General features: G+C 37.2%; 1 protein-coding gene across 1 annotated transcript; it reads left to right on the forward strand.

The window, feature by feature from the left end:
• Nucleotides 1-5,269: 5,269 nt before the first annotated feature.
• LOC122107911 (probable ATP-dependent DNA helicase HFM1) lies at nt 5,270-51,943 on the forward strand. The gene is given in 25 exon segments (XM_042679779.1): nt 5,270-5,317; nt 7,400-7,492; nt 9,325-9,419; nt 10,258-10,391; nt 14,097-14,144; nt 17,458-17,538; nt 17,749-17,840; nt 19,722-19,828; nt 19,917-19,964; nt 22,118-22,215; nt 22,296-22,427; nt 25,547-25,632; nt 26,254-26,337; nt 26,457-26,614; nt 27,133-27,236; nt 28,395-28,541; nt 38,551-38,631; nt 38,871-38,986; nt 40,967-41,046; nt 42,260-42,363; nt 47,583-47,828; nt 49,302-49,392; nt 50,696-50,807; nt 50,906-51,054; nt 51,800-51,943. Coding segments are annotated over 25 exon segments (2,604 nt in total). The 3' UTR covers nt 51,870-51,943.
• The last annotated feature ends 20,146 nt before the right edge of the window (nt 51,944-72,089 follow it).

Consider the following 72,089-nt stretch of genomic DNA (forward strand, 5'->3'; position numbering starts at 1 on the left):
ATCCAATGGATAATCCAAAGACAAAAAAATTACACTTGAACATGATTAATGAAACAAGACTCTAAACAATCACATAGTGAGACCAAAGGAAGATATTCTTAGGAGAAGATCACAAGGGCTCAATAGCTATGTGTGTATGATCATATAAAATAATGCTAATCTAGTAATTTTTTATTCTTTGATTTCCCAGCTATACACTCAAATCTTAGCAAAAGTATTATCTTTTCTTTAGATGTACTTATACTAGGTATTTTACTTTATCTTCTTTGCCTCTAGATTTATATTGAACAAACCATTTTAATCTTCCTGTATTTAGTGATTTTAATGGGTTCCTTTTTCATATATAGGATAGCATGTGCCATTGTGTTTGGGGAAATAGATTTCTATCATATTTGGTTTTCTCTTAACATTGTTTTACTTTATTTTAATAAAAATGGTAACTGGGTGTCATCAAATTTCATCTTAGAGGGTTTGATATCATCATATAATTAATAGGATTATGATGATAACCTAACACTGGAGAGTTGTTTTCCTGTATTAATAGTACTTGGTTATGCTGTTTAAACTTTTGATCAACTGCAGAATTCTATATGGTGTTGTTTCCTTCTTTGGACTAAAACTTTTTTATCAAATTTTGCTACTAATATGATGCTATCTCCCCAAATAAAATGGAATCATTTCTATCTTATCCTGTGGCTTAAGTTAGCTAAACTGAAATTGGAATGATCTGTTTTTAAAGGTTAGATAACAGCTATCTTTGAACTGTAACAAGATTGGTGCATTGCTCAGTGCTGAATAGAGTACCTTCTGTCATCTCTAATTGCCTGTTGTGTTTTCCACTTTTCCTGGTATAATTTGATACTTTATAATTCCATGAGTACTATATAGCTTTTCTCTACTTGTCAAAATTGCTACTAAAACCTTTCTCAAGTTTCTGAGTTTGTTCCTGTTGTTCCTTTGCCAGTTTGCTTTGCTTTGATAGAGTTTTTACTTTTGTTTCATATATCTTTCAATGATTACCCAGAAATGCAGTTTTGTTGCTATATATTTAATTACCTTTACACCAGTTATTTCCAATGTCCCAAAATGCCAATTTCTAATGTTTATTGTGATTTGATCGAAAAGGTAGCCCATAAAATCTATTCTTTTATTTTACATGCAACATTTCTTGGTGGCCAAGTATGCTTCAATTTTTAAATATTTTATGAATATGTAAAGTATACATCTCAGGAAGATGTTAAAGTGTCACTTAATTAACTGCATTATTTTATGCTGTTACTTAGCTAAGATGTACAACATTGAGAAGGAAACATTGAAATAGCGTACTATTTGTATTCTGACTATTGGTATTCTTATCAAGCTCCTCTCACATAATTAGTAGTCTTGCTTTATCTGTACTAAAAGATATTCACTTGTTCAATATGTACAAATTCCTGGCTATTCTGTACCTTTCATTAATTTTGCCTCTTATTGTTACCTTTCTCATTACATAATCCTTTTATTGACTAGAGTATTTTAGTTTTATTTCTTGCTTTTCTATAGAGTTGAGGAGTTATTTTTTTCTTTATAAATTATCTTCAAATCATTGTACAACAGGGTTTCAATTCAATAGGTCCATTTATGTGCCCAATGCATCTTCATAAGATTAATCAGATTTTCATTGTGTATATTTTTACTCTTTATTTAACACTTCTGTCACATTTGATATATTTACTTAGCATTTATATCATATATTCTCATTCTACATCATGATCTATTTATGTCTGAGTCAACATATAAACATTCATTTGTTCTAAGATTTATAGTTCACAGCTCCTGCTTCATTTTACATTTCCCCAGACTCCATCTTTCATTTCACCTTTACTTGTTCATCTCTTCTCTACACTGTACGTCCCCCAAGAGATATGCTCTGTGAATTCTTATAAAACCTGAAATGAATTGTTTGGCCTTCCAGATGAATTACAGTTGATCTGGGTAAAGGATTTCCAGGTTGAAGTCCTTGACTCTCTGTTGTCTCTATGAACTATATTATTGTTTTATAGCTCCCAGTAGTGAAGACTGAAACATAAAAACATAGTCTAAATCTTTCCCATTAGCTGTAACTTGTTCTTTCTGAGAGGAATGCATTAAAAGTTTGTTCTTAGTCCAAGCATAAGTGTGCACAAGCCTTTTCTCATTATTACACCTGTACCTTCAAACTACCTGTTCATCCTGATTCAGATCTTTCATCTTAAATTACATGTGCATTTCTATGTCCAGGGTCCATCCTCCATGATTCACCTCCTATATCAAAATTTCTCTCTCTTTTTGTATTTTTTCATTTTATGCTATAAGGTAACCTAATTGAATTCCAAGATAGCAAATTCAGTCTCAAATCAGATCATCTTCTGCTCCAACAAAATCAAATATGTTTGCACAAAAACTCATTTCAGGCCAGGAGCTGGTGGCTTTAGCTACACAGGAGGCTGAGATCTGATGGATCGTGGTTCAAAGCCAGCCCAGGCAAGAAAGTCCGTGAAACTTATCTCCAATAAACCACCAGAAAACCGGAAGTGGCGCTGTAGCTCAAGTAGTAGAGCACTCGCCTTGAGCTGAAGAGCACAGGGGCAGCGTTCAAGCCCACAAACGGCAAAACAAAAATAAAAAAAAAAAAAAGGAAAGGAAAGAAGGAAAGAAAGATGAATTGAAACTGGCCTTCATCTGATACAACAAAACTTTTGCCATTCTGACCATGCTCAACATGGCTCAACATGTAAGGGACTGGTCCAACATAGACCTTGCTTTTTGAGATATACTTCCCACTGGTGATTTGACTGGTACAGTAACTCTTAGTGAGCTGCTTCTCTTTAGCTCCTTCCCACTCAGAGCTATTGCCTTAGAGAATGGGCATTGTATGCCCAAGACGTTAACCTCGGTCCGGTGACAGCTTAAAAGGGAATGCTTCTTAGCAGTCTATATCCAAAAATATCTTCCTCTTTGTTCTCCCTGGGAGTCTGCCATACAGCTTATGGATTTGAGCTGTCCTTCAGAAAACCAGCCCTCTCTAATCATTGCTATAATTCACTAGCTGATCAGGATGCAAAACTGAAGGTAAACTGCAACCTCAGATAGTGTCACAACAAACCCAAGATGTTTTTCACAAAACTCTATGCAGCTCTGATTCAAGAGATCCTTCATCTATCTCCTTTGACTTCCTTTCCTTTCTATTTCTTCTCAAGTAGCGGATACAGTCACAGGCTTAGAAGCAGAGACCTGTATTATTATGTTTTCAGTGCTGTGACCAAAATAACTGACATAAATGACTTAAGAAGGGTGTATTTTATCTCACCATATCCAAGATATTTTTCCATAGTTGTTGGGTGCCATGTACTAGAGTGAACATTGTGGTGGCAGAATGTGTGACAGAGGAGGTTTCTCTTGGTGGGCAGGAAGCAAAGAGTGAAGAGTGCATGGAGACCCCAGTAGAGCCTGCAGAGTCTTGCCATCAGTGGTCTAATTCCTCCATCAAGGCCCTTGCTTCCTAAAACTTTCACAACCTCCCTCCCAAAAAGTCTACCATCTGGGGACTAAGTGCTCAAAGCATGAGCTGCTGGGAATATTTCATATTCAAACCGTAAGAGACTCAAATCTTTTTTCTATTTAAGACTTCTCTATCATAGTTTCTTATAACATGACAGTATCACCCCAAGAGTGACCACAGCTCTATGCTGCTCAATAAAAGAATAAAAAGCCCTTATCCCAGTTTCTCCATGGGATAAAGCATTTATGTATCTTCAAAGAAAAGAAGGAAGGTCCAAAATACAGCAGAAGGGTAGAAGAAGAAAGAAAGAAAGAATTCTGGATCAATAAAATTGAAGGCACAGTTCAGTCAAGTTTGTTTTATAGTGCAGCAGGCTTTCCCTACAAGCCTTTGTACCATGACCCTAGAGGAATGGCTTTAGTGAACTAGTTAATAGTAAATGCCATTATATAGGCAAAACAAAATGTTGTATTATTTCTGAAGACTTTCTGCCATGTTGAATTGGTTTATGAGCAATAGCTTAGCATTATCAAAGCATGTCTTCTTTGCTTCTTTTTGGAGTAGGCTCAAGTCTTTTAACACAAACATAAGACACTTATTAAAATCTCTCCTGTATTCAGTGAAAACTTACGCCAAGGGGATGAAAAGGAATGCATAAACGCTGCTGTCAATAAGTGTTTCTTTGACACTTTAAGAGATCTCTGATGATTCTGGGTCTGAGACAGACCCACCAACAATTGGAAGGATCATACATGGATGGATGATGAATGAATAGCTAAAAACGTTTGAAATCATTTGGCATAGCAAAAATTACTTCTGAGTTCTGCTTCCAACCAGACTGCACTGGATTTTTCTCAGTGTCTGAAAAATGCAAATCTAACCTCCACTGGAATCAAATTCTCAGTTATACAGTATCTATACTGTGAACAGCACAGCCCAGAAGTAGTTGGCCAAGGAGGTAACCATCAGAAAGAAGAGGTAGGCACCCAAGGGTGTGATTGGAAAACACCTTGTCCCTCTCCCCATCTTTAGCATCAAAGCCCTCAAGAGCTTGATAGATGCTTCTCATTTGTTTTCGATCTTACACCAGCCCTAACCTAAGAAAAATGTAATCATCACCGAAGTCCACAACAGAAAAGAGGTCAATAAAGTCCAACTTATAGATCTAATCCAGTCTGCCACCTGATTTTGTAAGGAACATTACTGGAATACAGTGATGCTGATCCATTTATAGATGTATTGAGCTGTACAAGAAACAATCCAGATAAACTCTCTCACGCTTGCATTTGTTTTCTCAATTTCTCGTCTTAATGGTAAACTTATTGTCCATTTCTAAGTTCAGAACTTAGGTCATGGGCCACTCAGTAAATGTCCTTTAGTGAACTGATCTTCTATTTGCGCTGAAGTCTCCTTGAAGTGATAGGGATTTGTTATGGTTTGAATAAGAATGTAACTCTCCAATTGGTAGAATTATTTTGAGAGGTTGTGAGAATTCAGGAGGTTAGACCTAGCTGGAGGAAGAGGATGGGTAAGGGAAGTGTCTTTAAAGAATATACCTCTTTGCTTCCTCTTTTTTTCTGCTTCTTGTGTGACATAAAAGGAAGAATGTCCTGGTTCACATGCCCCTGCAATCATAATGTCCTGCTCAGAAACCTGGTCAAGTGACCATGGCCTAAACCCTCTGAAACTGTGAGCCAAAATAAGTCCTTCCTCCCTTATATTGTTTCTGTCATAAACTTTGTCCCAATGATGAGGAAAATAAAACTAACACAGAATCTGAGCCGGATCCCCCTTGAGGTAGGTGTGGCTATTCTGGGAAAGTGGTCCACATAGGAAAATTCTGCTCAGATTAAAGTGTCCTGTCTCTTGGCAAGTCTCTTGGCAAGTGACTGCTGATGGTGAAATATGACTCAAAGCATAGATATCAGGGTGTTACACAACTCAAACCAAAGGGATTGCACCTATAGCAGAGATTATCATGAAAACCAAGACAGATCAGGACCCAAGTGGCTACAAGAGTATACTATAGCCCTAAGATAGCCATAACCCCAATGCATACAAGTTGTGTGAACTTGGGTAATTGCTTTTCTTCTCTAGGCTTGTTTTCTCTCTGGAAACCCAAAATATTTCTCACCCTCTAAGGCTAGTTTGAAGATAATCTGAGATAATAATGTATTAAAATAAATTAAAACATATTAGATTCTGAAATAATTACTGAGTATCTACTCTATGTCCAGGTCTTGGACTGAGTACCAGAAACAGCAAACTAAAAGTCCTTATGAAGCCTTTCTTCTCATGGGGAAAAATAAAAATCAATAAGAAAACATTTAATATTTCAGAAAAAAATTGAAGACAGGTTAGAGATACTGGGTGGATAAAATCAGAAGTGGATTGCTCCTTTATATAAGGTGGAGAGAAAAGTCCTTACTAGTAAAGTAACACTTGAGCAGAGACCTCACCTGAGTAGAGACCTAAAGGCAGCGTGGAAGAAAGCTATGCAAACATCCAAAAATAAAATGTCCAAGGCAGAAAGATCAACATGTGCAAATAAAATGGGAGACAATTGGACATGTTTAAGAAACAGTAATGCTTTTAAAATGCTAAGCTTTAGTTTTGAGATAGAAATACTTGATATACTAATATAAAGTTAAAATCGTGCCCTAGTTTCAAAAGGATACAGTATAAGGAGATACTGGTCAAATAGTCAAATAAGTTATAGGCTTGGGGATCGAGCAATGCCAAATACATAAAAACTAGACATTTGATACCCAGAACACATACTCTCTCCTCTCTCTCTTTCTCTCTCTCCTCTCTCTCTTTCTCCTCTCTTTCTTTCTCTCTCTCTCAACTCAATCTATGTTACACTAAGTGCTTTACCATTGAGCTGTATTCTTGGCCCTGACTAGACTTTTTTTTAACTCAAATTTACTTAAAATATCAAATCTAGGTCATTTTATTGTTCTTACTTTAAAATAATTAGTTACTTAAGTGCTTCAATATATCAAGAACTGACATATTGGTTGGTTCTAAGTTATTTGAAGACAGAAGATGCCTCAGATCCGTGTATATTTCTGAGTGAGAAAATTCATTTTCCATTAAAATAAAACTATCACCTCTTCTTTCTTCAGTAGGCTAAGACATATGAATTAACTCTGTGTTTGTATATGGCTCTCCTCCCTCCTTCCCTCCCTCCCTCCCTCCCTCCCTCCCTCTTTCTCTCTCTCTCTCTCTCTCTCTCTCTCTCTCTCTCTCTCTCTCTCTCATTGAGTGATAAGCTAAGTTTCCAGATTCCTCCAGGAAGAAAAGAATGCACCCAGGAAGTTTGATCTCAATTGATGTCATCTCCTCACCTTAATGACTAATTGAGTTATCTTATTTACATCAGAGCTGTCCAACAAAACCCTAATGTGCACCAGCAATGCTCCCATTGTCTCTCCTGTACTTTGGGAAGGTACATTCTGATACTTTGATGTACATTCACTGGATGGTCAACCTCACTTCCAATAACCCTGCCTCTCTTTAAAGCACAGAGGAAACAAATTGCCTTCAATCACTTCCAAAATCAGAGGGAGAAAAGGAGGATCTTCAAAAATTTTCACAATTTAATAGGTGTCTCTGGCTGACATTGTTCATTATCTATCTTGATTTATTAAGTAAATACTTTAAAACACTAATTTATTTAATCCTGAAACCATTTCATGATGCATATATTCCGATGTACGCACTTTGCAGATGCGGACCCTGAGGCACAGGCAGGTCTACTCTTATCTAATCCATCCTCTAGAAAGTACTGGAACTGTAACCACCTGGCTTTGGAAAGATTTTCTTATATTAAGTCACTTGGTCACTACTCTGACTTTTCTATTTATCTGGGTCCAGGCTTTAAAGGCTGAAGAGGAGGTTTACAACTGGAAGAAAAATGGATGGGGATATGGAATAAAGGATTTTAAATTATGCAGCGTTTTCCTGATTGTAAGTTTAAAAAATTTTCATGAGAGAAATTACAAATTATAGAAAATACAAAAAGAAATTATCACCCCAAATAATCATTATTAGTATTTTGTTCTGTGAATATTCAAGTTTTTCCCTCTAAATATTAGCAAATAAATATGGGAGATTTGATGTCTCTCTGCTTTGTTCATTATATAATACATTATGGATATTCACATCATCATTGAAAATTATTTGAACATTTTTTCCAGTGACTACATAGGAATTCATAAGAATATGTCATAATTCATTTTACTGTTGAATATCTAGATTGTTTCTATATTATTTTGCATATATCAACATATACATATACATATATGCCATCCTCAAATACTCAAGATCATCTTAGCTTATTTTCTTTAACATATGTTTCCAGACATGAAACTACTGGGTCAAAGGATACTCGGGATTTAAAAGCTTATATAAACTCCTTAACCAATCGCCTGAGAGAAAGACGGTAGCAATTTGAAAGAGAAAGAAAATTATTTTCTTCTGCCTCAAGCTGCTGCTTTAGATATACACACACACACATATGTGTATACACACATGTATGTATATACACATATACACATATACATATATATGTGTGTGCATACATGTATATATATATATATATATATATATATATATATATATATAATACGTATGTCAGTCATGGGGCTTGAACACTGGGCCTGGGTGCTTTCCCTCAGCTCTTCAGCTCAAGGATAGCGCTCTACCACTTGAGCCACAGTGCCACTTCTGGTTTTTTCTGGTGGTTTATTGGAGATTAGAGTCTCATGGACTTTCCTGCCTGGACTGGCTTTGAACTGTGATCCTCAGATCTCAGCCTCCTTAATAGCTAGGATTACAGGTGTGAACCACTGATGCCCAGCAGCTGTATACATTTTAAAATACACCCTGTGCTGACAGATCCTTAGATAAAGAAGTCATTCATATAGACATTCAAGGAACATTCAGGACGAATATCTTTTCAAAGTATCAAAATACTATGTTAGCTGGGTATCAGTGGCTCATACCTAATCCTAGCTTCTCAGGAGGCTGAGATCTTAGGATCGTGGTTTGAAGCCAGCCCAGTGAAGAAAGTCTATAAGACTCTTATCAGTGTTAAACCACAAAAAAGTAGAGCTGTGGCTCAAGTGGTAGAGCACCAGCCTTGAGCAAAAGTAGTTAGGAACAGCACATAGGCCCTGAGTTCAAGCCCAAGGAGCAGCACCAAAAAAAAAAAAAAAAAAAAAAAAAAAAAATATATATATATATATATATATATATATATAAAACAAATTTACAAGGATAAATAAGATTATGTATAGACTATACCAATTACTGGTTTGTTTTGACTTCAATATTGCAAAAATTATATTAACTTGGGCTAGGAAGGTGGCTCAGTGGTAGAGTGCTTGCCTTGCATGCAGGAGGCCCTGGGTTCGATTCCTCAGCACCACATAAACAAAAAGAAAAAAAAGCCGGAAGTGGCGCTGTGGCTCTAGTGGTAGAGTGCTAGCCTTGAGCTGAAGAGCTGAGGGACAGCACCCAGACCCAGAGTTCAGGCCCCACGACCGGACCCCCCCAAAAAAGAAAAATTATATTAACTTGAAACAAAAATAGTATTTGCAATTATATTCTTGGAAGGTTTTTAAACTACATTCTTAGTTAACATTCAAATTAAGAAGCAGTATTTAAGTCTTTTCAGGCCTGTTATTTTAAGGCACGGGGACTGTTTAGTATAAAAAGAAGGTCTTGAGTTATTGAACTGGTGTCAGTGATACACTCTAATCCTTACTGAATTTCTCTGTATGATTTTTTGTTTTCAGTTTGACACTACAGCTACTGCAGTTATTATGACTCGGTTAAGTACCAGAGACAAGTACATTCAAATGTTAGCTTGTAGTGACACTATAGAAAGCAGGTAATACAGAAAAATTCTAAAAAGATAATAATGCTAATACAACTTGTCTTTTTTCTTTTAAATATTACAAAAAAACTTAGTTTGGTGGTTTTCTAAGGTGATTTTCTTCAAAATTTCCAACAGTTGAACTAAAGTCATTTTAAGATACTAAACAATTCTTTTTTAAAAATAGCAATAAAATAATTTTATTCAAGGGTGCTTTTTGTCCTTTGCTTAAAAGGCCTAAATTGTAATAAGATCTTACCAGCTATTATTACATTAAATTTTATAAATATGAAAATTTATAATTACTAATTTATAGTAAATGATTATAATCTTTAAATTTGTTTTATAATACGAAAGACAATTTGAGAGAAAGGCATTCAGTATTTAGTAGGAAAATAGGATATAATTCAACTCTTCACACATACCCTTTCAGTTTATTTTATTATTAAGTATTTGTACAAAGAGGTTACGGTTCCATAAGTCAGGTTATGAATACAATGCATCTTGATCATTGTCACCCCTTTCAGCATTCTCTCCCATTTTCCCCCTTCCCATTCCTACCCTCAATTTACATAGTTCAGTTTTTACATAACATACATTGAAAATAGTGACTGCATTTGCTCACTCTTCCTCCTACCCTTTTTTAAAGTGTCAGTGTATCTTCTAGAGGCATAACAAGTAGAAGTTGAAGTTTGTAGTTGAATTGACTTTTTCAGATTTTCTCTTACACTTTTAGAAATTGTTTTCTTTCATGAATTGTTAAATAAGCAGTGAGCATATTGAACATAATTAAAGTTAAAAGTAAGGTGATGTTTTCAGATTCATATTAATAATGCCGAGTTTTTTTCCCTAGTTTGCACAGACATCTTATTGAACATTTAAACGCAGAGATAGTATTACATACTATCACCGATGTGAATATTGCGTTGGAATGGATACGATCAACCTTGCTTTATATCAGAGCCTTGAAAAACCCATCTCATTATGGTTTGTTACATTGTCCTGGAAAAGTAATAATTTTTTCAAGTCACTGAGCCTCTGTTTATACTAAGAGTTCACAAAATAAATTACAGAAACTAATAGATAACAGAAACAAAAAAGTAATAACAGTCACAAATACTTTTAGAGGCAAGAGTAGGCGAAAGAGGAAACTTTATGTGTTCTATTATAATCTTTTTAATGAGCTTTACAACTCACACCATTAAAGATAGTACCAGAGAGAAAGCTTCAACTAGTAAAAATAAGAAAAATGCCTAATATTTAAAATAGTTAATTTTTAAGTCTTCAATCTTTTCCATACTAAATGGTCAACTGCCTCTTATTCTGAATTTGTGTCTGTTCATTATTTTGTAAGAAATTAAATTCACTTATATTATTTCTGTGGCCTTTCATTCTAGCTCTCAAGCTAAGACACATCTAGTTCTCCTACATTGTTTCCTATAGAACAAGTTAAAAGCTTAAAATAATTAGGATTGCTGAATACCAGAACCTGACTCATTGCAATACCATTCTAATGCAACACAGGTTCAAAACTTTCAGATTTCCAAGGATAATATAAGCCTTTTTACAAAAGAATCTCAGCCAGGGTGTGGTAGCAGTCATCAGTAACTCCATCACTTGGAAAGTAGAGGCTGAAGGATCTCAGTTTGAAGGCTGGCTTGAACTAGCACCTGTTTCAACTAAAAAGAAAATACCTCCATGAATAACTGTGTTATTTAACAATCTGTATTTCTACTTAGAGAGTATTTTTGCTTAGTTCAAAAGTCAGTATCAGAATATAAATATTATTATTTTTATTTACTTTTTTGTCAGTCATGGGGCTTGAACTCTGGGTCTGGGCACTGTCCCTCAGCTCTTCAGCTCAAGGCCAGAGCTCTATAACTTGAGCCACAGTGCCACTTCCAGTTTTCTGGTGGTTTTTTGTTTGTTTTTTGGGTCCGGTCATGGGGCCTGAACTCTGGGCCTGGGCGCTGTCAGCTCTTCAGCTCAAGGCTAGCGCTCTACCACTTGAGCCACAGTGCCACTTCCAGCTTTTTTCTTTTTGCTTATGTGGTGCTGAGGAATCGAACCCAGGGCCTCAGGCATGCAAGGCAAGCACTCTACCACTGAGCCACCTTCCCAGTCCCTTCCGGTGGTTTTTTGGAGATAAGAGTCTCATGGACTTTCCTGCCCAGGCTGACTTTGAGCCGTGATCCTCAGATCTCAGCCTCCTGAGTAGCTAGGATTACAGGTGTGAGCCACCAGCACCAGGCTAAGGTCTTTATTTTTAATCACCACTGTTTACTGTTTTGTACCTTTTTCCTTTTTAAATTGTTTGCTATTGTGAACAAAGTGGAAAAGTAACTGTTTGCTATTGTGAACAAAGTGAAAAATAACCTTGTATTTTTCAAAGTGTAAATGCATTTGTATATAAATATCTAGAATTACTGGGTAAATTTTTAAAATTTGATACTTGTTGCTACATTGCTACCTTAATGACTTACATAGCAACCAACTTTGTTCGATGGTGCCCTATTGTTTCTGTTTGTTCAGCCTTACCTTCAGGGTATATTTTTATCAGTGTTATGTATAAATAATGTTCTGTTTTAATTTGCATTTCTTCCTTCTCATGCTTGCTAGACAGGTGCTATCCCACTTGATCCACACCTCTATCCCTTTCTGGTTTAGTTCTTTTATGGATAGGATCGATGAAGTTTTACATATGTACACACATACGCATAACCACACCCAGATCAAGATAAGGAATATTTCCCACAGGTTACTTCATGCCAATTTCCTGTCAAATATTAACCACTTCAAAATGAATATTAAGCTCCCATCACAATATATTAGCTGCATTCTTGATACAAATGCAAGCATTTACTTATAATATTTACCCTTTTTCTCTAGTTTTGTTTGCTCAACATAATATTAATGAGAGTATTCCATTATAAGTAGGTGTATTCATAGTAGTTTGTTCTTTGCTATTATTGTGCTGTTCCCAGTATGGATATACAATTTAGTCATCTATTACGATTTTTGAATGTATCTTTTTTTTTTGTAGGTACTAGGGTTTGAACTCGGGGCTTTATACTTGCCAGGCAAGCACTCTACCACTTTAGCAACTACTCTCCTCTTGTATGGATCCCACCCCCCTTTTTGTGTCAGTCATGGAGCTAGAACTCTGGGCCTGAGCGCTTTCCCTCAGCTCTTCAGCTCAAGGCTTGCACTCTACCACTTCAGCCACAGCACCACTTCCAGTTTTCTGGTGGTATATTGGAGATGAGTTTCATGGCTTTGCCTGCCTGGGCTGGCTTTGAACCACAATCCTTAGATCTCAACCTCCTAAGTAGCTAGGATTACAGGCGTGAGCCACCGGCACCCAGCATCCTGTATGTATCTCTTGTTGGTTATGAGCATTCATTTCTTTGGGGTATATCTATGTAAGAGTAGTAAAATAAAGTAGGCCTATAACTTATGTTTAGCTTTAGTAGATAACTCAAACACAGTAATTTTCCTAAAGCAGTTGAACCAACTTACCCTGTCAACAGCTATATAGAAGAATTCTAGTCCTTTACATGATTATCAATAATTGGTTTTATTAGTTTTTAATATCAGTCGTTGCCCTGTGTTGTGTGTGTTTGTGTATAGTATGTATATGAGGAGTAGTTGTAGCATAGTAGTAATAGTAATGGTAGTAGTAGTTGTTGATTTGATTTTGCATTTCCTTGTTGAGTACTTGCACTGGGACCTTTTCCTATTGGTCATTTGAACATCTTGTTTCAGAAGTACCTGTTCAAATCTTTTACCTACTTTTAAATCACATTTTTTGTATTTTTATGGTTAATATATAGAAGTTGTTGAGTAAAAAGCTTGTCAAATGTATATATTCAAATCTTTTCTCCAAGTGTGTTGGTTTTTCACATCCTAAAAGCATCTTTGATTTAAAAAAAAAATTCTTAATTTTAAATAATACTGATGTGAACTTATATATATATATATATATATATATATATATATATATATATATATATATCCTTCAGTATGAAAATATTTGTATAATTGTGTTAGTAGCATATGTACTTTTTACAAAATAGCAGTTTTCCAAAATGGTTGTATTACTACTCTTTCATAGAAACATCCTTTTTGTTTTATTCTGTTTTGGTTTGGTTTTTTGTTTTGTTTTGCTTTTTTGCTGGTTTTGGGGCTTGAACTCAGGGCCTGAGCTCTGTCCTTGAGCTGTTTCATTTGAGCCACAGTTCCATTCCTGGTTTTCTGGTGGATAATTGAAGAGTCTCATGGATTTACCTACCCAGACTGGCTTTGAACCCCAATCCTCAGATCTCAGCTTCCTGAGTAGCTAGGATTATAGATGTGATCCACCAGTGCTCATTTTAGAATGAAAATCCATTAGAAAATAGTCACTTGGCAGATGATTGTGTGTAAAACCTAAGCGATTTGTTTCACATAGTTCTTATTTCACATAGTTCTGTTCACTGCTAATACAAAAAAGAGGCAAAAGATAGCCAATTGGTATTGAAAGGATTGTAAAACAAATAATTTATAGAGAGTTCATCGCATCAATTCATTAAGCTATTTTTCCTATATGATATTTAGTACTCTTCTCCAAGTGATGGTATAAACTGAACCTATAAAAGATAAGTTAAATCCACTCTATTTTAACTTTTTAATAAATTTTCATGGCTTATACAGGTTTTAAATCTGGATTGAACAAAGAAGGAATTGAAGCAAAATTACAAGGTTAGATGAATTTCCTCCCAGAAATAACATGTTCTAAAATTTTTTATGAACGCAAGCATATTCTTTTGTAAACTATTACTAAATAGCAAACTTCTTTTCAGAAAAAAGTATAAACTAGTTCTTTTCCACACATAAATAAAGCTTAGCATTTAGATTAATATTGTATATAGTATGTTAACTTGGCTTATTTATTTGTACAGTGACCATAGTGTTTGAAAATGCTGCTTAGTAATAAAATTATTTTTATTTTGTAGCCTAGTTTTAATTGAAAATAAGCTTACATTGATGATGAATTTCTTATCCCTATTTTGCCAGTGATATTTTCTTGTCATATCCCAGCTTTCTTATTCAATTAATCATTTAGTGTTTTACTGCTTGTGTCTTAAAAATATAAAAATATTAGGCACTTATTAGAATTAGATATTCTAGCTCTTCATTGTGTTGAGACTGTCTTTCAGTGAAAGAAAAATAATGAATTCATTAAAAATATTTTGTGAACTTTAGTTTTTTTGTCTACTTTGATAATCACATGTGGTCAATATAGCTTCAAAGATATGGATAAAGTCATAAGCTATCTTCTTTAAAGAGTAAATTTGTTGCTGAAACAATGATAACTATATATTCGTAATGTGCTGTTGAAAAATACTTGTAAATTATCCACAACTGACTAATTTTCTAATTTTTTTTAAACTGAAGTATATTTTAATAATAATGATTAAACACATAAACAAAATCAGATAATTCAAGGGATATTTAACTATATAACTTTAATATTTTATCTTTTGTTAAGTTGGGAGAATTATTGTTCATGCTTGCCTTATTTTCATAGATAAGTTTTGCTTATAAAGAACATTATATAACTGAAAAGAATTGGTAATGTAAAGAAGAAAACAATTAGTATCTTTTCCTTACTCACTGCAATGTTCATGGCTGATATACGTATAAGAGAAGATAGATGGATAGGAGAAAAGCATAATATATTTATTTAATCAAAATTTTACATGCCATTGGAACCTTCCAAAATGGAGATCCAGAGATCCAAAGAGTTTTTTCTGAAAAGAACTTTACTATTTAATGTGTGATTTTATTCTTAAGTATGATGAGAGGTAGACAGTTGTGTAGAATTATGACTGCCAAAATGAGTATCACCTATTGGTAATAAACTGAAACTTAGAAAGGCCAGTTTGTTAGATTTTTCTTGGCCTATTTGTGTATCATTCCTTCCTCTTGGATGTATGGCAGGAACTCTTTAGATTAAGTGTCTACAAACTTAGGAAGGTCAGAATATTACTGTGCTTCAAACAGAAAGGCAGACAGATTATAGTAATCTATGATTCTGAAGCCTTTGTATCTCCGTTGTTTTAGAGTACTTTGGGGTAGTATTTTATGAAGTCTGCCTTAAATCTCTCAGGAAAGGACCTTAGCATAATGTGTGCTGCATTCTAAACTTGATTATGTCTTCTTGCTCAATGTCCTGCAGTAACTCCACCTCACTCTTAGAATAAAATGCAAATTCTCACCAGAGCCCACAGAATCCTACTAGATTCATCCCTGCCTGTTTTTCTCACTTTAGCTTTCCCCCTTGTTCATTCTTCTGTCTCCATATTGGCTTTTGTTTTTTTAATTAAACCTAGTTGTTCTTACTCAGGTCTTTTACACAGTCTGTTTCTTGTTCTTGAAACACTTCTCAAGTATTTCACATGGCCTATATCTTTATTTCATTCAAGCCTCTTTAAAAATCAGCTACTCAGCGTAGTCTTTCTATGTATCAGCTTATTTAAATCTACTTTTACTGAGAGAAAGATAGATTTTTGTGATGTCATTTTTGTTGCTCTCCTTGTTCTTGGAGAAGATAATGTCTTTATTTTGATAATCAGTGTGACTATATACTTCCTTTATATTAGAAATTATGTAGCAATATATTAGAAATACAAGATTTAAAAGTTTAAAAAAACCTTACATTCTCTTTAGCCTTTCTCAGCTTTACTTTTCATGATAGTAGCTTTCAATACCAAAACTTTTATTTGTGTAGATTGCTTTTTTAAACCACAATTTGCTGATTAAGTAAAATATAAGGAAAATACACTGCTGTGAACCTAGTAGATAAACCTTTAGAATAGTGCATAAAGTATAGTAAGCATTCTTCCTTGATTGGTTGACTGATTAATGGGTAATGAGCTGCCTTATTATGTCTAAGCTGGGAGCCTATGGCTCATGCCTATAATCCCAGTTCCTTAAAACACTGAGACCTCAGGATTACAATCCAAAGCCATCCTGGGAAGGAAGTTGGTAAGACTCCATTTAACCACCAGAAAAGCCAAATAGGACTGTGGCACACAAGTGGTAGAGTGCTAGCCTTAAACACAGAAGCTCAGTGACTCCCAGGCCCTGATTTCAAACCTCAGGACCAGCACATACCCACAAATGTCTAAGAAAATTAGAAAAGACTTCAAGAGCTTTAATTAGCAAACACATTAAACTATCCAACTGCCAAAACAATGTTGCTTAAAGTATTTCCTAAGCAAACACTTCTAATGACTCTGTGTGTGTGTGTGTGTGTGTGTGTGTGTGTGTGTGTGAGAGAGAGAGAGAGAGAGAGAGAGAGAGAGAGAGAGAGAGAAAGACAGACAGAGAGACAGAGACAGAGAGAGGAGGGGAAGAGGATTGAATAGGTTTTACTACTTACTCTGCTCTGAACTATCTTAGTTTTTCTGGGTTCTACTATGGGGTAGATTAAAAATTGTAATTAGCAGAATACACTTATTAGTGATCTACTAATCCATGTCAATTGTAGTAATAGGGCTTCCTATTCCAGGTAGAAATGGTGATTGTGCTCAGTTAGATGGAAGTAAATACTGAAATCATCAACTAAAACAGGTTTACGTGGTTGTCCAATGAAGTACAAACAGGAAGGAGGGGAAAGACTGGGGGTTTGTAACAAATTTTGTAGGATTATTTGACTATATACTTTGAGCATAAGTCTTTTTGATAAAAATTTAAAACAAAGAAAAATAAAGTTGTTTCATATTGGAAAACAAATAGCACAACAATTCCTTCAACCTAGAGCAAATTACTTAGCCTCTACTCTTCAGTTTCCCAACCTGTGTATGGAAATAATAATATTATTTTGAGAATTAACTAGGTAATACATATATATTGTTTCAAGTGCTCTATGTGCTAAATCTCCTTTTATTATTAAATGTTTTTATTTATACTATTGTTACTATTAGAAACATTTCTATAGCATATTTAATAATAATTCTATTTTGCCTTATTTCCCTGTTTCACTGAAATGATTTTTATTATTGAACAGAATTATGTTTGAAAAATCTTAATGACTTGTCATCCCTGGACTTGATAAAGATGGATGGTGATGTTAATTTCAAACCAACAGGTAATGTTTCTTATGATTGTTGGTAAATTTAATTATTGTTGCCCTAACAAAAATTTAATTTTTTTCTCCTCAAATTTAGATCATAGTAAAACTAAATTGTAATCTCCATTATCAACCAAGAGTAGAGGTTAAGGAAATGTTGTTAAAATGATTTTTAATCATTTAAAGCTAATATAGAGAATGTTTATTTTTTGTATTTTTTTCTTACAGAGTCAGGAAGATTGATGGCTTGGTATTATATTACATTTGAGACAGTGAAGAAATTTTGTACAATCAGTGGAAAAGAAACTTTATCAGATCTGGTAAGTTAACTTTCATGAGAACAATAAATAGGTAATGATATAGTACAAAAACTATTGGAGAAGAAACTATTATATATGCTTCATATAATTTATTATTGAACAAGTCAAAAGGAAAGCTTTTTCTTATTGTTGTTGTTGGTCATGGGGCCTGAACTCTGGGCCTGGGCACTGTCCCTCAGCTCTTCAGCTCAAGGCTAGTGCTCTACCACTTGAACCACAGCACCACTTCCTGTTTTTCTGCTAATGTGGTGCTGAGGAATTGAACCCAGGGCCTTATGCATTCAAGGCAAGCACTCTACCACTGAGCCACCTTCCCAGCCCCAAAAGGAAAGCATTTGTAATTACATCTCCCTTCAGTGTATCTCTGTCATAAGACATGAAATATGTCTTAGAATATATTTGGTCTTCAGTTGCATTTTTATCAGAGCTGAGAAAGTTTATATACATACTCAAAATAGGTGTAATAACTATTTACAACTTAACTGATAATGCTAATTAATTTGGTAGTGACAAATATGTGAGAGAGATTTCAGGACAATGTAGCATGATATATTAAGAAAGTCTGGTATGAGTAAAGGACAGTGAGTTGGAATCTAGGGTTGTGGCAACCTTTCCCTAAATCTTTTGCACCAGCATAGCAGTAACAGTTGAAATAAAATAGTATCAATTATAGTCCAGAAAAAAGAAATGATTATGAAGATGAGAATATTAAGTTAAAATGTCACAGTGGGGACAATTTTGCACCTGTAGCAGCCACATCACAGGCATATTCTTTCTTCCTTCCTTGTGTGTGTGTGTGTGTGTGTGTGTGTGTGTGTGTGTGTGTGTGTGTGTGTGTGTGAGTGAGTGTGTATGTATATGTATGTATGTGTCATAGGACTTGAACTCAGGGCCTGGGTGCTGTCCTTGAGCTTTCGTGCTCAAGCTAGTACTCTTAACACTTTGAGCCACAGTGCCATTTCTGGTTATCCAATGGTTAACTGGAAATAATAGTCTCACAGACTTTCTTCCCCTGGGCTGGCTTTGAACTGTGATCCTTAGATCTCAGCCTCCTAAGTAGCTAGGATTATAGAGCACCTGGCAACAGGCATATTTATAGTGCCTGTTGTCTACATTGATTCTTCCTCTCTTTGCTGGAAACATGAATGTGAAACAAGATACTTGTAAAATAAAATTTTTAATCTCAAATTGAAATGATTGTATTTAATTTTAAATACCTGTGTTGATTAGCATAATAACATTAGTATACTAAGGATTATATAAGATAATGTTAGTTGTTATAAAGAAATCACCTGAACAAAATTTTATGAAAGGTAAAAGGTTTATATTTTCATGTAAATATTCTTCATTAAGAAGAAAATAAAAGTATAAAATATCCAATACTAACAATGACTGATCTGATCTTTAGTTTAACAAGAAAATTAGAACAAGTGTTAGTTCCATTTATAGATAAGGGAAACAAAGCACAGAGTGTGCTTACTAGTCATCTGACAAAGCTAGTCTATAAAATGCAAATTTTTTATTACCTGAAGCATTATTTTCTATTAAATATTTGGAATTATGACTGATAAGATATAGAAGGCTATAAAGGAAGACGAAAAAGAACAGTGTTTATTGAGTGCTTTTTACTATGCATTAGGCACTGGGTTGTATATTGTAAATTTTGTCTTTCTGATCTTTCTAATCTAATTGGTATAGTTCTAATGTCTAATTACATCACTTATTAAGTATAATATATAAAGCACGCTCTGAATTATTAATTGGTAAAACCATGGTGTCCCCAGGCAGCATGAAAAATAAGTAAATGTAGAGAAATAAGATGTGATAAAAGAAGTTGAAAATGAACTTAATATTAAGTGGACAAATTCCTAAATTCTGTAGGTCTCAATGATCGCCAGCTGTAATGAATTTCTAGATGTACAGTTAAGGATAAATGAAAAGAAAACACTGAATACTTTGAACAAAAGTCCAAATCGGATAACTATCAGGTACAGAAATTACATATATTTAAAATAACTTTATGAAGTTTTACTTAAAGTAGGTCATAAAAGTTTTTCCATATGTTTTTATTTATAGATTTCCAATGGACGGAAGAATTAAAACAACAGAAATGAAAGTAAATTGGTAATAATAATTTTTAATATTTTATTGTTTTGCCTACTGGTCCCTAGTTCATAGTAATGAAGGTTTACATCTACTTATTCTTTTTTTTTTTTGATATGGGGTGTCATGTAGACAAGGCTGGCAATCGTTCTACTTCTGCTCCCAAATTACTAGGATTACAGGTGTGCACCACCACTTTTGGTTTCTTTTTTAGCTTTAAAGCATATTTTAAATTTATTTTACATAATACAAAAAATAGAATATTCCCATTAAAATTAGGGGGCAGATTATAGATGTGAAATTAATTTTCAGGGATTTTCAGACTGGGGCTAGGAGAGCTGAAGAAGAACGATGGAAGGTGTGACATCAATCAAGATGGGGCATTGTACTCAAATTGTTATATTGAGTTGAAAGCTCTTTATCCAACTACTTTAATAACTAAAAAATTTAAAAACAACTTTCAGACTAATTAAAATGAATTTACTGGTTGGGAGTATAGCTCAATGGCAGAACACTTTCCTAACATGTGCAAGACCTTGGATTCAATCACCAGCACCATACCAAAAAAAGTGAATATTTTTAAAAATGAATATCGTTAAGAATGTGTTCTGTTGAGGTGAAAAGTAAACAATAGAAAAAATGTTCTGTTTATATTTATCATCAGGAGCTTTCAGGCTGGCTTGAATGATAACCATGCATAAAAATAATATCCACCATTAAAACAAATGTAATACGTGTATTTAAATGATAGTGACAGTCTAGACAAGACAAATAAGCCAACACATGAATTGAGGGAAGCATACATTATAGTGGATTACTATTCTGCTAATAGTGGGGAATGTATATATAAGTAGTAATTGGAACACTAAAGTTTACACTTGTCTACACAGTTTGAAATCACAAAGGCAGTAGTATGATTTTCTTCTATTCAAAGTACATTTCTAAGTATTTATGTTTTCTAAATATTTAGTACTAATGTTTCTAAGTATTTAGTACTAAGTATTAGTACTGAGGTCATTTTAAAGTACATTAAGCTCATTTTTAATGTAGCTTAATGAAATCAACTAGCCAATTAATTTTCTTCCTTAGCTAGAGATTATTATTTCTTTGGGTTATTTCCTGACATCTCATTGAATCTTATCTTCTAATATGCCTATGAAACAGTCTTCTAAATATATGTATGCAATTCATCATGCAGGTCTATGTCTTGAACATAGACGCTAATATTTTATGTCTTAGCTGTATTTCTCTGGTAATTAACATGTCCTTAGAAATCACAGAGAACTAAGAGACTATGTAGTCCAAACTTGTCATTTTCAAATGAATCAGTAATATTTGGGTATGTTATGACTTGCCAAGTATGATGCTACATTAAGGACTAAGTTAGAACTAGAATCTGGGTGGCTTGATTCACTTAGTTGTTGTTTTGTTTTGTTTTTTTAAGTATACTCTGTTTTAGTTTGTTTGTTTGTTTTTGCCAGTCCTGGAGCTTAAACTCAGGATGTGGGCACTGTTCCTGAGCTTCTTTTGCTCAAAGCTAGCACTCTACCACTTGAGCCACAGCACCATTTCTGGCTTTTTTTGTTTATGTGGTACTGAGGCACATGAACTCAAGGCATCGTGCATGTTAGGCAAGCGCTCTACCACTAAGCCACATTCCCAGGTCCCCTTTAAATATACTCTGTTACACTAGTTACTGAATCAAATCAAGGTATTTCCCTATAAACATTTTGTTTGAAATTTTAATGATTTCCTATACTCTGCCTAAAATTGGATTCTACACTCTTTTGATTAGGGCTGTCAGATTTAAAAATTGATGAGTTATAATTGGTTTTATGCATACCATAATTTAAATTATTACTATAATCTCCCACCTTTGTGCATCTTATTTGAGAATTGCCAAGAAAAGAGTATGCATCAATGTGGAGTTGTCATTTCTTATTGCAGAATTTACATGTGGTCTAACTTTTCACATGTATGCATTCCTGTTTTGCTAAATTTCAGATCTGTTCTTCTTTAAGTAGACATCAAAAGAGAGAGAGAAAGACTGAACTTTTGGAGGTTGGGAAAAGGAATTCAGAGATAATACAAACCAAGACAGAAACAATTTTTCAATCAATAATGTTGAATACTGTAACTTTTCAAAGGAAACAATGAAATTTCTTTTTCCACAGTCTTATCCAGGCCCAGCTAGGATGCATTCCTATACAAGATTTTGCTTTGACACAAGATACCTCGAAGATTTTCAGAAATGGTTCACGAATTGCAAGATGTATGTTTCAGGAGAGTGGATTTTCAGTGTTTTCTCAGTAAACTAGCACACCAAGTTTAACATTGGAAACTTTTTTTCAGGGCTGTCAGATTTTGTAGCTGCTCAAGAAAAGAAGTTTGCTGTGCTATTGAACAGTCTGATTTTAGCTAAATGTTTTAGGTGTAAATTTTGGGAGAACTCTCTGTATGTATCCAAACAACTGGAAAAAATTGGTAAGTACTGAATACAGCAAGCAATTTGTTATTATCTGCAATTTATTTTACTTTTACTGTTGACAGTCATTCTATGATGAATATATAACTGTAAAAAAATGTGTTTTATGGTCCAAAATAAAGTACTTTATTTTGAAAGTCTAATTTTTATTTGCTCTTGCTTAAATGATTACATTTAAAATCAACTAAATAGTTCATGAGAAATGTCATCTGCTACTTTTTTTAATGCTTTTTTCTCATACTGATAGTGAGCTTTTGTTCCAATTATTAATTAAGTCTCTTCTCTGACTCATATTTTGCTTTGTTTTCAGTGACAAAATACAAAACTAGGAATCCTGGCCATTTTAAATTATTTACAGAAAATTATGTTATTTATGTATATTTTAACTTTTTCCATTTTCAATAATAGATTTTTATTACCAGTCTGTTGAAAAAAGATTAAAGGTGTCATTTATAAAAAACTGGAATTAGGCTCAAGGATTCTGGAATTATCCAGTTTTTACCTTTGACTTTCTGACCCTACTCCTTAAATGGCTACAATTGTAAAAGGAAGGCTCAGCTTCTACTTAAGTTGTGAGAAATGCCATCTTCATTTTACAAAGACAAGTGTGTTCTAAACTGGCAAGGATTTTATTCAACATTTGGAAAATAGAACCTTAGAGAGCAATTTGAAATTAGGTGAAATAATTATTAGTGTTATTATTCTTGAAAAAGCCAGTCTTTCAAGGATATTAAGTGTGGATACCTGTTGCATTCTGTCCTCTCCAGATTGTCAAATACTAACTTGCCTATCACACAAACTCAGTACAGCTGAACAGAAAAAAAGCAAATATTCCTCAGAAAAATATTGATAGGAAACATGTAAATCTAAACCAAATGTAAATCTAAGTGCTTATGGAACATGATAAAGAGAAACTAATACTAATTGATTTTAACAGTAAATATAAACTTTCAAAAGCTAGAAGTTGGAGCTGGGAAGTTGGCTCAGTGGTAGAGTGCTTGCCTCATATGAATGAGGCCTGGTTTTGATTCCTTTGTACCACATAAGCAGAAAAAGCTGAAAGTGGCACTGTGGCTCAAGTGGTAGAGTGCTAGCCTTGAGCTGACGAGCTGAGGGACAGTGCCCAGGCCCAGAGTTCAGGCTCCATGATCAACAACAACAACAACAAGAAAGCTAAAAGTCAGGAAAAGTCTTGAGGAAAATGGAAATGAACATTAAGGTATATTCATTTGAACCCTGGAACATTAAAAAGTATTCATTAGAATACTGGAAGCTTTTGTCTTAAGAATGGGTAAGATAGCCAGGAATTGGTAACTCATGCTTATAATCCTAGAAAGTCAGAAGGCTGAGACTGAGGATTGGTTTTTGAAGTCATCCTGGGCAGAAAAGTCTATGAGACTCCATCTCCAATTAACCAGCACAAACTGGGCTGGAAGTAGTGCTCAAGTGATGAGAGCATCAGCTTTGAGCAAACAAGCTGAGTAAAAATACCAAGCCCTGAGATCAAGTCCCAGTACTGGATAAGTAAATAAATAAATGTCAGAGAAATTCCCAAGAACAGTTTAAAAAATAGTGGTGTTACTTTTATCAGTATTATATGTGCTTTATACAGAGATAATTAAAGTATCATTTCTTAAAATACCATTTTTTCACCAAAATGCTGGAAGTGCAGCTGTGGCTCAAGTTGGGAGAGCATCAGCCTTTCAGCAAAATATGGTAAGGGAGAGCTCCCAGTCCCCGAATTCAAGCCCTAGGACCACCACAAAATAAAACAAAACAAAACAAAAAATCCTGTTTAGTGACTGGTAAAATTTACTCATGCAGGCATATCAATTTAAAATTACAGTGCCCGAAAGCATAAGGAAATAACAAAGGTACAAAGGAAAAATCAACTATATTTAAGGAAGAAAAGCAAAGCCAGTGTGAGCAGAGAGTATTCAGTAAGAAGAGAGTAGTGAGCAATTAAATGGGAGGGCTAGCTGTAGGGAATTCAGCCACAGTAAAATATATATGTGTGTATGTGTGTGTATATACATATATATATATATATATATATATATATATATATATGTGTGTGTGTGTGTATGTATGAAATGTCATTTTAATGCAATGGAAAAAGATTGGAAGTTTTAGGCAGCAAAGAAAAATTATCTGGCTTAGGTACAGACACAGAACTATATATAATACACACACACACACTCACACTTATTTTTTTTGCCAGTCCTGGGGCTTGAACTCAGGTTCTGGACACTGTCCTTGAGCTTACTTTTGCTCAAGGCTAGCACTCTACCTCTTGAGCCACAGCGCCACTTCCAGCTTTTTCTCTTTATGTGGTACTGAGGAATCAAACATGGGGTTTTACACATGGTAGGCAAGTACTCTACCATTAAGCCACATTCCCAGCCCAGAACTATATTTTTAAGACAGAGACACTCAGAGTCCTAACTCTGAAGTCATATGCCTATCCTTAAATCATGTTGCTTTTCTATCATACAGAGTTTATTTGCTAGAGTTTGCTGTATGGAAATTAACAATAAAGAGTTAAGAATACTAGAAGTTGTGTTTTAAAAATGACTAAGAGAAATTCATAAGACTAGGAGATAAGATAAAACTAAGGGTTGAATCATAATGTAGATCATGGCAGGAATGCTTGGGGAAGAGATCACAGTCACACAGGTAACAAGAAAAGGACTAGAAGAGTTTCCCATTCTCTTGGAAGCTTACTCTTACCAACTCCAACCCATCCCACCATACCTTTTAGTAAATTAGAACTCAGAAGTCTTGGTTACTTTCCATTATGCTTACTTTGTAAAGTTCTACCACCTCAACACCCATACCGGGGACCAAGCTTCTAGTATCTAGATCTTTGGATAACACTCAAACAATATGCTAACTATAACAGTTGTAAATTTTGCTGAATATTTTTAAAGCTTTTCTTTTATTCATTTTTGTAGTGCTGGGGACTGACTGAACCCAGGTCGCATATAAGGTAGCAAGCACTCTTATTATTGAGACATATTCCTCAGTCCCCAAAATATTTTTATTAATGTAGTTGTATTTGAGTATAAGTTTCATTTAAAGTGGATTATTTAAAAATTGTTCCATTAATTTTTTACAGGTATTACATTGTCAAATGCCATGGTAAATGCAGGTTTGACTTCCTTTAAAAAAATTGAATCAACAGATGCAAGAGAACTTGAGCTGGTAATTAGTATTCACTTATTCCTAATGTTATCAAAGCCCAATTTAAATTCTAAAACCCAACTTTTATCACCTTATTTATAGAAAATTATTTCCTATAGTCATAAATATTTTGTCATAAATATATTTCTATAGTCATAAATATAGACATAAGGATTTAGAGTAATTATTACATAATATGTAATAATTATTAAAACTATTGATTCTAGAACTGGAGATGTGTCTCAGATGGTAGAGTGCCTATGTAGCAACTGGGAAGTCATGAGTTCAAATCCTAGTACCACCAAAACAAATGAACAAACAAAACCTTATTGATTAAAAATATATTTTGTTGAGCTGGGTGCTAGGTCTAATCCTAGCTACTCAGGAGACTTTGATCAAGGATCTTTCAAAGCCAGCTTGGGCAGGAAAGTGTATGAGACTCTTACTTACCTTTAATTAACACAGAAAATCAGAAGTAGAGCTGTAGCTCACAGTGGTAGAATGTTAGCCTTGAGCAAAAGAGCTCAAGAATATTGCCCAGGCCATGAGTTCAAGTCCCATGACTGACAGAAAAAAAAATTTCTATTGAAAGAGTTGCAAGCATGTAATGAGAAAATAATGATTAATTTATTTCCATTTCAGATTTTAAGTAGACACCCTCCTTTTGGAACTCAAATAAAAGAAGCTGTGATGTATCTTCCAAAGTATGAACTTGAAGTAGAACAGGTAAATATTTTTTGTTTCTTAAATATTTGGATTATTTCTTAAGAGTAAAGCTACTATAACTGGTATGAATAGTAAGGTTGTTTTTTAAAACACTTTTATATGCCTATCCTTTTTTGAAGATTGCAAGATACAGTAATACCATGGCGGAAATATTAGTGACACTTACGTTAAGAAACTTTGAACAACTACAAACTAAATGAACAGCACCAGATTCTCACTATACCACCTTAATCATAGGTGATTCAGACAATCAGGTTGTTTTTAAACACAAAATTATGTAAGTAATTAAGATCATGTGTTATATATATTCATATAGAGTTAACATTAACTATAAATCATGTTAATATATAGTAGGTATATATTCCAGATAGGCTTTATCAGTGCAACTTGGATTCAACTATGGTTAAGAAAATTACGGTCAAAATAGCTTCATTGCAGGGAATGCATATAATCATAACATTCAATGTACATATGTGAAAAAGGAAGTGAAAAACTTGATATCAGTTATGGTGGGGAGGATACATGGGACAGGAAAAAATGATGGGAGAGTGATGAAGATACACTGGACATTTAAGTAGACATGTTAAATTGTAACCCTGATGCACAGATGTGTATATTTGAAGATTAAAAATAAAAAATATAAAGATTTCTCTGTTAATATTCTATTTGCCCTCCTCAGAATTTGGGGGAAGTAGTTTTCAGTACCCACTTTACTATTAGAGAAGACTAATCAGGAGTAATCAACCCTTAAAAATTAATATTTCAGTGTCTAGATCATTGTTTATATTTTTTCAGGGATTCTGTTTTGCTAAAAGCTGGAAACTGGGTTAAAAAAATTGATGTGAAGAGAGCTCTTATATCTGAAGATCTTAGCATAAATCTAATTAGCTCTGATTTTGGTAAGTTAAGTAATGAAGATATAACTGTAAAAATATGATAGCTTTTAAAATTATTTCCTTTATGCTAAGACAGATAAACAAAATCATATTAAATAAAATGGTACCTTTACATAATATAAACAAGCTTTAAGGAAAACATCATCTATTTTGATGTGGAAAATAGAACATAGATCAGGATAGTTCAAATTTGACTTGTTCAGTTATAGATATTTTCTTGTTTTGTTGGGTTTTTTTTTGGAGGGGGGGGGCGGTCGTGGGCCTGAACTCTGGACCTGGGCACTGTCCCTCAACTCTTCAGCTCAAGGCTAGCGCTCTACTACTTGAGCCACAGTGCCACTTCCAGCTTTCTTTTTTCTGCTTAGTGGTTCTAAGGAATCGAACCCAAGGCCTCATGCATGCAAGGCAAGTGCTCTACCACTGAGCCACCTTCCCAGCCCCTATAGATATTTTCTAACACAGTTAAATTTCAATAGTTATAGAAACATTTTTAATGAAAATTAATATACTCATTTTTATTTGTCAAACATTTTCTGCTTTTAAGAATGTTTTTATTTCCTGGAATTCTTTTTTTTTGCTCAGTGGTGGGGCTTGAACTCTGGGCCTGGGCACTGTCCCTCAGCTATTCAGCTCAAGGCTAGCGCTCTACCGTTTGAGCCATAGCGCCACTTCTGGTTTTCTGGTGGTTTATTGGAGATAAGAGTTTCATGGCTTTTCTTGCCTGGACTGGCTTTGAACCATGATCCCCAGATCTCAGCCTCCTGAGTAACAAGGATTACAGATGTGAGCCACCAGCACCTGGCTCTTTCCTGGAATTTTTATCACTAGTGTTAAAATAGTATAAGAGATATAAAAAGAAAGAAATGATGAAAGAGCTGGTGGCTCATGCCTGTAATCCTAGCTACTCAGGAGGCTGAGATCTGAGGATCACAGTTTGACACCCAGCCCAAGCAGGAAAGTCTCTGAGACTCTTGTCTCCAATTAACCAGCAAAAAGCTGGAAGAGAAGCTGTGACTCAAGTGGTAGAGCACTAGCCTTGAGCAAAAAAGCTCAGGGATAGTGACTAGACCCTCAGTTCAAGCCCTAGGACAGAGAGAGAGAGAGAGAGAAAAGGAACATGTCCTCATATATGGCCTAATTTATGACCTTTTCTCTTTCTAGTTGGACTTGATATTCAGCAAAAGTTTACAGTCTTTTATTTAGGACCCAAGAGCTTTGGAAGTCAAGCAATTAAGCAGAAAAAATCAGAAGCAGATATTTCCCATTTTGAACATCCAGATAGGTCTGCTGTAACAGGAGCTTGTAAAGGTAAATATCTCTTTTAATTTCTATAATACCTATTTTGTATTAAAACATCAGTAAGGCCAGGGAGGAGTATTGCTGTAAATACTTCTTCACTCAGGGATATTCTGAAATTAGATATTTAAGTATCATGCATTAATAGTATGTTGGTATATGGTAGGAAGTCTTTCTTATAGTTAATATTTCTCTATTTGAAATGGTATTTAGGTCAGAAAGTATTTGATTATTCTTTTATATGAATTTTCCCTTTTCTATGTCTACTTCATTCTAATAGCCATTATCAGGAAGAAAATATGTACAAAAACTTACAGATTTGATAAAGTAGACTAGAATGAAAATTAGTTTTCTTACTATGGGAATTTTTCGAAGATATACAGAAGGATATAATGAACTGTTAGATACTGATTAACCAATTTAAACAATGATCAATTCATGGATAAAGTTGTTTTATTCAAATCTCGCTTGAATTTTCCCCATTCATCCTTTAAAGCAAATCTCAAGTATCATATCAATCCTTCTATTCACATTAGACAGTGAAGCAGTAAAAATTAATATATAATGAGGTATAACTATGCAGCTATTAGAAAATAACTTGATACAGATATATAATCACAATTATTATTAATTTTGGTATGAACATAATTGATACAACTAATTTGGAAGTAATCATAGTATTATAAAGCTTAGTAGTAGTATTTACAAAGCTTAACATACATATATTCTATGATAGAACAATTCTTTTTCTAGGATTATACTTGGTAGAAGTATGCATATATGTTCACAAAAAGACATTTGTTTTAAAAAGTTAGTGTATATACATTTGCATATTAAAAATGGAAAAGGATTTGTCTAGATTTCAATGATATTCTTCCTTTAATTCTTTCATGAAAATTCACAGATCCCCAAAGATAGATAAATGAGTAGATCTTTAAAACATAACACTTCCCCATCAAAAAATTAGGCTATAGGGGCTGGGAAGGTGGCTCAGTGGTAGAGTACTTGCCTTGCATGCATGAGGCCCTGGGTTCGATTCCTCAGCGCCACATAAACAGAAAAAGCCGGAAGTGGTACTGTAGCTCAAGTGGTAGAGCACTAGCCTTGAACTGAAGAGCTGGGGGACAGCGCCCAGGCCCAGAGTTCAAGCCCCACAACTGACAAAAAAAAAAAGTAGGCTATAGTTATTTATACTACAAATTCTCAAATCTCCATTCTGGCCACAATTTCTTGGCTACAAAGTTATCAGGAAACTTCTTTTTTCCAATCCCAAATTGAAATTCCCAGAAGGGAGGAAATATCTCAGTTTAAGAAAGAATTTAGGGGACTGGAGGCATGACTCCGTTTGTAGAGCACTAACCAATGAGTGAAAACATCAGGCACTGAGTTCAAGTTCCAGTCTCAGACAAAAAACAAAAGAGAGAAGGGCAGGAGGGAGAGAGAGAGAGAGAGAGAGAGAGAGAGAGAGAGAGAGAGAGAGAGAGAGAGAGAGAGAGAGAGAGGAGAGCGAGGAGAGAGAAAGAAAGAAAAGAAAAGAAAGAGAAAGAAAGCAAGCAAGCATGAAATTTACATTGGGCATTTGTATCTCAAACCTGTTATCCAAGATACTTTGGAAGGCTGAGATCAGAATGATCTTGGTTCTAGGCCAGTACATGCAAAGAAAGCTTATGAGACATCATTTCAGCTGAAGAAACATGCATCTGTGGCATGCATATGTCATTCATGCTAAATTTGGGCAAAAGGTGAGGCTCTACCTCAAAACATCCAGTGCAAAAAGGGATTGGAACCATGGTTCAGCAGTAGAATATTCTTAGCAAGTAGGAGGCCCTGAGTTCAAGCCAAGACAATTTGGGATTATTAGGGCTGCAGTAGGATAGTATAAACTCAAAACTGTCATGTCAGATAGTCCTCTTTTACCATATGCAGAGAGAATCAAAGGTGGATGGACTATGAAGGAAAGGGAAAAGGAAAGCAGAGGTACAGAGTGAAGCAGAGGTGAGAATGCCAGGGCTGAGGTCTAATGGCTTTCCACTTCCTACTTCTAAGCTACAGGAAAGCTTAGCTATATTAATGCTTTGGGGTTCTATGAGATATGTTCACATATTTTTCTGCCCAATATCAGCTCTTTGTTTAAAATAGCTTGAATTGTTTCTGTTACTGAAGCTGCTATGAAAGATTGGATGTCTGCTATACTTTGTACTTAGCATCAGTCTTTTATAAAGGCAGAGGTTCTCCCCATATTTAGCACAGCCCTGCAGAAAGCACACAGAAGATGTATCCTATCAGACAGGTAATATTTTATACATACACGCATTTTTACATAAATACTTACACAGCTATTCTAAATCTGAAGAATTTATATATATCTGATTGTATAACTTAACATTTTGATGAAAATTCACAGATCTCCAAAGCTAGATAGATGAGAACTTTTAAACCTAACATATATAAACTCTCTGTCGAAGAGTTCAGTGATTTACCCTAAGATTGTGCCACAAAATTTGTGTTTTTTAACTAAACAATTTAAGTCATTTTGTTTTCATGCCATTAAATTACTGACACCACTGCTTCTTGACTTGTGAGTTTATATCTTGATAAACGCATCCAGTTGAAATGCATTTAATATACCAAACCTATTGAGCACCATAGTTTCACAACATAGCACCTACGAAGTCTAGTTGATTACTCACAAAATTGTGAGGCACTGGAGCCATGTCTCCCTGCCACTGCCAGTATTGCAAGAGAGCAGTGCGCACCACACAGCATTAACCTCATGAAAGATAAAAACTCAGACGTTTAAAGACTGGTTTCTATTGGATGCATGTCACTTTCCAGTCAGTGTAAAGTTGAGAATCATCAAGTTGGAGACTGTCTTGTATTTGGTTTAGATAGTATAGTTCAGTACAATTCTAGTTGAGATCATTAACAAATTTGCTTTACTTGAAGTACTTGGAACCAGCAGCTTTAAACCATCTAAATGTATGTGCATCTTAGATTATGATAATATGAAGTATGAGACATGATAAAAGTGTATTTAAGAATTCAGCTTTAGGAAGTGGCGCTGTAGCTCAAGTGGTAGAGCGCTAGCCCTGAACTGAAGAGTTCCCAGGCCCAGAGTTCAAGCCCTACGATGGACAACAACAACAACAAAAGAATTCAGCTTTAGTTGACTTCCAGGATGCTTATTTTATAATTATCGAAGTCTTACAGTTTGCATTTGTTAATAAGACAAATTCGATCATTCTCAGCATGTTGGGAGCAGGGTGGAGTGACGTGGAAGAACAGATACATTCTAAATACCATTTTCAGCAGAAACAAAAGTATACAGTTGTCATTTCTGACATACATGCCAACTCTATCTTAAAATTTTTGGAAACAGATTTCAGAATCAGATAATTAAAATTAAAATCAGATAATATAATAATATAATATAACAGTAAAATAATCAGATAATAAAATAATCCAGATCTGTTTTCACCAGTGGGAGAAACTGTGTGTATATAGTCACCATCTACCATCTTGTGGCAGTGTTTAAAAATGCATCTTTTCAGAAGTCTTAGACTAAGACAGAGGTAACTATGCAAAAAGGACATCTTAGGCTGGGAAGGTGGCTCAGTGGTAGAGCGCTTGCCTTGCGTGCATGAGGCTCTGGGTTCGATTCCTCAGTACCACGTAAGAAAAAAGAAAAAAAGCCAGAAGTGGCCCTGTGGCTCAAGTGGTAGAGTGGTAGCCTTGAGCTAAAGAGCTGAGGGACAGCACCCAGGCCCAGAGTTCAGGCCCCACAACCGGACCCAAAAAGAAAAGAAAAGAAAAGAAAAAGGACATCTTGCATGCATTTCCTTCTTATTCCCCAAATAATCTGTTTTCTAAACAAATTAAGTTAATCTCTAGGAAGAAAACCAAAGCAACTAGTATAATTAGAGAGACAGCATGATTGAAAGAGTAGTCTCTGGAATTACCCTACAAAAATTCAAATCTCCAGTTTACTACGTACTAATAGCATAGTTCAGAGCATGTACTTAACATCTGTATGATTTAGTTTTCTCACTGAAATTGAGGTTTAATAAAAGTACCTCATAGGCAAACAACCAAAAATGGCCATATATTTGAAGACAGGATAATGCAAGAATGTAACAAATGTAATAGAAAACTGTAAGTAACTATATAGAAATTATTGTAAAGATTAAATTTCTACCATAAAATAGAACATGATACCATTTTTTTCAAAGTGTAAGAGCAAACACAGGAAAATAAAATCTGCAATCAGAAACAAACATTGGAACCTCTAGTTGAGTGTCCTCTTAATAAAAATAGAGTCTAAATGAAGGCAAAAAGCAACGAGAACAGAAAATTATAAGAGAAAAGAGTGGGAAATCAAAGAGCCTAATATCTGACTAACAAGTGTTCCAAAACAAATGAAAAAAAGTATTTTCTAGACCTAAAATGAGACATAAATCTGCACATCCAAAAGGCTCACTTAATGCTAAGCAGATTGAATGAAAGAAGATCTACAAACAAGGAATAATTGCAATGCTTCAGAATATCATGGGTAAAGGTAAAATCATAAATGTTTCCAGAGAACAAAAATCAAGGTTGTAGTAAGTTTTGTTTTATTAGCAACTCTGGATACTAGAAAAAAAATGGCTAAAATTCCAGGGAAGAATTACTTCCAACTATACCCAAGTTAAACTCTTAACTAAATGTTAAAGACTCTAATACATTCAAAGATTTAAAAAGTTTCACTCTCACACATCTGTTTTCAGTTAGTTGCTTCAGGATAAACCCCAGTAAAATGAGGTAGCTAATGAGGAAAGAAGTAAGGACAGAGCAATATAATGGAAATTTCAGGATGGATAGCTATAAGATATGTTCCCCAGATTGGGAACATAGAGTGCTTGCCTATCATGCTTGAAGCGCTAGGTTCAATTCCTCAGTACCATATAAGCAGAAAAAGCTGGAAGTGGCACTGTGGCTCAAATGGTAGAGTGCTAGCCTTAAGCAAAAGAAGTTCAGGGACAGTGCCCAGGCCCTGAGTTCAAGCCCAAGGACTGGCAAAAAAAAAAAGAAAGAAAAAGATATGTTCCTATTGCATTAGGAGGAGGAGAGAGCTAGAGAAAGGAGGCATCCATGAGTTTGGGGGGGGGGCGGGGGTGGGGGAGACTCAAATGGATTGGGTGCTTTATTTATTTTTGTTGGTCGTGGGGCTTGAACTCAGGCATGGGTGCTATCCCTCAGCTCTTCAGTTCAAGGGGAGTGCTCTACTGCTTGAGCCACAGCGCCATTTCTGGTTTTCTAGTAGTTTATTGGCAATAAGAGTCTCAAAGACTTCCCTGCCTGGGTTGGCTTTGAACCGTGATCCTCAGATCTCAGCCTCCTGAGTAGCTAGGATTACAGGCATGAGCCACCAGCACTCAGCTTAGGGTATCTTTTTGTATTTATCTTTTTTTTTTTTTAAATATTGAACTTCTGGGGCTGGGAAGGTGGCTCTGTGGTAGAGTGCTTGCCTTGCATGCATGAGGCCCTGGGTTCAATTCCCCAGCACCACTTAAGCAAAAGAAAAAAACCAGAAGTGGCGCTGTGGCTCAAGTGGTAGAGCGCTAGCCTTGAGCTGAAGAGCTGAGGGACAGCGCCCAGGCCCAGAGTTCAGCCCCCACAACCAGACCCCCCCAAAAAAAATATATAGATAGATAGATATAGATATAACTTCTAAGACACTTATATGGCTAAGCTAAAAGGAACACAATATACTGTTAAAGAAAAGGACTCCATTTGATTCTACATTAAAAATATTTTTGCCTTCCATATGTCTTCTAGCCATTTTGTCTAACTCTGCTTCTGCTGCTGTTGCTATAGACTGAGTTGCCATCATTTTCTTGCCTAGTCTTCTTACTCTTCTTAACTAGTTTTATTGCATCCATTCTGTCCTTTCCCAAATCTCTTCATATTATAAACCATATAGTGACCTTTTTTAGTCTATAAATTTAATATATCTCTTTTCTGCTTAAAACAAAGGTCATTAGCAGGTCCTACAAGCACATGGTCACATGCCCAACCAATCCCTAAGCAGCAATATGGCATATGATACCTGGTCTTACCTCACATCTAAAGATTTGGCAGGAAGTACACAAGAGACCCAAAGACAGATAAGGCAGTTAAATTCTTTAGATAGGCAAATTCTTTCACCCACAGCAAAGTGAGATCATATCCACTCATATCTTCAATCCCACAGGGTAACACTGAACTAGAGGGGCTAGGTTATAGAAGTGATGGGTTGCTTTGTTCTTTAAGATATGAACTCTATGCTGGAGCTAAGCAGTTTTACAGCATGCAGCTGTATCTGAAAGGGCAAAGTGGCAAGTCCCATGGCTTTCTGGAATCAGGGAAGCAGGTGAGCCACGGCTTCATTGCAGCCTCCCACTGGATAGGGAGCCTCCTGCTGGCCAAGGAGTCAGCTCCTTATATCCATCTTACCATGATCCAGTATCAAATGGTATCTTCCAGTTCCTCAGCCCTTCCTGAATGGCTGATGTATGGATGACATTTGAGCTACTTTGAAACTTGATAGACTTCAGAAAAACCTGGAAGAAGGTATTCTCAGATGGAACCAAAGATACAAAGGAAGGTGTGGGACAATTTGAAGAATGACAAGTGAGAGTGTTTTGATGGAAGTACAATTAATATGGGTGCTAGAAAGGGAGTCTGGAGTAAGATTGTTCAGGACCTTAAATATAGGATTCCTTTTCTTAGCAAGAGTAGTAGCTAATGTTGCTAAGTGGACAGATTAATCAAATTTTTGGAGGATTACTTATGCAACAATGTATATAATACATTGGAACATGGGAGTCTGGATTCAAACCAGTTAATGTCTCAATGAAAGGTAATATAATTACAAGTTGAGATCTACTTTTTTAATTGGTAAGTCATGGAACTCCTTACAAAGTATAATGTCCATCTGTCAATGGCCCCTTATTTGCCTTTGGGGAAAATATGGTTTGTGTGACATGCTACAGGAAATGAGCGGAGTGTCCTCTGCACAGCAGATCAAGTCAGAGTTAGAAGGAATTTATTATAGGATTTCATAATAAATTGGAGGAGACTGAAGAATGAAGGGAAAAAAAGGGTCACGTCTTAAGTACTATCAGAAAGTAAGGTATCAGCCATTTTGTTAGTTTTTATATTGAAGATAGGTTGAAAAAAATAGTAGTCATTTCTGTTAGCCAGAAGAGGGGGATGTTTCATTATTTTTGTGGTTCATGAGCATTCTGTCTGGTTTCAGAAATCATTACTTGGTAGTCCTATCTCTGTCTTCTAGTATGGGTCACAGAGTAGTCTTATCTGAATACTGTTTATCATCTCAAAATGATTTATGTTTAGTTGAGACTACTGTGATTTTTCTGTCAACATGCAAATGCCAGGGACTTTAAAAATCATCAGTACATGTGTTAATTTTTGTCATTGTGGCAAATACTTGAGAGAAACAGTTTAAAAGGAAGAGAGATTTGTTTGGACTCTCAGTTTCAGAAACGTCAGTCTGCATTTGGCTGGCTCTATTTTTGTCCTGTGGTGAGGCCGTATACCATGGCAGACCGACATGGGAGAAAAGTCACTCACCTCATGTCAGCCAGGGAGCAGGACAGGATTCCCTTCAAGGATTTCATAATTCCCTTCAAGTGCACTCTCTCAGTAATCTTCCTCCTCCAACCAGGCCTCACAACCCACCACCTCCCAATAGTGCCATACAGTTATGAATTCCTCAGTGGACTAGTATAGAGCCCTCATGATCCACTCACCTCTCAATGATTAGGTCCACCAACTAGGGACCAAGCCTTCAATACATGTGCTTTTGGAGAATTCTTCATATCTTAACTATAATAGTACCTGATAGCCTGACCTGCTCAGCCCAGAAAGAGTTATCTCTTGTCTCATATATTGAGCAACCTCTTGCATTTATCCTAAACAACTACATTGTCTTGGTGGTACATAGCTTGAAAAACATTAAACATTGGCACTAAAAATGAAGGGTAAAGGACTGAGAAAGGTAAAAGGTTTTCAAAACTCTCTGCCATCTTCAATATGCGCAGGTCACTTAAAAGTTACATTCCACAAAAATAAGCTGCTGTCTGTTTTTACAATCTGTGATTTTTCTACCCTTGAGCATTATGCCTTTATCATTGTGCTCCTTCTCATACCTAGATGTCAGTCTGTCCTTTAAGAACCAATTAAATATCTCCCCCAACTCAATGTTAGTTTTGACAGTAAGATCAAGAAAGGGTCTACTTAAACCAGGTGCTGGTGGTTCATGCCTATAATCCTAGCTACTCAGGAGTCTGAGATCTGAGGACCAGCCAGCCTGGGTAGCAAAGTCCATGAGACTCTTATCTCTAATTAAGCACCAGAAAAACTGAAAATGGAGCTGTGGCTCAAGTGGTAGAGTGCTAACTTTGAGGAAAAAAGCCAAAACCAAAAACCTCAGGGATAGTGCCCAGGACCTGAGTTCAAGGCCCAGTACCAGCATAAACCAAAACAGGTCCATTTAAAATACAGTAAATAAGCTGGGCACTGGTGGCTCACACCTGTAATCATAGGTACTCAGGAGGCTGAGATCTGAGGATCACGGTTCAAAGCCAGCCTGGGCAGGAAACTCCATGAGACTCTTTATGTCCAATAAAAAAGACACCAGAGGGCTGGGAAGTTGGCTCAGTGGTAGAGCACTTGCCTTGTATGCCTGAGGCCCTGGGTTCGATTCCTCAGCACCACATAAGCAAAAAGAAAAAAGCTGGAAGTGGCACTGTGGCTCAAGTGGTAGGGCACTAGCCTTGAGCTGAAGAGCTAAGGGACAGTGCTCAGGCCCAGAGTTCAGGCCCCACAACCGGACCAAAAAAAAAAAAAAAAAAAAGACACCAGAAAACCAGAGGTGGTGCTGTGGCTCAAGTGGAACACTTCCCTTGAGCTGAAGAGCTGAGGGACAGCACCCAGGTTCAGGGTTCAAGCCCCATGACCAGAAAAAAAAAAGTAAATAAAGGATAAATTGCATACCTGAATACATTTATTTTAAATTTGAGCAGTCAAAACTCGAATTTCCTTGAATTCACATAGCCAATTCTTTTTTTTTGTTTTGTTTTGTTTTTGGGTCCGGTTGTGGGGCCTGAACTCTGGGCCTGAGCACTGTCCCTCAGCTCTTCAGCTCAAGGCTAGCACTCTACCACTTGAGCCACAGTGCCACTTCTGGCTTTTTTCTTTTTGCTGAGGAATCGAACCCAGGGCTTCAGACATGCAAAGCAAGCGCTCTACCACTGAGCCACCATCCCAGCCCACATAGCCAATTCTTATATCTCTAAAGCACTTATTTATAAGATTTATTGTGTCTATGTGTATACTATTTAACAGCCAGACAGTGGTGCCATCAAACTATCTTGAAATTTGCTTCTCTCCAGCTTCTCGGGCTTAACTATTAAACAGAAAAATGTTTTAAATCTGCACCCTCATCTTCCCCTCATTCAAGACAAAGTTTTTGGCTGTATTTATTTGGCTCTATTTATAATAGGAAGGTTGAAAGAAACATCAATATCTTGATATTTCTTGGGAAAAACAGGATGAACTAACAGTGAGACAGGAACTGTTATCAGAAATAACTTTTAGATAAGGATGAGGAGACTGACAGTGGGAACGAATGGGAGAGGAGAGAATGAAAGTATATACGCATGTGAAAGTAGAGTAGTGAAACCGTTTAGAATTGTTAAATAGAAGAATCAATAGGGGTGATAATAGAGGGGGTATTTGATCTAAGTATCTCATAAGCATAGATGGAAATACCACACAATAAAACCCTTTTGTACAATTAATATATACTGATAAAATGAAGAGTCGTATTTTAAAATTGTATATGGTTAACATTTGAGGAAGTATAAATATCATAATCCTCTTGTTCTATATGAGAAAAAAGAGACTGGGAAAAATGACATATTAGTTCAAAATAATAGATTTAATAACAAAGTGGTTTGCATTTCCTATTTTAATTTAGGAACAACTCCTTGCAAAAAACCTGGGAACCGAGAATGCAATCATCACTGCAAAAATAAACATACATGTGGACATGACTGCTGTGAGTTCTCTAGAACAACTTTGTTTCAAACTAAAAGTGAATGTCCTTGGCCTCCCAATTATCTAGAAATAACATCCTGGTTATCTATCTGTGATATTACATCATGCAACTTACAAGTCTGAAATAGTTTTCTTTCTTTTGGAGCAAAATGGAAAAAGTAAATATTAAATTTGAAATAAAATTAGCTTTATATTGAATAATAATTAAAGTTTAATCTAAAGAATCTTACATTTTTATAGGTAAAATTGGGGTTGCACAGAAGTTAGAAGTTAAAGAGTCAGCAATTTCTTCATATTTATCTGACTTAAGGAACAGGAATGCTGTTTCATCTCTTCCTCCATTTAAATGTCTCAAGGTTAGTTTTAGTATCATTTTTTCTTTTTTATTGTTAAGTGAAAGTAAATATTTGTTCTGTGTATCCATTAGGTAGGTATTTACAGTATATAAAGTATATAAAGACCCTGGGTCTTTAACATGCTAAGCAAGTACTCTACAACTTGAGCCATGTCACCAAGCCACTTCATTTCTTGCCCTTCCGTCATCTGTCCTGGACTGGGATGGAAATTCTGAAGTTGATCTGCATCTAAATGGGTACTGAGCTAGAGCCTTCCTTCCAAGCAATGAAAGAATGAATTTCTACTGGTTGGTAGGCTAGTCAGTAGCAGATTTACCTTGAGCCTAAATTATATCCTAGAAAATCCTTTTTGTTAGGATTTTCATAAGAATAAAGATTCTGGGCTGGGAAAGTGGCTCAGGGGTAGAGTGCTTGCCTTGCATGCATGAGGCCCTGGGTTTGATTCCTCAGCACCACATAGCAGAAAAGGCTGGAAGTGGCGCTGTGGCTCAAGTGGTAGAGCGCTAGCCTTAAGCTGAAGAGCTGAAGGACAGTGCCCAGGCCCAGAGTTCAGGCCCCACGTCTGACTAAAAAAAAAAAAGAAGAAAAAAGATTCTGTTAGATGGCTAAAATGGGGAATGTTGGGAAATGAGAAGGAACATGAGGTTTATAATGATCACCACTGTGTGATCATGCTAATTTTTAATAGCATAAGTTTTCCTTCCTTCCTTCTTTTCTCCTTTTTTCATTCCATATTCATTGAGCATCAAGAATATTTCAGGTTAAGATATAATGATAAATAAGAATTCATAGTTGAATGAAGTACTTAGGTAATAAGCCTTATTTATACTTCTATGACAGAAGTATAAGATACTTCAGTTAAATAAGATGTGTACTCCATACACATTTTATGGGCCAGGAAAGGATTCTTAATAGATGTGGTTGAGACCCAAAGGAGAAGTCAAGTACAGAGGGGTAGAATACCAGAATAATGGTGCAAGTGATGTAATATTCCAGGCAAGAATATGCAAATGTATGTATTAGGGGAGGAGGGAGAAAGAAAGGGAGAGAGAAAAAAAATGTGACACATAGGAACTGGATCATGAAGACCTTTTTGCTATTTTAGGAATATATAATTTTTCTTGAAGTATTGAGTGATATGATCAGAATTATATTTTATAAAGATCTTTTGCAGCAAGATAGAGAGGGGGATAGAAGTTTAAAAATAGGAACTTGAGGAATCATTAACTTGTTTTTATTTTTTTCAATAATTCATAGGTCTAGTCTAGAGCAATGGTAGTAGCAGTAGAGAGAAATGAGTATTTTAAGAGATTGTTCAGAGGTAATATGATCCAACTACTTTGTTATTTCATTATTATGGGAGGTGAGGTAAGAAGAACAGTCAAAAGTATGATGCCCAGACTTCTGGCTTGAATAACAGGAAGGAAAGCTGAGCATCTCTCTGGCAAGAACACCAAAAGAAAAACACATTTGGAGAAAGAAAGTGTTGAGTCACTTTAGGAAATAATGGATTTAGGGCTGAGGATATAGCACAGTGGAAGAGCCCTTGCCTAGCATGCATAAGGACCCAAGTTCAATACACGACACTAAAACCTGAGAGGACTTACAGGTCAAGATTTATATGTAAAAGACAATCTTCAGGCAATTGGATATCAATATTTGAAAATCAAGAGAGAGGGCTGAGTTAGAAATACGATTTTGATAGTCATATGTAGACAATCTTTGAAGCCATGGGACTAAATAGATCTTTCAGTGAGAACATACAGAGTGAGAAAAGAAGACCTCCTAAAGAACTATGAAGATTGCCAGTATGTGAGAAGAAAATTTGAGTTGGAATTAGCCTGGATTTCTCCTCACTTTATTGAGTTCTGGACCTGTACCAGCAGGAATTTTGATGTTTGGCTGATGTGTTAAAGTTAATTTGAAATTATTAATTGATTTAATTTGAAATAAAAATAAATGTAATTTTTTCATTAATAGCTACAGATGAATAAATCTCAAAGTGTGGATCTCAAAGAGTTTGGTTTTACTCCAAAACCTTCTATATCCAATAGATCAAGGTACAAATATAATGTTAATATCTAAGTTAAAATATTCATTTTAAATTATTTGTTTCTCTAGCCACTTTTTCAGCAGAAGGTGGTCATTGGCTACTCACAGAAAATCATGCTAATCATTTAGTTCCATGGTGAAGCAACTATATTATTTATACACACGCATACACACACACATTTTGTCATCTTTTGTTCCATACATTTGTTTAGAACTCTACAGTTATAGAATATTTGAACATTCATTGAACCATCTTTTCCCTAGGAAACTATTCTATGTGTCATCTTGTCAGATTTGTTGCCTTCTAATCTAGGTGGCAGGAATACATTGGGTTTTAGAAAGGGACATCATGTTAGTATACAAAGTCCAAACTTTCTGTTCAAGTGCTCATTCCATATTGTTAATACCTTAGATTTATAAAATACTTTATAATTTGAAAGTCTTACTTTTGTGCATCATTTCTTTTTTATCTTAACCACCTTGCTCACAAAGTATTTTCATCTCATTTTATTGATAAAAGACACAAACTTCATATTTCTAGTTAGTAAGCAGAAGGCCTTGATGCCAGTACATTGTTCTTTTCTCATGTTATGATTTAGAATCATCCAGGTAAGAGTGTTCTATATCCAGGAAGGACAGTCAATTAATTTATTAACTAATACAGAACAAGAAATTACTAATCAACACTAGATCCTAACATTACTTCTAAAGATCTGTTTTTATCTAACTTAAAACAGAAATAGTAATACATTTTTAAGGACTATATGATGATAGCAAATATTCATTTGGGGCATGTAAAGCTAAGTACTGGTCTCTTCCATTCAACAACATCTTTTACACTTCGCTGCCAAGGCAAGATACAGTTTATCACAGAAATGATGGGTACATAAACAGTTTTCTCTTTTATGCAAATAAGTAGTTTTTAAAGCCAGATTCATTTTCATCCTTTGTTTAACTTTTGCACTTTTTGGGGGTTGGGGGTCGGTCATGGAGCTTGAACTCAGGACCTAGGTCTGCTGTAAAGGCTAGTGCTATACTTCAGCTCCATCCACTTCGTGTTTTCTGGTGGTTAACTGGAGATGAGAATCTCACAGAATTCCCTGCTGGACTGGCTTTGAACAGTGATCCTTAGCTCTCAGCCTCTTGAGTAACTAGGTTTACAGGTGTGAGCCATCAGTGCCTGGCTTTAACATTTTTATGGTTTTATTTCTCTTAATAAAGATCTGAAAATTTAAGCTTACCTGAATGGCATGTAGTTGAGCAGAAGGATCAGAATGAAATCTGTGGAAAAGTTCAACAGGGACCATTTGAATATCAGGGCAAAGGTAAATTGTCATTATATTGACTTGAGAATGAATGGATTTGGCACTACTTTGGATTGACAAGTAATGTTGTTTAAAAAATGTTCATAATTATTATGATGATTAACTTAGCAATTTTTCCCCTGGGTTAAGGGGCTGCTTTCATGGTTTTGGCTTTGTTATTTCAGATGGTCTTACTCTATGTCAAAAAGGCAACTTCCCTACACAGTGTTGACTATTTTATTTAAAAATAATGTAAGGAAGAGCTGAAAAAAACATCTCTTTAGTTCTTAAACCTATGTTTCTTATCATTTCTTTAATACAATAGAAAGATAAAGTAAGTTGAGGGGAACAGAAGACTTACAAGTTTTGCTTTTCACCTGTATCCCTAACTAGTGAGTTAAGCATGTTAACTCATCATCATCATTGCTAATGTTCATTATGACTCCTGATATTATTAGCATTATTTCCCTAGATCATCCTATTAATCACTACTCTGTGAAAATGAATGAGAAATAATCACAATCAGTGAGTTGTTTGTTCATTGTAAGTATAAATAAAATGGTATGAAATAATAAGTTGGGGATTTTCTGAAAAAAAAATACTGTCTCTGTCATTGCCTTTTGTTTCCATTCTTTGACACTGTCATTTTATGTTTCCTTCCGTTATAATTTAGGATCTTAGAGGGCTATGGATGCAGCTCAGTGATAGAGGGGCTTGTCTAGTATATGTGAAGCCTTAAATTCAACCCCTAGCATTAAAAAAAAAAAATCAGTCACTCAATAAATGTAGGGAGGAAAGAGGTGAAGTATCTGGCACTGTTTTTTGTTTTTTTGTTTTTTGGATAGTCTTGAGGCTTGAACTCAGGGCCTGCGCAATGTCCCTGAGCTTCTTTTTGCTCAAGGCTAGCACTCTACCAGTTGAGCCAAAGTGCTACTTCCAGCTTTTTCTGAGTATGTGGTACTGAATTGAACCTAGGTCTTCATGCGTGCTAGGCAAGCACTCTACCACTAAGGTACATTCCCAGTCCTACCTGCCACTTTTTAAAGTACCGTAACATCATTTTTTTTAATTCCCTATTCTGAGTTGAAGAGTGAAAGATTAAAGATTTCAGGGGCAGACAATAGAGTAGTATTTGACAGCACAGATTAATTTAAGTGAAAGCTAGGTTTTGTTAAAGCAGAAAACGGTCCTAGAGCGATAGTATACCTCTTAAGGGAAACTGAGGGCAGACAGCTTGGCCAAGCAGTCAAGTGTGTCTATCCCTGAGTCGTTGTCAGTTTTATGGAGTAGGGCTTAATGGTTGCAGTAGTGATTGTGCTAATGGTGGAATTGTCCAAGAAATGAAAATATATCTCCAAGAATGAGAATGGTTTACCTAATAAGATGCCCTCATTGAGCCAAGGAATTGAAAACAGGATTGTAATGAGATGAAGATGAGGCCTCTGGCTCATCTCTAGTCTCCTTTGCGGTTGTCTTGGGGACTGTTGGCTTCTATATCAAGAAGTAATCTCTACCATAGAACTGGCTGACAAAATGTACCTAAGTGTGGTACTGTAACAGTTCTCCTGGTTCCCTTGTGTTATTGTTATTTCCTTTTTACCTGCCTATCCTGAACAAGGAACATTTTGTCCTACTCGTTCAAAGCCTGGATATTATTACAAAATGGATAGGAGGTTTAAAATGTTCAACCCTCTTATAGCCTTCTAATTTTTTTCTTATACTGCTACTCTGTTCCCTGCCCTTCTATATAGTTCATCCTTTACTCTGCTTACTTCTAGTTATATTTTCATGGTTTTCCTACTTTTGCTTCTTTTCCACCCACTAATCCCAACTCTAATCTATATTATGATACTAACTTATCATCTAGATTGGAACCCCCAGTAATAACTATATTCCTGTTTTACCTTTATTCTTTTCCTTCTTTCATTCAGGAGAGCCTGTAGTGTGGTAGTTAGACACACAGGAACTGGAAATAATCTGCTAAGTCAGAGTTCTACTTATGCCATTGACTGTAGTGTCTCATAGTATACTTTACCCTTTATTTCAGTTCCCTCATCTAATTTTATTCTAAAGATTTTAGAATTGAGACAGGTAGTTAAAGCTGTTAATCGGGTACTATTAATTGTAACAATTAAGTAGGCTTATATTTTCAGACATTCTTTCTTGGCAAAACATAACTGTACTCAAATACTACTCTTAAGAATGTTTTAACAAAAACATGGCAATTCTTATCATATGTATCCCAATTTTCAAGAAGGGAAGAAAAAATTATGTTATATGAGAAAGCATGTTGAATCATAAAACTTAAATTGTAGAAGTGTGCTTTATGTAGTTTCTCATCTTACAATGAAAGAAACCAAGATTCTGATAGATTAAATGACTTGCCCAAAATCACATACCTAATTAATACAGGGCCAGAAATAGATTCCATGTCTCTTGATACCCAGTCCAATGCCATTTCTACAAAATGAAATTGACTTTTGGTTATCAGTGGAAAACTGCGTGTTCATATTATAGTATATGAACTCTTCCAACTTTCCATTGTACCAGCCCATCCTATTTCAACTATTTCTTTCTCTGTCTCTGGGAACATTTTTCTTCTATTCAAGCATTCTCTCTCTCTCTCTCTCTTGCTCTCTCACTCTCTCTCTCTTTCTCCATATCATTTATTTTATTTATTTCTAGTACTAAGAATTGAACCCAGGGCCTCATAAATGCTAGGCACACAGTCATTTGAGCCACACATGCAGTCCTTCTGTTTTGTATTTTGTTTCCTTTAATATATATTTTTTATTGTAAAGATACTGTACAAAGGGGTTACAGTAACATGAGTAAGGTAATGAGTACATTTCCTATTGAGCATTATTACCCCCTCCTTTGTTTTTCCCCTACCATTCCTTCCTTCCCCACCACCCCAACTCCTCCCTCCCCTCCCCAAAGTTGTAAAGTTCATTTTCAATTTAGTGTCTTGTACATTTCATTGTTACAATGAGTCAACTGTATCATTTTTTCAGTATTTTGTTATTTCCCTTCCCCTCCCCAAATTAGAAAAATGTATATACAAGATGCAGGGCACTAGAATCAAATACAGTGGAAATAGGGGTTATACTATGGGGGAAGAACATACAAAAGACACAAAAAAAAATCACATAGTACATTAAAAACAGCAGCAACAAAGATGAAACCTCTTGTGTTCCTATCTTGGGGTTCATTTCGCTTAGCATCATCTTATATGGTCATTTGTACATAGCTTTTGACCTTTTCTGCTTGTCTGGTAAGATTATCCTAGATGTATACTAGTTATTGCAAATAAGGGAAACCATGAGACCTAAGTTTTTGGGGGTCTTCACATAACAATTTTTTCTAAGTCTCTCAATTTGAAATGGTCTTGCTAACTTTGCCTGGGCTGGTCTTTAACTTGTGATCTTCCTCCCTCCACCTCCCAAGTAGCTGAGACCCAACTATAATCTTAATGGCATCTAATCCTACCCTCACAGGGACATTTGAGAACCAGTATTCCTCTCTTCTTTCCTCTGTCTTCATCCTTTTCTCTCTGCCTGTCTTTTCCTTCTTCAGCTACATATGTCAATCTAGCTAGTCATGACCTTTTTTATTTTTTTTACTGCAAGTGATAAAAATTCTACTTAAAGAGACATAATCACACAAAAGGATAACATTATCTCATGTAAACTGCCTTTAGCTTTGGCATTCAAATTATACACACCTCTCCCTTTCCCTCATGTTTTTAAACTATGCCTGATGATGATTGGCTTGATTTGTTAAATAGACTTTCTTTCTTTTTTTTTGGGGGGGGGGGCGGTGTCCGGTCGTGGGGCCTGAACTCTGGGCCTGGGCACTGTCCCTCAGCTCTTCAGCTCAAGGCTAGCGCTCTACCACTTGAGCCACAGCACCACTTCCAGCTTTTTGCTTATGTGGTGCTGAGGAATCGAACCCAGGGCCTCAGGCATGCAAGGCAAGTGCTTTACCACTGAGTCACCTTCCCAGCCCCTGTTAAATAGACTCTCTACGTAGCAGATAATCCCTAAAGTTTGTCTTCCTATTTAACACCCTCAATAGAAAAATACCATCTTCTTGTTGAATTGTAGACCTGAATTCATTCTAATTGGCTTCATTTGAGTCATGTGTTCATCCTTGATCAATCCCTATAGTCTGGGCATTGGGTCATTTTGTCCCCATGGCCTTAAAAAAGGCAGGGAACCATAAACAAAGGCTCAACAAGATCTTGTGGAATAGTGGAGGCATGCTACTTCAAAGCAAAAGGGAGGTGCTTCTACTGAAAGAGGGGAAAGCATGACAGATGGACCCAAACCAGGATTCCATGTCCTCTCTTTGCTGCTTTCTCATCAAAACTGAGAGTCCCAGATGAGCAATTTTACACTCACTTTGTTCACTTTCTTACTACCTGGGCACTGTTGTTCATTCATTCAATTGTGGGTTCCTTTCTGTCACTACTTTGAAACCACCATTTAATGACCTCCTGACTGATGAAGTCATTTAATAATTTCCAAATTTCACTTTTTGACCTCTGTATTTGAGATTTGTTACTTTCTTTTGCTTTAATCATTCTCAGACTGTCTGAGCTTTTCCTGTTGATCTTACAAATGGATTATTTTCTTTTTGCTTCTTTATTCTTTTCACTTCAAACCAACTTTTCCTAGATAATTTCATGTAAGCCCAAGTCTTCAATTACTAACTATACTCTGAGGGTTTTTGAATCTATACTTCTAATTACAAATACATCTATATAAACACCTTCTGAGATATGTTTATCAAAAGTTAACATATCAGCATCTAAACTCTATTTTCTTAATTCCTAGCTGTGCTCTCTCTCCTTTTTTTAATTACTTAGGATAAATTAGGAACTTGTTACAAATTACTTTCTAATCTACTGCACTATTTTTACTATTCCTTATGGTCTTTATTTATCTGTAGGGTAGGAAAACTATATAATGAAATTTATAGAGTTATTTTCATGTAGAAATTAAGAGGAAAATTAGTTATCTTTAAAACTATTAAAAATTAGATTTAATACAACTCTCGAACAACAATGCTTGACACAGTGTTTTGAAACTACTGCTCAAGAGCTCTGCTTAGTGACTTGACAGATAAGTTTTGTGTATGTGTGTATATATGTATATATATGTATGTGTGTATGTATACACACAATGATACTTATGATTTTAAAAGAAATTTTAATCTTTTATATGGACACATAATAGAATTTTCTGGATGGAACTATTCTACAACTTTGAATGAGGAAGCCCCTCAGACAAAAGTATTCAAAAGAAATCTTAATATATCTGGAAACCAGAATTTGACAGATGAAGATACTAGCAAATCTCCATTTTCAGAAGTTTTGAATGTGAACTTTGAATTGGGAAGTGAAGTTTGGGAAGATTTTGATGATGAAAACTTAATCGAAATTAGTAGTTTTTTAACTGATACTAAGAGGACAACAACATCAGGTAAATACATTGTCTTTTGTTTATTTTTCTAATTTGGTTCTTGGGACTAATTATCTTTGCCTTTTTATTTGTACTTACTTAGATTTAGTTTGTTAAGGTTGTAATTTCTAGCAAAACTGCAAAAGTGACCCATCATGATTTTTCCTCCTGTAGGTAGAAGTCAAGGTTATTTTATGGATATTGACATATCAGTTGAGCTTTTTTTTATTTGTTGCTCCTCTTATTAAAGACTCCATTCAAATTCAGACTGTTCATTAAATTTTCCCTCATGAAACAAACTCTTCTGCTCTCTAAGATCACACATGATCTCTAATATTTGTGAAGGGCAAAAATGTTTTTAAATGTATTCATCTACTTACAGAGAAAATAAAATAACTTCTAGTCAAAACATTGACTTTTCAGATACGAGCAAATAAGAGAAGATCCATTTCTTTGGTATTGGAAGTTGTATTTAAATCAGATACAAATGAAAAAATCATGAGACTTAGTTCTTTGAGTTGCAGACAAATTCATTTCACTAAAACACAAAATTGAAAATCTTGCTAAATGCTTGACAAGATAACAAGTGGAGATACTCTTCCCCCATAAATACTGACTGAAATCAGTCTTCAGCCTTCTCATGGAGACTCATATTCCCATCATTATGGTTTTGTTGCTTCTTAATGTATCCTACCTCAGGGAACCAGTTAGAAGTTTTAATACTGTTATCTTAGAGTATTAAGAATTACCTAAAATGCTAATCATCTTCAAGAAAATTATTACACTGTTCACAAAATTATCTGGAAAATCTCTCTGACGTGTGTCAGTAGGCAGTTTCCTGTATCGCTGGACAATAACTCCTGCCTCCGGACTGAATGGCATTGTGAACTGATAGCAGGCAGTGAATACTGGTCTTTAATTCAGTAGCCCTGTCACTGGACAGTCAATTTCAATGAACTGATTCACTTTAATAACACGCAGACCCTTGAGAATGTTGAATGCATTTCAACTTGATTGTTTGCCTGAATTAAAAAGTAAGCAAATAGTGATGATCTGAGAACCTTCAATCATAGTGACTCATAAGCTAACTTACATGTTTTATATTTATTTCTCTAGCTTTTGCCTTATTTTATACACAATTAGAAGAGTCAATTCTTCTTTTAAAAACTGCATCATATCTACAGAAGAAATCTCTAGTGGAATTTATTTTTAAAAAAGTTTTCCAGGTGGTGGTAGCTCACACCTGTAATCCTAGCTACTTAGGAGGCTGAGATCTGAGGGTTACGGTTCAAAGCCAGCCTGGGCAGGAAAGTCTGTGAGACTCTTATCTCCAATGAACCACCAGAAAACCAGAAGTGGTGCTGTGGGTCAAATGGTAGAGTGCTCACTTTGAGCTGAAATGCTCAGGGACAGTGCCCAGGCCCAGAGTTCAAGTCCATGACTGGCAAAAAAAAAAAAAAAAAAGTTTAATTCAGCTGTTCCTTCGTATTTTAGGCTTTGGAGACACCCCGAGTTCAAGTGCCAGGGAAAGTAAGCTACCCCTCCAAAAGTCAAAGAGAAAATTACAAAACACAGTGTCCAACAGGCAAGTTTTTAGAACTTTGGTTTGTAATTCTTTCAGCTTTGTATCCTCTTGAAAGACAATCAGAATATGAGACTGAATTATTAGGTGTCAGGGAATCCATAAGGTTCTAGACAACCTTTCTTAATCTTAGATGTATGTTAGATATGTTTCTGTTAAGCCACCTGCCTCAGAATCATCAGCAGATGCATATTAAAAATGTACATTTCTGGGGCCCTCCTACTAAATCATGGTCTTTTGGAACTCAGGAATTTTTATATTTTTTTATAATTTTTTATTTTATTTTTTTATTTTTTTTTGGTCAGTCATGGTGCTTGAACTCTGGGCCTGGGCACTGTCCCTCAGCTCTTCAGATCAAGGCCAGCTCTCTACCATTTGAGCCACAGTGCCTTGCTTATGTGGTACTGAGGAATTGAACCCAGGGCCTCATGCATGCAAGGCAAGCATCTACCATTGAGCCACCTTCCCAGCCCCAGAATTTTTATATTTTTTAAGAAAAGTAAAACAGGAGTGAACAGGGGTTCTATGTATAAAGAAACAGCTGTAAAAGAATAAGACTTTTGAGACATTTCATGCTCAAGGATCAGTGTTACCATAGGAATTACTATAGTATTAAGGATGAGATTGCCATAGTCTGATTGTGAAGGAACATTGAATGTCCTGATTAGATGAGTCTATAAGTCAAGGGTCACAAATTCAAGTGCCTTCATAATTTGGTGGGTTAGGCTACCTGTAGTTAAGTAGTTAAGTATAAGACTCAATGTGTGTGTTTGTGTGTGTGTGTGTGTGTGTGTGTGTGAGAGAGAGAGAGAGAGAGAGAGAGCTGTAGGGTTTGAAAACAGGGCCTGAGCTCTTTTGCTCAAGGCTAGCACTCTGCCACTTGAGCCTCAGCTCCATTTATGGTTTTCTGGTGATTAATTAGAGATAAGAATCTCACAGACTTTCCTGCCAAGGCTGACTTTGAACCACAATTCTCAGCTCTCAGCCTCCTGATTAGCTAGAATTACAGATATGAGCCACCACCACCCAGCAAGACTGAATTTTAAGAAGAATTATTCTAGGATTATTTCTATACTCCCTTAAAAACTGGTACTCTTATGTAATTTGGAATATGTAAATTCGTCTTGAAAAGGAAATATACTAAGTTTTCCATGAGTGTAAAATATAGATCAATTTTTAATAATAGGATAACATGGATCATCAATTTTTATAAGTATGATCAATTTTACATTCCTCAAATATACACTGTTAATGTAAATTAAAATGTTACTACAATGTTTTACAAATAATTAATTTAAAATTTTAGTTTTGTTTCATCATATGAGAAGCCATATACTTGTTTATCAAACCATGCTATGTCTGACTTGGGTCCATCCTCCATGATGCAATTGCCAGAACAGGCCGGAAATACAAATACTGTAAGCAGAAGAACCCCCCTGTTTCTTTTGGGGTTGGGGGGGGAGGTTGTGTGAATACTTAAACTTTCAATGACTGTTATTTTTTACACCAAATACAGGTTTCCCCTCATGACAGAAAACAAGGCCTGTCACCGGTGTTCGAGAGGCTGTGCTTTACTCAGTCCAAAGAAATACCAAATTCTACTAATGTTAAGAAAGTCGACTTCTTGATACAAAATAGTGAATCTAAAAAGGGAACGGATTTCAGGTTAGAACTCTTAAGTACATTTCAAGAGTATACCAATAAAAACCTTTTATGGGCAAATTCAGTATTTTTTCTTTGATTCATTTTAAAAATCAGAGCCTTTTATTTATTAAGCCAAACCTTTTGTTTATTAAAAACATTGAAATTTTACAGTTTTAGAGCTTGAGGTTCTTGAGATACTTTACAGCTTCAAATATCTCAATTTTTGAAAACCTGTATGTTTGATGCTAACAATTACAGAAGATATATATTGAGTTGATAAAGTAGTTTTTACTGATTCAATGTAGTATATTGATCATTTAAGTGTAGAATCATTTGAGAAACACAAATGAGACAAGCTAATTTTTCAAAATTTAAAGTTGTATTTTAGCCATCTAATTATTTTACAACTTGACAGGGCCAGTGACAAAGTTAGGATAAATCTGATCAATTCCTCCACTACTGGCCATTTTTGGAAGAACTGCAGCTTCTCTCATGGAAGAATCAGATTCAAGGCCTGTCCGTACTTTTATTAAGTAACATTATTTTGCAGTATATTTAAATAAATAACTAGGAAATTTGGCTCTTCTACAGTTTCCAAAGTCCAGTATTTTTTTTACCCACAGACAGGTTATACAGGCTAAGGTTCAGAAACAACCTCAGAACAATCTTCAAGTTAATATGTTGTATTCATATTACACTGTATTCTGTATTCTAAAATAAATTGTTTTACAAAAGGTTAATTTTACACTTGATCTTTCCCCCTTAGTTATTATCATCCTGTCGAAGCAGCTGGAGAAATGAAGAGTTTTCTGGGAATATTTGATGGCATTTTGTAACAACAACAAAATCTTATTAAAAGAAAATATGGAGACCCCTAACCTCAAACTATGCTTTTCATTTTAAAAAATCATAATTGTTAACGCTTTATCTCTTGATCAGTTTTGTTGACTTTTTTTCAGCACAGTTGAGGGGCTGATTGATTTTCTCATTCAATTGTAACTTTTTGAAAAGTACTTTCTTTTTTCTCAAAATGTGGCTTTTTTTCTAATGAGCTTAAAATTGATTTACACTTAGAAATAATTGTTTCATTCTTTATTTGATTTTGACAGGACCTAATTTGAATTGTCATTTTTTTATGTTCTTAAAGTATTCTGTGAAAGCAAAATAATGCTGTTAGTAAATCTGTTATTTAGATTGTTTGTTACATGGTGTTCATGTATTTTGTTATTGACTGCTTTAGTTTTTAAAAATCTAGTCATTCTTCGAACCTTGTTATCTTGGTTTTGAGCAATAATAAACTATTAGTATAGTTACTATCATTTAGCTTTTAATGGTATAAAATAAAAACCTTGTTATGCTGACTTTAACAGAAAGACATACTATTTTTCAATAAATTAAATCTCAAACTTATTGATGGGCATTCTAAGCAAAGCTTATTTCTAATTTATTTTTTATGTATATACCATATGAAGTTGAAGCCCATCTAAGAAATTTTAGAATTTTTTAAGCATTAGCCTTAGAAGATAAGTAAAAAAGAAAAGAAACTTTCAGGTGAGATTTTTTATTGTTTTGGTTAGTAAATATTTATGAGCATATGTATTAATTTAGATCAAAAGCATGAGGTTCGGTGGCTCACATCTAATATTACATACTCAAGATGCTGAGATTGAGAAGATCACAGTTTTATGCCAGCCAGACATTTTGTTCATAAGACCCCATATCAGTTAATACCTAGGTATGATGGTTCATGTATTCTCATGAATCATGGTAGCTTGTAGTGTAAATAGGAAAACTGCTGTCCAGACTGGCCCACATGAAAAAATGAGACACTATCTCAAATACAAGGTCAAAAGGGGTGGAGGTATGGCTCAAGGAGTAAAAGTACCTACTTAGCAAACATAAAGTCCTGAGTTCAAACCCACTATCATGAAAACAGGATAAAACTTAAAATCAACTAAGAGGTTTTGTTGAAAAATAATGGCAGCCAGTTATTTATTTGTTTTAGATCTCTTTAAAATTGGTATGTTTCAGATCTGAGTCAATCATCCTGAAACCTTTATATGTTATTAAACCCCATTAAAATGAAAATTTGAAGCTGGGAGACAGTGGCCTGTGCCTAGCTACTCAGCAAGCTGAGAGCTGAGGAACTCACATGGTAGAGCACCAACCTTGAGGGGAAAAAAACAAAAGTTAAGAGCACCTGAGACCCGAGTTCAAACTCTGCAACCAACACAAAAATAAAATGAAAAATCAATGCAATTACAGTGTTTATTTTGTGTACATAGACTTTGAAACTAAAGAAATAGAAATTCAATTCAACTTGACTTACTGTAATCTCCTAAGTGCAAAGTTCTGTACTCATTACTGTGGAGAATGAGAACACTTTTTGTTTTGCGACATTTAATATTTTGGTAGAGATATTGTAGCTTCATTTATAGATCACTATACCTAAGTGAATATCTCAATAAAGCAAGTCAGCTTTTCTGTTTCCTAATGAATATAAAAATTATATTCAGGGTTTGCTGCAGCCTATCATTTATGCAATAACGTCACAAACAATGTACATACTTAAAAAGACTTAAAAAGTGTGTGTGTGTGTGTGTGTGTGTGTGTGTGTGTGCTTGAACTCAGGGCTTAGGCAATGTCTCTGAGTTTTCTGCTCAAGGTTAGTGTTTACACCACTTGAGCCACAGCTCAAATGGAGATAAAAGTCTCACGGGCTTTCCTGCCTGGGCTGACTCTGAATGTGATCCGCAGATCTCTGCCTCCTGAGTCACTAGGGCTATAGCTGTGAGCCACCGGGGCCTGGCTTTCACTGAAATAGAATCTTTGGGAGGTTTCTCAGTTTATTCATGACAACCGTCAGGAGTTCTTTGAGACAGTGCCATGGCTCTTGGCCCATTGGAGAAGGGAGTCCCCTGACTCACCCCCCTGCGATGGCCCCACAGAGTGCATAGGTCCAGAGCTGGCCTCAGCCCTGGTCCGCCTTGGCCTCCTTCGCCCGGATGGACGCGTGCTCCTTCTCAGGGACGGTGGAGGGGAGGGGGGGGGGGCTGGCGGAGCGTTTCCACAGCACGTCCCAGAGTTCCCGGAACTCACTGAAATACTGAACAATTCTGAACTGTCAGACAACCCCTGGGTGTGCTCCTTGTAGGGTTGAACCTTCATATACATCACGTGACTTTGCAAGGCACAGGATGGTGGAGCGTGATCAAACAAGCCAGCCCGTAATCATAAAATGCCGTCGTCCCTGCCGCTCGTGGCGTCACCGCATGGCGGGGTTTAAAAAATACGTATCCAATTCCGCATCACAGAGTTTCTGCCAAATTGCAGGAGTTTGCGGTAAGTATATATTTATGATTTTAATTATTTTCGCCTAAAAATTTACAACTACAAAAATGCTAGCTTCAACATGTTAAGAGAATATTAAATCGAAATAAAATACAGCATGTGTCTCCTCAGTGATGACTACGGTACTGTACACAGTGGACCTGCAGTCTGCCACTACCGCTTGCGCAAGTTTGCCAACGTGAGATTGTACACGGCACACGATTGGCTGATGGAATGGAAGGCAACCAACCACAGCGCAGTGTTCGTATCCTGGGCGCTGATTGGCTCAGTGACCCTAGCATTGGTCCGTTTGCTCTCCCAGGCTCTGCCCATAGGTTCAGGCCTCTCCTTGTCCGCTGCATGTCCGCTGCACGCCCGCCGCACGCCCGCTGCAGTCCACTGCACACCTGCGTCTCATGGCTGTGAATAGTATTCTCCGCGGCGTTGTACACTTTGGAATATATTTCAACCACCCCAACGTTCTGCGCCTGCTGAGGCTCCGGGCAGTGAACCTGGGTCCGGGGAAGATGCTTACCCTCAGAGAGAGGGCGGAGCTTCTCCACGTGTCAAGGGCGGCTGCAGGCCGCCATTGCGGGCCGCGCACTTCTCCTGTTCGCTGCATGAAGCAAGATGAGAAGGATGAGGAGCGCGTGGGGTCTACCGCGGCGGTGACTCCAGCAAGAGGAGGGTGGTCACTTCCCGCAGCGAGTCCCTGTGAGGGCGGAGACCGCATCGGGCCTAAACACAGACGACTGCAGACAGAGGAACGGCTCGCCGGATGCCGACCCCGTCCGGACGAAAGCCAAGAAACTTCAGGATAGCTCTACGGGAAGACGGTCGTTCATGCCGGTGACGAGGATGAAGAGGAGGAGGACGGCGCAGAAGCAGACCGTCCAGTGCTTCTCCCCCAGACCGACCCCGCTCAGTGGCAGCAAGCGCTGGCTTGACACATTTCAAAGGTGCTCTGCCCTTGAGCATGGAGAAGCCTCTGCTTTTAACATAGAGGAGACCAAGTCAGCAAGAGAGAAGAGGATGAGGAACAAGACGAGCTACAGGTTGGAGAGGAGGAGGAGGTTGGCCTAACACTGGATCGTCCTGCAACCATGGTCAGAATGGCCAAAGAACGTCAGCGAGTGGCTGACGAATGGGACCCCTGATGCCTCATTCATTGCATTTTGTAAATACAATTGAGAGTGGCATTTCAGTTCATAAAAACCTCACTTAGAAGCAGCTCTATGTCACAGCCTGACCCCAGGCCTTCTGACTGAGAATCTGCATTTTAACAAGATTCCCAGCTGATTATGTGCACATTAAAATATGAGAAGCACTTGTACACAGTAGAAAATAAAGAAATGATACTGAAATTTTAAGAGATCCATTTCAGAAGACAAGTATAAGAGTGATGATGATTACATGGTTTTCTGCACATATTTTTTCCTGTTTAAAATATAATGTGATATAGCTCTTGTTTAATTGCCTTTCAGTATAGGGTGTTTTCTTCACCAACTGTGTAAATTATCTTTATAATTCTCATTCATCAACTGGGTGTTTTTTATGTAACTTGAGAGGTACTTAGAGGCTCTATAGAGTTTTGTTTTGATTAACATAATAAAAGCAAATAATTCAAATGAACAATCCTTGTTTCAGTTCAGAAACCTTTCTGTAAACTAACTTATGCCTTAAAAACTCCTACATACTTCAGCAAAACAAAACAAAGGGATAAAACTCCTCATAGTATTCTATTCTGAAAGATTTAGAAAAATGTGTGTGAACTTGCACTTGCATATATATGCTGTAGCTATAAAAAATTTTTTTTTGTGCGGGCGCCGGTGGCTCAGCCTGTAATACTAGCTACTCAGGAGGCTGAGATCTGAGAATCTCGGTTCAAAGCCAGCCCAGACAGGAAAGTCTGTGAAACTCTTATCTCCAGTAAACCACCAGAAAACCGGAAGTGGTGCTGTAGCTCAAGTGGTAGAGCGCTAGCCTTGAGCTGAAGAGCTGAGGGTCAGTGCTCAGGTCCAGAGTTCAAGCCCCATGACCAAGAACAACAACAACAAAATTAGCTAGAAAAGGAATTATAGGGGCTGAGAATCTGGCTTAGTGGTAAAGTGCTTGCCTAGCTTGCATGAAGCCCTGGGTTTGATTCCTCAGTACATAAACAGAAAAAGCCAGAATTGGCACTGTGGCTCAAATGATAGAGTGCTAGCCTTGAGCTGAAGAACTGAGGAACAGCACCCAGGCCCAGAGTTCAGGCCCCACTACCAACAAAAAAAAAGAGGAAGAAATTAAAAATACATACAAGTCTATGCTGGGGTGTAGAATCAGGGCTTTACTCATGGAGAAAGTGCGCTACCAGTGAGTTACACCTTCAGCTCAATAGCTCTCCTTTTAAGCTAAAATAATTTTAGCACAATTGTTAAATGATTTACAATGAATTTATTTCTACAAGTTATTTCTATTCTTTCTATAGTTATCTGATACATTTTAAACAAGAGAAATAATTGAGTGGTATGCTGAAAGAAACTTGGGTATTATAGCTCAAAATCAATTTAGTTACATTGAAGGTGTTGCCATTCAGCACTTTATGGTGAGTGAGAATGTTAAAGGGGTAACATTGATAAGGAAGTGCTGTATTTATAAACTGCTCTGTTGATTGTCAACTCCCTTGTACAACTACCTAAAGGAAATAAAAATATATTCTAATAAAACACATTTAGTTAAGAGAAAGCTAAGCTCCTGAAAATACTAGATTACTTGCCTATAGTTTCTTAACAAATAATCATTAGAAAAAGAACCCCATTTGTTAGGAAATGGAAAGGCTTGGAAAAAATTATATTAAGTGAAGTAAGCCAGGCCCAAAGAAACATAGGGCCCATGGTTTCCCTTATTTGCAATATCTAGTATAGGTATGAGTCAAGCGGAAAAAGTCAGATAATGTGATGTTAGGAAAACAAAACCTCAAATATGTATTTTAATGTTTTTGTTTCTTTCATGCATGTGTTTCTAATGCATTTATAAGATTATTTCTTTGTTGCTTTGTATGTCCCTCCCCCACAGTGTAACCCCTGCTTTCACTATATTTGATGTCAGTATAACATGTGGAGGAGACGGGGACAAACAAGTCGTTTAAGGATTCAGGTGGACCTGTTGCAACAATGAGAAGTACAAAATGTCATGTCAAAACCAGCTTTACAATGTCGGTGGGGGGGGGGGAGGGGGGGTATGATTGGGTGGGAGGGAGGGGGGAGGCTGGGAAGGGAGGTGAAGGGTAAACAAAGGAGGAGGATGCAATGCTTGGTAAGAAATGTATGCATTATCCTGCCCATGTAATTGTAACCCCTCTGTACAGTATGTTAAAAAAATAAAAAAAAATAAAAAAAAAAAAAAAGAACTGAAACCCAGTTTGATTCCATGCATTTTTAACTTCAGCTCCTAGTATTGAGTTACATTTCAATACTCATTTTTATAAACTCTTGATCAAAAAAATAAAATATGCTTTGTTCTGATCTTATCTTCCATACATACACTAAGGAATTCTTTTCTAACTATGAACTATAATCAGTTCTAAACACAATGCTACCCATAACTAATACTACAGTCACAAATGGTTAATATTGTGTATATGCTCTGTAGTATATGACATATATAGATTAGAAGGGTCTTGCCATGAAGTATTGTTGGAGAACACCCAAATATCTTACTGTTCTTGCACTCAATAAATGTGATTGACTATATGCTATATGCTGCCTGTTATAGCATGCACAAGCCAGGAAATACCTGGTACCTAAGAACCAGCTGTCTGTCTGGTGCCGGTGGCTCACGCCTGTAATCCTAGCTACTCAGGAAGCTGAGATCTGCGTATCATGGTTTGAACCCAGCCTGGGAAGAAATGTGCCCAGAACACTTATCTCCAATTAACTGGTCAAAAAACAGGAAGTGGCATGATTGCTCAAAGTGGTAGAGTGTTAGCCTTGAGCAAACTTGCTCAGGGACAGTGCTCAGGCCCTGAGTTCAAGCCCCATGACTGATCAATAAAAAACAACAGTTGCCAAAGGCCTAAGCTGTTGAGAAACCCAGTAAAGAAGCCAACAAATCTGGGACTGCACATTGTGTAATATATTAAGAACTTTACAGACAGAAAAAAGTCTTGGACACTAGCAAGATAGGATTCCCATACCCTAAACTAGGAAGAAGGGGTTCTATGTTCGTCAGACTAAGGTGGAACTCAGACAACTGGGATGTACCTGACTTCCTCAAAAATTATTAATATGTCATTTAAAATAAAAGAAATATGACATTACAATGCAAACCATCTGGTCTGGCCTGAATATCTCCCTGACTTTGTTTTCAGTAGGGTTTGGTGTGGAAGCTAGGGTTGCCTATCAAACAAAATGGGATTTATAACTAAAATGGCTGTGGTAATCCAGAAAAATATTTAGGAAAGATGAATAGGATCAGCTTGTTTTTAAGGGCTCACGGATGATCCACATAACAGAGATCAAAATGCAATAAAGATACACATGCAATAAAGATAGACACCTTCTTAAGGAAGAATTATTCTTTGATTTTTTAATTCTTCTTGCTAGGCCAGTGCACTACCACTTGAGTTATTCTACAGTCCTTTTGTTTTAATTTTGAGACAGGATCTTGCTAACTTTGTGCCTTCTGCTCTGAACTGGTGATCTTCTCATAACTGACTCCCAAATAGAGCAGCTGGGTTACAGACAGACAAGTACAGGCTTGTTGTGATGTCCTGCCTCACCACACCTGGGCCCGGAAGCAGCTGATACAAGTGGGGGGGTGGGAGGGGGGTGGGGGGAGAAGGGAGATAAATCCTGTTTCCCTTACGTTGTTTTCACCAACCTGTTTTAACAACCACAGTAAATACAGAAAATCCAAAGAGACAAGTGAATATTTCTTCCTATGTAGGCCGTAATATGCTTGACTTATTTTAGGAGGCAATAATTTCCAAAGACAAAAGTTATTCCGAAGGTAAAAAGTAGTGAAATGAACTTATTACAGTGTGTTCTCACTATATATTAAAAATGAAATTAATATCATTTAAAATAAAAGAAATATGACATTACAATGCAAACAGAAATTAAGGAAAATCCCAAAAGGATAAGAAATGGTTGGTTGATGGACAGCACAGGAAAATGAAAAGACAGAGGAAGCAATAAAACCTACTGGGAAAAACTTGAAATTTATATATTGAAAGTTCATAATTTTTAACATAAAAATCTAATAATAACTGCTAATCCCTTTCCTTTCTTTAAACTTTAATTTAGGGGTAAAAATAGAACTTCAAGACTAACTTTATTCACTCATATTTTTGTAAGACAGCTATCAAATACATCCAGAAAATGTTCAAACTTTTCTTCAAAACAATATATTCCTAGATGAAATACCCTTTCAAAAATATGGCTGTATAATTGAGGGAAGAAATGGCAAGATGAGATTTCTGCTTCAAAGTAGATGTTGCTGAAGAATTGTGGTTCAGAAAAAATCATGAAGATATTTCTTCTCTTTCTTAGTTTTCATTTTTTTATCTTTTGTAATTTTTTTTGTGTGCCAGTCCTGGGGCTTGAGCTGAGATTGGGCACAGCCCCTAGGCTTTTTGATTCAAGACTACTGCTTTACCACTTGAGCCACCAATCCACTTTCAAGCTTTTTGGTGGTTAATTGGATATCTGAGTCTCATGAACTTTTCTGCTTGAGCTGGCTTGGAACTGTGATTCTCCCATCTTCTCTTTCCTGTTTAGGCTGCTTTCTACCAGCAACAGAGGAGCCATGAACACAGAACGGACAGAAAGTACCAAGATGTCCTCACCAAGAATATTTAGTTGAAATAGGACTTTCACTTCCAGAACATTTGGTCTCTGAATGAAGTCATTGACCTGGAAAAAGTTAGTCTTTCCGGGACCCACAGGCAGATCAGAAATGCAAATTAAACTACAGAAGTTTAATTGTGTTGTTTTATTTTTTTTATTTCAAAACCCAAGATCTAGACTTGAAACATAAGAACTGGAAAATACATAGTGATTCACCTCATCACAGACCAGAGGCTGAAGAACAAGTCACAGACTTCAAAACTACTTACCTGGTGACCTACTTCTTCCCACTCAGCTACGTTCCCACCTTCTACCACCTCCCAATAATGCCACCACATGATAGTCAATTAGTTCATGGATCTGGTCAAAGCCCAAAAGCCTGTCTTGTGGCAACCACACCTTCCAGACTTCAGAATCAAATCATAACAAGTATATATTTTTTAAAAAATAGTCCCATGCATCAAAACTTTATTAATTATAGATTCTTAGTAAAATAGCATCTACAGTGTAACAGATATATGATAGTATAATATTTAGGTAATTTCAATGACCAAGTTATGTACAGTAATTCACAACTTTATGTATGCTCATATACAAACAAGTTATTTTTTCTTTTTTCTACATAATAAAACCACCTTTACTGCATTTCCTGATGACCAATGCAGCACACGCTCACATAGTTCGCAGTGTTTATGCTATTACAACATCAAGCCAGTCATTGATAGCCCATGCCCATAATTCTAGCTATTCAGGAGACTGAGATTTGAGGTTTGCAATTGGAAGCCAGCCCAGGCAGTAAAGTTCATGAGATTCTTATTTCCAATAAACTATTCAAAAGCCAGAAGTGGAGCTGTGGCTTAAGTGGTAGAACACTAATCTTGAGTAAAAACAAACCCCAAAAAACCATAAAGCAAACAAAAAACACAACAGGTCTCTGAAGCAAACTAGATGTACACCTAGTACCATAGACCTATAAAAATAGTACCATGTAATATATATGAATATGCATATATATGAACAGAATGTGATATTAATTTTGAAACACCTATGCAAGGAACAAAAATACATTATGTAGGTGTATGAGAGTTCTCCAAGGAGAAAAAAATTAAAAATCTAAAAATAACCATCATAGTAGAAGGGTAATCAAACTAAAAGATTTTTATTTATATGTTTTTATTATAAAAATACTGTACAGAGCAGTTACAGTTACATGAGTAAGGTAATGAGTACATTTTTATGAGATCTGTTAGCATGATTGTAAATATGTATATTTGGGGCTGGGAAGGTGGCTCAGTGGTAAGAATGCTTGCCTTGCATGCATGAGGCCCTGGGTTCGATTCCTTAGCACCACATAAGCAGAAAAAGCTGGAAGTGGCACTGTGTCTCAAGTGGTAGAGCGCTAACCTTGAGCTGAAGAGCTCAGGGATGGCGCCCAGACCCAGAGTTCAGACTCCACGACCGACCAAAAAAAAAAAAAAAAAAAGTAAATGTGTATATTTGTTTGGGAAGCTGGTGAGAGGGTTTCAGTGATTTAACTGGAAAATAAGAATAAATAAATAATTAAATAAATAATTTTCAGATGATGCAAAACTACACCAAAAAGTTAAAATCTCTCTACTTCCCATGACTTGATAATAACTATGTTTAACATATTTTGGCATATACCCATACACACACACACATACCACACTCAAGCACACGAGTGCGGGGTGTGTACATACACACACACTCACACACACACTAACGTAGGATTATAACCTGCTTTCAGTCTTCACTAACAATACATTAATGTACTTAAGTGCATAATCATTTTCATGTGGTATTTTCATGTAAACATTATTTGATGACTATCCTATTTAGAATATTTCCAGTTTCTTGTCATAACCAATGATAAGCATTTTAATGGAATTACTGGGGCTTGAATTGAGAGCTTCATGCTTGCTAGACTGCTCTGCCACTTGAGACACGCCTCCAGCCCTGCTTTTTGCTAGCTCATTTTGGAGATGGAGTTTAGCAAACATTTCTGCTTGGGCTGGCCTTGAGCCTTGATACTCCAGATGTCGGCCCGAGTAGCTAGGATTACAAGTGTGAGCTACTACCACTGGGCCACATTTACATTTTTGAAACAAATTGTCCAATTGTTTTCCAGAATTGTGTCATGCTGTGTTTTATTTATTCCCCACACAACATTCTAACACTAAAGCGTTTGTCATCAACCCAGTGATCATAAAACTATCTCCTTATTCCAGGCCATCCAAGTGGCCAGCTGTAAGCAATCAGTTCTGTTCAGGAATATGGGAGGTGTAAGAAATGCTAAGTCAGCGTACGACTGACAATTGAACACTGCCTTCATCTTCATCTGATCTAAGCATCGGGACTGATGCTACTTGAGTTCTGTTAGCAAAGCATCAATATTTTGGCATTGCATTTTGTATGTATTTAGGAGTCCTGAATTGTGAAAGAAGATTAAAAGCCAAACAGTGGTGACTCACACCTGTAATCCTAGCTACTCAGGAGATTGAAATCTGAGGGTCACAGTTCAAAGCCATCCTGGGCAGAAAAGTCCCCTTGAGACTTTTATCTCCAATGAACCACTCAAATACCCGAATTGGCACTGTGGCTCAAGTGATAGAGTGCTCACCTTGAACACAAAGAGTCTCATGGACAGCACCCAGGCCCTGAGTTTAAGCCCCAAAACCAACATCAACAACACAACAACAAGAAAAAAAAAGATTAAACTTTTTTAATGACTAATAACTATATTCTAAGTGATTGTGAGTTTGCTATATCTGTCTTATTCTGAATTAGCTTTTAAATTTTTTCTCCATGAGAATTCTGATTTTGTTGCTTGGTAATCTTCCATCCTAACCAACTGAATGGGCTTCAAACACCCCCACGGCATCTGATAGCTGCAAGGCTCTCACCTGCAGCAGCTGCAGGATGAGCAAATCAAGCTGCCACTCCATCCACCCTCCAGACCTGGCCTGGCCCCCTGAGCCACAGGACCTTGGACTTAACACTTAGTTCTCTTACTTTCCTCAACTACTACCTGGGGACAAGAATATCCATGTGGCTTTATCTCCAGTATCTAGAACAGATATTTCAACCTGTGAGTTTCCTCACAGCAACCATTAAGAAGTGTGCATGCGAAATGCCTACAACTCTGCAAAAGTACTCATTAACTGTGATTAAAATCTGGGGCTGTGGTTGAAGGGGAAGCAGAAGCAGATAGCTACAGATTTCAAATTGTCCTGATGGGGGCTGGGAAGGTGGCTCAGTGGTAGAGTGCTTGCCTTGCATGCATGAGGCCCTGGGTTCGATTTCTCAGCACCACATAAGCAGAAAAAGCCAGAAGTGGTGCTATGGATCAGCCTTGAGCTGAAGAGCTGAGAGATAGCACCCAGGCCCAGAGATCAAGTGCCACGACCACCACCACCACCACCAACAACAAAAAGATATTATTCAAAAACCACCTGAGTGGTAATTACTATATTAAAGACAAATTGACTTAATCTACTGTGGGTCAATGGCTCAATAATATCAAAAGAAGAGCTCTGTTAAATGAGAAGGAAGAAGGAAAGAAAGAAAGAAAAGAAAAGACTCCAGAAGGAATTTCCTTAAGTGAACATCCTTTAGTTTAGTGAGTCTGGTTTATTTTTTGCACATGGATATTATATTGCTGGATAGTCTATCATTGAAGTGACTGAGCTGGGATAAAAAGAGATGAGAGAATAATTCCCAGAAGGTACTAAGGAATATTCTGTCCATCACTCCGGGGAAGGCACTATATAAATCACATTATAGCAGCACTGTCTCTTTGTGAGGGAAGACCTCATCATGACAAGAAGTAAAATTTACTCTCATACTGTTTTGATTGGGTGATGTGATAAAGTGCAGGCTGATGATTGCTTTTTATTTGATTAAACTCAGCGTGACCCATTAGGAGTCGACTGCAAAATACAAACCTGGACCAATCGTATTTAGATCTCCCAACTCCGAAAAGAATATCTGATGCACACCTGTGATAGACAAATTAATGTCACAGATGTAACCTGGATGCTTGTGAATGTTGCCTTACATGGCCCAAGGGATTCTGCACATGTGAAGCCAAGACATTGAGATGGGAGATGATCCTGGATTATCTGGATGATAAAAGCATTCGTAGGTGTAAACAAAAACAAACAGCATACACCCCTGAACACCCATTTGGAAAACTACTAATATAGTAGTTAATGGAGAAAATACAGATGAGCAGTGACTCAAGCCTATTAATCCTAGCCACTTGGGAGGCAGAGATCAGAGGATTGTGGTTTGAGGCTAGCTTGGGTGTAAAAGTGGACAAGACTTGATTTCAACCATTGTCTGGGTGAGATGGCGGACGCCTGCCATCCCAGTGACAAAGGGAAGCACAAATCAGGGGTTCACAGTCCAGGCTGACCCAAGCCCCAAAAGTGAGACCTGATATTGAAGATATCAACACAAAATGGGGCTGGCACAAAGCCCTAGGGCTAAAACCTCAGTACTGCCAAGAAGGAGGAAGAGGAGTGGGGAGGGGGTGGGAAAGAGGAGGAGGAGGAGGAGGAGGAGGAGGAGGAGGAGGAGGAGGAGGAGGAGGAGGAGGAGGAGGAGGAGGAGGAGGAGGAGGAGGAGGAGGAGGAGGAGGAGGAGGAGGAGGAGGAGGAGGAGGAAGAGGAGGAGGAGGAGGAGGAGGAAGAGGAGATAATAGAAGGAGCAGGAAGAAGGACTCTTTGGCTGAAAGTGGAGAAATTGGAGCCGTTGTGTGCTGTTGGTAGGAATACAAAATGGTAGGAAACATGCTGCAGGAAGCATTGTTATTCCTCCAGAAAGGAAACATAAGCAGGTGCCTACGACTCATACCTGTTTCCTAATTACTTGCAAGGTGGAAATCAGGAGGACTTCAGTTCAAGGCCAGTCCAGGCAAAATGTGTGAGACCCTCTCATCTCAACCAAAGCTGGGCATAGTGTCACAAATGTATCATCCCGGCTACAGTAGGAAGTGTAAATAGGAAGATCCTAGTCTAGGAAAGCTCAGGTCAAAAGGAACACCCTACTTCAAAATCAAAAGGGCTGGACGTCTGGCTCAAACAATAGAGCATTTGCCAACGAGTACCTTGAGTTAAAACACCAGTACTATTGAAACAAAACAACCAACCACAGCAGCACACCAATCCATAATCTAGCAGTTCCATTTGTGGATATATTCTTCACCATAGCAGAAGCAACCCAAGTGTCCAGCCACAATGAAGGGATGGACAGTGGACACATTGTGTACAGTATGTGTATGTACAAGTGGGAAGAAGTGTAAAAAGGAGTAATCCTAACTGATTACTGCATGGAGACCGGAAGTCAAGTGGTGGCTGGAAGGAGGGAGGGAGAACAGGGGGAGGAGGTATCACTTAATAAATGTCATGTTTTAGTCTCGCAGGGTGAATAGAGTTCTAGAGATAGGTAGTAATAATGGTTACACAGCAGTGCAAATATTTAATGCCACAGATGAGCATGTCTAAAAATGGATAAGATGGTAAATCTCATGCTCTATGTATTTCTCCAATTAAACAAAGAAAGAAACTATTATGACAGTTGTAACTCTATTCAAGAAGAGGGAGCCACATGCAACTAGCTAACGCCTGTAATCCTAGCTACTCAGGAAGCTGACATCTGAGGGTCGTGGTTCAAAGCCAGCTGAGGCAGGAAAAGTCCATGAGACTCTTATTTCCACTAAACTTCCAAAAAATAAATAAATAAGCCCCCAAAACAAAAACAAAAACAACCCCACAAAACTGTAGCTGTGGCTCAAGCACTAGTCTTGAACAAAAAAATCTTGGGGACAGTTCCCAGGCTGAGTTCAAGCCCCAGGACTGGCATACACAAACACACACACACACACACACACACACACACACACACACACACACACACACACACGATGCCATCCATTATTTATTAAGCTCATAATAATATTATGAGATAGACAAGACACACGTGATCATTCCTCTTTAATTCTAAAATTAAAAAAACAGGCTCAGAGAGAGAAGATGAGAGCCCAGAACTCTTAGGGCCTGTTCTTGCTCCCTTCTAAGTCTTCCCTGGCAGAATTTCACTTCTAGAGTCTGGATTTTGAGATGTGTGTGTGTGTGTGTGTGTGTGTGTGTGTGTGCATGTTTGTGCATGCATGCATGCCTGGGTGTGTTCCAGATTAATATTGTGCCTGGCTACTTTTGCAGTTCTACATGTCTGTGATAGGTGGGTGAGCTGGGGTGCTTGTCTCTAATGACAATTTAACGATAGCTCTGTCACCCAGCGTCTGCGGTGATGGTGTGCAATCGTCAGACAGTGCAATCATGTCTGCTCCACCCATTGTTCACACACCAGAAACCAAGCTCTAGGAACCTCGACAGGGGTAATAATAGGTCATTATTATCAAATCAGCAGTCGGCATTTTGATGATAAACGACCCTACTGCCATCATTATTTATTCTTTATCAGTGCCTCAAATTTGAATTGCAGTTAACAGCAGGAGACAATTATCCTAACATATTTTTTTAGTTAAAAAAAATAACGAAGCTATCTTAAATGGGTCTTACATGGTCCAATCGAATGCTTCTACTGAGGCCCTGATCCAGTTCTGTTGGAAAAGAATTCCCAGATAGGGGCGGAGGAAGGCCCTTTCTTAACCCAGGCCACAGCATCAGCAAAACCAAGCAAACAAAAATAGACAAGACAGGAAAATGGCGAAGTGCTGTGTGATGATCACACAGATTAAGGTGAGATGTGAATGTCTCTCACTGCTGGTTAGACAGAGTGCAGAAACAGTCCCCAGCCCCACACACTGTCCCTTCCCTGTGGACAACCTCTTAAAAACTCATTGTTCATAAAAAGGAAACGTTTGTCCAGGAGTATTCCCTTCCCCTGCGCTCTGCAGACCAGACAGTGGCGGCGGGAGGGGGGGGGTGCTTGAGGGTTGTTCCCCTGTTGGACCTTTACCACTTGGCAAGAGAATGCACCGGAAAAGCTGTCCTAGAAGGGCACTGGTGGCTCACACCTGTAATCCTAGCTACCCAGGAGGCTGAGATCTGAGGGTTGTGGTTTGAAGCCAGCCCAGGCAGCAAAGTCTATGAGACTCCTATCTCCAATTAATCACCAGAAAGCCAGAGCTGTGGCTCAAGTGGTAGAGTGCTAGGTCTGAATTCAGAAACTCAGGGACATCGTCCAGGCCCTGAGTTCAAGCCTCAGGAATAGCACACATCCCCACTCCAAATTTTTTTTTAAGTGCAACTGTTTTCACAGTTGAGCCTGGATGAAGTTTACCACCAGAGCTCCAGCTAGAAGGAAGAAGTCACCATGAGAGGAAGAGCATTTCTCTCTGTGAAGGAGGGAAGGGGTAAGCAGCTGCAGGAGGAATCCTGTTTCATGGCTACTGAGAACTGTCCTGTTAGAGGTGGCCATGCTGGCTTTCAGAACAAAACAAAAAATAAAAGAAAGATAAAGAAAAAAAGAAGCTTGTAAGTGTTCAAGGCTGGGTTGAGTTTCCTGCCCCTACCCCCGCCCACACCCCCCATTTAGAGGCAAAACCTATTTATGAGGCTTTATTAAGTGCAAATAAGTCCCTAGGCTTCAAGGGAAAAGCAGCAGCTGCTGAAGATGTGGTCATTTGCATATAAATGACATGATTTGGGCTCAGAGAGGAATATTGAAAAAATATACATGCATGTCGACAATGGCAGCCTGCTGGATTCCCACATATTAAGGTCAGTGCGGGGATTCCTTAAAGCGCACTGCAGGGCTGGTGATGAGTCATCTCACGCATTCGATGCACTTTGGGTTCTTGTTGGTTTTATCTTCTACGAAATGAAGGGGTTTTATTATTAATTAACTTAATTAAACTACTTGTTGTTTGTTTCTAAAGAGGAAAACATTATAGGTCAGTAAGCTAAATGTTGTACAATTGCTTGGGCTGTGTGACACACAGAGTTGTCAAGTACAAACCCGGTTGGTTTTGTAGCTCAGCCTTGGTGTCTTCTGGAGGAGACCTGGGGTGGGGTGGGGAGGGAGTTCCAGTGTGGGGCACCCTTGTCAAGGGCCACAGAAGAAGCTTCAGTTTCCTTGTTGGAAGAACTTAGCCAAGCGGGATAGGCGTCTGCACCTTACACCTGTAATCCTAGCTATTCAGGAGGCTGAGATCTGAGGATCCAGATACAAGTCAGCCTAGTCAGGGAAGTCTATGAGTCTCTCTTTTTTTTTTCCACATTGCCTTTTATTTTTTTATTTTATTTTTTAGGGGGAAGGTCCAGTCGTGGGGCCTGAGCTCTGGGCCTGGGCGCTGTCCCTCAGCTCTTCAGCTCAAGGCTAGCGCTCTACCACTTGAGCCACAGCACCACTTCCGGCTTTATTTCTTTTTGCTTATGTGGTGCTGAGGAATCAAACCCAGGGCCTCATGCATGCAAGGCAAGCGCTCTACCACTGAGCTACCTTCCCAGCCCCTCTATGAGTCTCTTACCTCCAATGAACCACCAAAACAGCCAGAAGTGGAGGTGTGGCTTAAGTGATAGCCCATCTTGAGCAAAAAATAAAAGCTAAAGCCCAGGCCCCAAGATCAAGCTCCAATACTGGCACTTGTGCACACATATATACACAAAGAAGGTATTCAATGGCCTGGCTCAAGGAGTAAGAGGAAATAATTGTTGTCCAGAAATGTCCACAAATCTGACCTATCCAACTGGTTCTGGACTACGTGGCCAAGGGCTCAAAGATCCTCGCTGGCAAGAGGCAACTCCTGGAATCCATGCTGCCTGTAGCTTGACTTCTACACTGCTAGAAGCAGGGATCAAGTTTCCTCAAATGGTCCTGTAACTGATTACTTCCATGATAACGTCACATTATCTCCTAGAAAATCACTATCCTGCTTTCCTCTGACTGGTAGACTCCATCGATATTGATTGAACATTTGATTATTAAATTATTGTACTGCTGAGGCTTGACCTCAGGGCCTCATGCTTGCTAGCCAAGCATGCTACAACTTGAACCCCACCCCACCCAGTACTTGCTTTTAGTCTGTTTTTGAGAACTAACTTTGTCCAAGCTAGCCCCAGTCCTCAGTCCTGCACTTTGCAAGCAGCTAGGATTACAGGTATAGGCCACCAAGTCAGGCCCTGATTATTGAATTATTTAGTAAATCAGGTAACTCATTCCCAGCATGATTGTTAAATCCTATGCACTAATACTCACTTGGTGTTCCTACACACACATTTAAAAAGAGATAATTAGCAGGCACCAGTGACTCACACCTGTAATCCTAGCTACTCAGAAGGCTGCGATCTGAGGACTGTGGCTCAAAACTAACCCAAGTAGGAAAGTTCATGAGACTCTTATCTCCGAGAAACTACTCAGAAAAAGCTGGAAGTGGTGCTGTGGCTCAAGTGATAGTGAGCTAGCCTTAAGCACAAAGAGGCTCAGGGACAGTGCCCAGGGCCTGACATCAAGCCCCAGGACCGGCATAGAGAGAGAAAGAGAGTGGGGAGAGAGAGGGGAAGGAAAAGGGGGAGGGGGAAGGGGAGAGGCAGACAGAGAAGAAGGAGAGGGAAAGAGAGAGGGAGAGACAGTGGGAGGGGGAGAAGGAAAGAGGGGGAGAGAGGGAAAGAAAGAGAAAGAATCACAGGAAGGCGTGAGGGGGGGAGAGAGAGGGACAGGGAGAGGCAGAAGGAGAGGGCGGGGGACAGGGAGGGAGAGAGGGAGAGGGAGTGGGAAAGAAAGAGGGAGAGGGAGAAGGAATTAAAGATAGCTGATAAATAATTAAGTAGCTGGCAGGGGGAAATATTTAGAAACTCATCAAAGAAAAGTTTAGAGAACTCTGCTATACCAGCTTAGAAAGATGAACTCCATGCCCATTTGCTGAAGGATTTGATAAGTCTTTTTAAATGATTCATAGAGAGACAAAAGGTGACTTACCTTTAATGAAGATATCAACACCTCAAACTTGATTAAATTATATAGAGAGAGGATGCTTATATAAGAGAAAGGCAATTTATATAAAAGGATGAATCAAGTGTTTTGAAAAGCATAAAGTGCATAAATTTGGAGAGGAGCTTTGTGATATATATTATATAATTATTGATTCAAAATTATGTACAAAAATGAATATTTAAGTTGAGAAAAAATCACAACCAATTTTGTAAATTAAAAAAAAATCACAGTAGCTAGATGTTGATGACTGATGTCTGTAATCCTAGCTACTCAGGAGATGAATTCTGAGGATCCAAAATTTTAAGCCAGCCTGAGCAGGAAAGTTCATGAGGATCTTATTTCCAATTAATCATCAAAAAGCCAAAAATGGAGCTCTGGTTCAAGCCATAGCATGTTAGCCCCGAGCAAAAAAAAACTCAAGGACAGTGCCCCAAGTCCTGAGTTCAAATTTTTATGCCAGGATTGGCACCAAAAAAAAAAATCACAACCAATTGTAAACTTCATACAAACCACAAAGCTCATGTATTTGTGTGGGCCAACCGGCTAGCAGACCCCACCACGCATTTTCCCCTGTAATTGTCCATCCCTTCTTTTCTGTCTTCTAGTATAGTTGATAAAATTTGGCTTTTGGCATTAGTCATTTAGAAAAACTGGTTTTTATCTTTACAACATGTGTGGGTAATTTTGTATAAAGTCTTCACACTTGTCAAATTCAGGAATACTCTTCTTTCCTATATATACTGGGACTTTCAAATGTTTTGTGTAGAACTAATTCTAATTAATACCCCTTTCTTCTCCTGCCTGGGGCCAGAGGACACATTGCTTTCTACTGCAATGTGCTCTTGGGCTGCTGGTTCTGACCAGCAGATTCCAGGGTGATGGATGAAATGCACGTACAATGAATATCCTTTATCCCATGTCACGGGGCACAAGGCTAACAGATCCTTAAGCTAAAGATGTTTCCCCTAGCCTCTGCTTTCTTAGGCCTGAGGCTATCTTAAGAGAATATGGGAAAATAAACAAAAGGTTACATTCCCACAGGTAGGTAACTAGTAATCAGGAAGCACGAAGGTAAAGCATTTTGGATACCAGGATACCAGGAGACTCTGAGATAAGTACATAGACGGACTCCATCTGTCATTTGACTGGATTACTGCAGAAGGTCAGACACTCATAAGCCTGTGTCTTTACATAGTCATAAGACAGACAGACACACAACCAGGCTTTTCCACTGTATCATTTGCAATCCAAGCACAGCGTCAAATCTCCTGCAGGGGGGTCACATCTCCACAGTACTCAAGAGTTCCCACATTAGGCCTACACTTCATTTGTTCTCCTGAAAACCAACACCAGGACAGCTGCTAACACCTAAGCTTGAAGCAGATGCCATTCCAAAACACAAAGCCAAGCGGATTCCTGTGTTTCTAGCTCGACCTCACCGTGGTAAAGAAGGAAGCATGTTTGAGGCTGAGCCCTGCTGTCTTTGGATAGTCAGATAGTGTGTGTGTGTGTGTGTGTGTGTGTGTGTGTGTGTGTGTGTGTGTGTGTGTGTGTGTGTGTGTGTACACCAGTCCTGGGGCTTCAACTCAGGGCCTGAATGCTGGCCCTGAGCTTTTGTGCTCTGGGCTAGTTCTTTACCACTTTGAGCCACAGCTCCATTTGCAGCTTCTTGGTAGTTAATTGGAGATAAGAATCTCATGGACTTTTCTGTGCTGGCTGTGTCTCAGCCTCCTAGTAGCTAGGATTACAGGTATGAGCCACCAGCAATCAAACGGTTCTTGATTTGGGGTCATGGCTGATTTTCCCCGCCCTGGGGTGGTATCTGATACAGGAGGAGGGCCTGTAGAAATCAGAAAATCGATATCTGAACCCCCCCACCCCAACACTCACCCATTAAAGTTCGAAAACACACAA

Source organism: Dipodomys spectabilis, unplaced genomic scaffold (assembly GCF_019054845.1).
Source record: "Dipodomys spectabilis isolate Male_0828 unplaced genomic scaffold, ASM1905484v1 ptg000054l, whole genome shotgun sequence".
NCBI lineage: Eukaryota > Metazoa > Chordata > Mammalia > Rodentia > Heteromyidae > Dipodomys > Dipodomys spectabilis.